Source organism: Magnolia sinica, chromosome 14, assembly GCF_029962835.1.
Source record: "Magnolia sinica isolate HGM2019 chromosome 14, MsV1, whole genome shotgun sequence".
Taxonomy (NCBI): Eukaryota; Viridiplantae; Streptophyta; class Magnoliopsida; order Magnoliales; family Magnoliaceae; genus Magnolia; species Magnolia sinica.
The window spans coordinates 4052622-4124710 of NC_080586.1; the positions used below are offsets into that span (position 1 = coordinate 4052622).

The 72089-nt window shown below is 38.6% G+C and overlaps 3 protein-coding genes across 10 annotated transcripts; 1 reads left to right on the forward strand and 2 right to left on the reverse strand.

Moving 5' to 3' along the window:
• The first annotated feature begins 10986 nt into the window (after nucleotides 1–10986).
• LOC131224798 (uncharacterized) lies at nucleotides 10987–41038 on the forward strand. 8 transcript variants are annotated; one of them, XM_058220187.1, is made up of 9 exons: nucleotides 10987–11169; nucleotides 11420–11555; nucleotides 14564–14660; nucleotides 20168–20237; nucleotides 28901–29051; nucleotides 30170–30259; nucleotides 37140–37264; nucleotides 37378–37566; nucleotides 40302–41038. In XM_058220187.1, the coding sequence occupies exons 4-9, from the start codon at nucleotides 20232–20234 to the stop codon at nucleotides 40671–40673; spliced, it is 933 nt and encodes a 310-aa protein (XP_058076170.1). In that variant the 5' UTR covers nucleotides 10987–11169; nucleotides 11420–11555; nucleotides 14564–14660; nucleotides 20168–20231; the 3' UTR covers nucleotides 40674–41038. The 8 variants fall into 8 exon arrangements, with proteins under 8 accessions (XP_058076170.1, XP_058076169.1, XP_058076171.1 ...); XM_058220186.1 differs by having other exon boundaries at nucleotides 14598–14660; XM_058220191.1 differs by lacking the exon at nucleotides 28901–29051 and having other exon boundaries at nucleotides 10989–11169.
• Nucleotides 41039–44269: 3231 nt separating this feature from the next.
• On the reverse strand, nucleotides 44270–51337 carry LOC131224778 (dihydrolipoyl dehydrogenase, mitochondrial-like). Its single transcript, XM_058220140.1, has 2 exons — nucleotides 51018–51337; nucleotides 44270–45671 (listed from the first exon to the last, which is right to left on the reverse strand). Exons 1-2 carry the CDS (start codon nucleotides 51288–51290, stop codon nucleotides 44421–44423), a joined length of 1524 nt encoding a protein of 507 aa, XP_058076123.1. The 5' UTR covers nucleotides 51291–51337; the 3' UTR covers nucleotides 44270–44420.
• A 5285-nt stretch (nucleotides 51338–56622) lies between these two features.
• Nucleotides 56623–61968, reverse strand: LOC131225114 (probable protein phosphatase 2C 2). Its single transcript, XM_058220543.1, has 4 exons — nucleotides 61566–61968; nucleotides 59270–59467; nucleotides 58944–59179; nucleotides 56623–58103 (listed from the first exon to the last, which is right to left on the reverse strand). The coding sequence occupies exons 1-4, from the start codon at nucleotides 61755–61757 to the stop codon at nucleotides 57530–57532; spliced, it is 1200 nt and encodes a 399-aa protein (XP_058076526.1). The 5' UTR covers nucleotides 61758–61968; the 3' UTR covers nucleotides 56623–57529.
• Nucleotides 61969–72089: the final 10121 nt, after the last annotated feature.

Consider the following 72089-nt stretch of genomic DNA (forward strand, 5'->3'; position numbering starts at 1 on the left):
CTGAGGCGCAGGATGTCACTCATGCATGTGATTCGGACCGTTGATACAACAGGCCATTGACCACAACATGCATGGGAGTACGGAAAAGCTGCCAGGTTGTAAGATCAAAGCTTCCCTTGAATGTAGGCGATTTGTGTAATTTTTTCTTTTCTTAATCACCTACGTGTAGGCAATTGATTGAAGGGTTAGGATCGTTCCATCAGGATGACTTTTAGGTGTCTCCCATCATCCACGGTGGGGCCTATCCAATAAAGCATCATAAGCTGAGCAAAAAACTTTAAATATTCTGGCAAAATGTAATAGATGATACACAGGAACTTATAAATTCCTTAAAAACTGCAAAGCAGATTCCAAATAACTTATAAGAAAGATTACAAATACAAAAGCTACCTGAATAATATTGAATTTGCATTTCGGTACCTTTTTCTAAAATGTTATCGGTAATTATTATGAGACTACCTACCACCCATGGAGAAAATGGGTCAATGGCTTGGGTGGGCCACTCTAAGAGATTCATGTGAAATCCACACCGACCACCCGGTCACCTCCTGTTAGGCCTAGGCCTCAAAATGATGCTCCGTACATGATGCAGTTGGACCAAATGATAAAAAACAGTGTATAGGACAACACTCACCCTCTAAATGATTTCCATTGATGTGGACCACATGAGTTATTAATGAGCCTAATATTTAGGGTCTAATGCATAAAATTTGGTGTGGAATTTAATGGTTGAAGTGGATTTTATATAATCATCAAGGTAGGCCATATAAAATCATGATAGATGTCTCTCCCAACTTTTCCTTTGATATGGTCCCTTTGATTCCTTGAATCAAAGGTCAGCTTTATTTTTTGGTTCTGAATATAACGTGGGATTACAAACCTAATGGTCGTAGTGAACCTCATATACATGTTATGCTGGGCCCCACAAAAATTTAAGGGTGGACGTCCCAAGGATATTTTTTCATCATACAAGGGAAGTATTTGTTTTCTAAAGGATGGATAGGGATTAAAAAACAGATAATTTTTCCCTGGTGTGATGGAAAAATATTCATGGGATGTCCACCCTTGATTTTTTGTGGGGCCCACCACAATGTGTTTGTGAGGTTAACTCCGACCATTAGATTTGTATCACGTTAGGTCTATGAACAAAAAAATAGACTTGTGATTAAGTGGGCCACACCAAAGGAAAAAGGTTGAGAGAGATGTTCACCCTAGATTTTTATAGTGCCACCTTAATGATCACTCCAACCATCAGACACGGCTTGGGGCCCAAAATTGAGGCCCACATGTGACTTATGTGACCCATAAGACTGAACACGGCTTAAAACATGGGATTAAATGGTATGAAATTGCATTAGGTGGAGTTGTAGAAAGATTATGTCTAAATATACCATGTTAATTTGACAGTCCAATCCTATGTTTGGCACTAAATTCTTTCTTTAGAAAATACATTATATTAAGTGGAACTTGTGTTTAGTGGACTATGAAATTGTAATCAACATACAAAATACTACAACTAATGTCAGTTGTTTGTATGCACATGTAACTTGATTGTCACATGTAAATGACACATATAGATGGACGGCATGGATAAAACACATGCAACAATGTGAGGCCCACAAATGTAATGAATTTCAAAATCTACTAGAAATCTCATAGTATCTTTTGTTAGGGCTGGATCCAATTATTCTCATTGTTTCCAAATGTCAAATGGAATTTATAGCGGATCAAATGCAATTATATGCTACCTAATCTCACGTTTAGCCATATGGGCTTTATTATGTAACACGTGAAATTCTCATTACTATGTAAAGTATGAAAACTATTAAAAACGGTTGAAAAGAAGAAACAACGCTAAATGATAAAACCCAACAGGGTGAGGTATCCATGGGCTATAAGAAACCCATTGAGTCTATAATTCAAGATACATGAAAATAAAAATAAAATATCAAAGCATTATCTAAATGTGGGAAAAAGCATTGTTGTCAGCTATTTGTAATCAAACGGCAGATCTGTCCTCTTTGAACCTTCTCCAAACAGGACCTAAATAAAGGGCAACAAATTGGTATTTTTTTCATAACTACAAATTGGTACGTAGTTAACTGTTGAAGAAAAGCCCAAGATTTGTGGCTCTCATGATCTAATATGGGAGATTTCTGTATAAAAATTAATGGTGGGCCCAACTAACTAATGATCTTGATCGATTGAACCACTTGTAGGTGATCATTTCATTTTATTTTTTTTTCCTATGAATAGGGATTGGATATTAACAAGTGGTGCAATGTGTTGGATATGGGGTCATGGGGTCCACTTGTGAATAATTACTAATGGATGGGTCCCACAAGAGCTTCTCTCCTTTTCCTTTTCTTTATTATCTTATTGATTTAAAGTTGATTTTGAGAAATGTAATGAGACCTTTTTACTCCTCCATAATGGTAAGGTGGATTATTAATTGTACATGCATCATAAATTTTATTTCGTAAAAGTCTTATATTATGTAGACCGTCGTCTCCTGCACGCTCGCTTTTTTATACTGTCTTTCACAACTATAAGTCTATAATCGAAGAGAAAAAAAATCAAAAAATCAAAAAAATCAAAAACTTGGAGAAAATGCAAAAGCCTCAAGAGCTGCCACATGGGCATGCCAGGTCAAAGGGCTATTCTCCTTCTTTCTTTTTAAGATTTAAGGTTTATTAGAATACATAGGTATGTACTGCAATATGATGCTTTTGGACTATAGCCGTTGGATTTGGGTCATATTCGGTGATCTAAAATGTTGATTTGACAAAATTACAAAGACAAAGATGTATTCCTTGAAAATAATATTCAAGGTCAGAAAATCCTGTACTTCTAAAGCAATGGCCCACAGAGAAATGGTAAAAGATATACAGCATAAAATTCTAAACAATCAAAACACTAAAGTATTCGAATGAGTTATGTATCTTCCATCTGCAGCGAGGCCCTTCTTGTCAACGGTTTGGATCATTGAAAATAAGCCGGGATCAAACTTCCATAGCCCCGACCTATCATATTGCTGTAGGTAGGATAGTATCGTAGCAAACCTCTTTGAATTGAATTTTAGGCGAAGAATCATGTGGGTGCATGTGGGGGCACCGGAAATTCAATTCATCAAATGAAGAGAAAACGGATTGAGAAGATCTTTGGTACTCTGGCAGGGTGTGATGGATGGTCCGTTGGAACTAATAAATTATTTAAAAATTGCATGTTTGGATTCCACGTGGTTCAAATTAGACCGTCCAATTTATGTATACGAGTATAGATGTAACATACAATGAAAATCGCAGTTATTGGATTATCTTACTCGGACGTGAATTCCCTCCCCCAGGAAGTTCCTGTGGTCGGAAGCTATGTGAGGGCACGCAGAGATGTCTATGACAAATCCATTCCGTCCATCAGTTTCTCAAGACTATAATAGACCAGAAGATAGAAAATCAGGAAGACCCAAAACTCAATTAGGCCACACCACATGAAATAGTGGGGATTAAACGTCCATCATTACAAACTTTGTGGGCCGTGGAAGTTTTTTACCAGGATGATATTTGTGCAGACAGTTTATCTGATTGGTAATAACACTATGAACGGTTTGGATGGCATATAGATATCATGTTCGGCTCCAGGAAAGTTTCAATGGTGGACATTTCTGTTATAACGCTTGGTGTGGCCCATCTTGAGAATCTGTCCGTACTTCGGTCTTGAGAAACTGATGGACAGAGTAGATTTCTCACGGCCATGTCTGTGGGCCCACCCAGCTTCTAACCATACAAACATTTTTGTGGCTGGGGGCATAGGCAATTCGCGTACATCTGACTCTCAAAATTTTGAATATTAATTGGACGGTTGAAAACGAAAATTCAATCCTCTTATGACAACAGACAAGTGTCCACCAATCAGACACTGAGATTGTGCAACCAAACTGGATTTTGGACTGTGATTAAGTCACATTGAGTTTTACAATTTATCTGGTTTAATATGAATTAATGCCTGCCACGTGGATTATTTTGAAGTGCCCAGCATCATAAACAGCAAGGGGGTGTTTGGCGCATGGGAAGGATTAGGTAGGATGGTATTCAAAAAAGATAATTATTACACGTGGCAGGGATAGTCCCATGATTCTATGGGATAAGCTTAATTCCATTCTATGTTTCATTTGAAACTATTGGCAATAACACATATGTTATATCCAAATTGTTCATTTGTTTTGTAACCTCATTTTATGGCATGGACTTAAAAATGAAGCAAATCCAAAACTTATGTGGCCCTAAAAAAGTTTTCAATAGTCGGTATTCAATCTATTCAATCTCCGATGCTTTCTATGGTACAGTTCACTTGAGCTTTAGATCTACCTAATTTTTTTGGGCTCCTGCTCTAAAATGATCTCGAAAAATGGGTGGATGGTGTGGATATAGCTCACACATCAAGGTGGGACCTACACAACTTGCTAACATTGAGTGGAATTGGCACAGGATCCAATGCAATTCCATCTAATCTAATTATGAGCTTTTCCATTCTTCCCAAGTATTGAGTGGATTTGGCACGGGGCCAAATGTAGTTTCATCCTACCTAATCCCATCTAATATCATGCGCCAAACGCCCTCTTAGAATCCCATCTAAGGGGTGTTTGGCGCATGGTATTAGATGAGATTAGATGGGATGGAACCACTAAGGGGGTGTTTGCGCTGGGATGGGAATAAAAAAACATAATTATTACACATGGCAGGGATTGTCCTATGTTACCATAGGATAAGCTTAATTTCATGATACGTTTGTAATACAGCAGTACATTGAATGGATATACCCACCATCATTTAAAACTATTGAGAATAACACATATGTGTTATATCTAAACCATTCATTTGTTTTATAACCCCATTTTATGGCATGAGCCTAAAAATGAGGTAGATCCAAAACTTATGTGGCCCCACAGAAGTTTTCAACGGTGAGTATTCAATCCCCATTGCCTTTTATGTTGGGGTCCACTTGAGCTTTAGATCTACCTGATTTTTTGGCCCATGCTCTAAAATGATCTCGAAAAATGGGTGGATGGTGTGGATATAGCTCACACATCATAGTGGGACCAACCCAACTTGCTAACATTGAGTGAATTGGCATGGGACTCAATGCAATTCTATCTAATCTAATTTCAAGCTTTTCCACTCTTCCCAAATATGGAGTGGAATTGGGACGGGACCAAATGCAATTCCATCCCACCTAATCCCATATAATACCATGCGCCAAATGCCCCCTAAGAGGATTCAATAACTTGAAGGCGGATTTTATGTTCACATGTCGGCCATTCAAGGGACAAAAATACACTGAACTTGTTGTTAGAATTTTAAGAGTTTCTCGAACACAACGGAGGATAGAAGAAAACGATAACAAAATGATTAGATCTATCAAGTTCAAGGCTCGACTTGAATAGTCAATTTCTCAAGACAGATTTGCTGCCTTTTTTCTGGAAGTTCCAGCAAGTGCAAACGAAGGAAATCTGCAAATTGTCTTCAGGATACAATGAACTCTCAATCCGATTTTCAACACGAAAATTTGCACATTTAAGTGTTGAATAGATCTCTAGTTTTGACACCGATATGCCTTAAAACGTTCAGAAATACTCAGCAAGAGATTAGATCGAGGGTAATTGTACAGGAGATGATATAAACTCAAGGATTAAGAGTTCGTACTTCTGGATTATAGTATCTAGGATTTATATCAATTGAAGGGTCATGGATTTCTTCCTGAAGAGATGCTAAAGAGCCTCTTCAAGAAATCCATACCCATTCACAGTAAATAATTGCTTTTCCATGAAAGGACATGACTATATGTCATATGGCAGTTATTTCTGTACCCATTCAGACAGGAGCAGTTATCCAACAGGAAAAACTGTATCCACATAAGCGACACATGGCATAGGTGCCACATGTACAATCATGTCACAATTACTCTCAATTAGCCAAAAAAGGTAATAAAACATCAGGATACTATGGCCCAAAAAAATTGAACCGTGTGCCAAAAAGACTAAGGCTCTTATTGCTCCTTGCGACGATGCGAACGTGTGAAATGCTAAGTGCGCCTAATAAAGCGCCAAAAAGCGCCCAAGTAGCCCTACAGCCCACGCCACGCGCGCGCGTGCGCGGACGGTGCGAGGAGATTTGAACCCTGGTTGCATAAGCAAAAACCCTTTCTCTTACCGATTGGCTATACACACTATTTATGAAAAGTTTAAATAATTAATATATTTATTTACTTTCTAAAAATAACTTTTATTTTTGAAATTTATTTTTTATTCTAAAAAACACAACACTTGTGGCTTGGACTGTTTGGCTGGCTAAGCTGCTATTGGTCCATTGGTTCAGCGGTGCAGGATATGCATTTGGATGACCCCAAAGTCACATATGGTAACTCCTTCCATTCAAATCACATTCAGTAATTCGTGCACATATGTGGTACATGTGCAGGCTATTTGATACTCACATGTGTAACTTTAAGTAGTTTTTTAACAAGGAGATTTTCTTTTTAACAATGAAGAAGAAAAGGAGGGGTTTCATTCTTAGAGAAATAGAGAAGAAAACAAATGATGTTTCCAAAAGATGAAGACCAAGATCTTTTTACCACCAAAATTTTTACATTCGGGTTTATGAAGGTCCATCCATAACGTTGGTTTCTTTTGTTGTCTTCTTCAAAGATTGTCTCTAGTAGGTGAGAAATTTCTTTATTCATTTTGCTTGTAATCCACTTTTAAGTGAAGTAGTTTTTGTATTCAAAAGTTTTTTGGTGATAATATTTTTATTAATTTTCTTATAGTGAATTTATGTTAGACTAGGTCCTATGATTTATTTTTTTTGTGAGATCTTGATGTAGAATTGTCAAAGAATCCTACCATGTATTGGATATGGAGATCTAAGGGCATGTTTGGGCGGTGGGATTAGGTGGGATGAGATTCATGTGGTCCTGTGCCAATTCCACTCTATGTTTGGGAAGAATGGAAAAGCTTGGAATTAGAGCAGATGGAATTGCATTGGGTTCGTTACAATTTCATTCAATGTTAGCAAGTTGTGTAGGTCCCACCTTGATGTGTGGGCTATATCCACACCGTCCACCCATTTTTCGAGATTATTTTAGAGCATGGGCCAAAAAATTAGGTAAATCTAAAGCTCAAGTGGACCCCACCATAGAAAGCAGCAGGGATTGAATACTTACCGTTGAAAACTTCTTTGGGGCCACATAAGTTTTGAATCTACCTCATTTTTAGGCCCATGCCATAAAATGAGGTTACAAAACAAATGAATGGTTTAGATAAAACACATGTATGTTATTCTAAGTAATTTCAAATGACGGTGGGTATATCCATTCAATGTACCACGGTATTACCAACAAAGCATGACATTAATCTTATCCATGGCAACAGGGACAATCCCTGCCATGGGTAATAATTATGTTTTTTGAATCCCATCCCACCTAATCCCTTCTAATCCCACCACCCAAACAGGCCCTGAAAGACTTGATGGTTTATTTTGTTGGGATGTCATTGTTGTTGTAGGCCGGATGCTTGAGTCTTCTACTCCTTGCACACTTACAGAAGCTCTAATGGGATTGTTGCTTCTGTCGATGGTGTTGGATTTAAGAACTAGCCATGTTCTTATAGTTATAGAAGATAGAGGAGTTTGAAACCCATTAAAACTCCTCTTCGTATAGCTCCACACGAATTTGATAATCCCAGTTCCACTTGTATGTTGTTTGTGTATTATTGTTATAGCATTCCACCCCTTACATGAATTCTAGAAATATCATAATTTAGTGGGGTCCACTGGTGCACCTGATCATATTATTCAACCATTAGGACAATCTAGACCGTTGATCAATAAGGCCCGCCTTATAAAATTCTTACAATTTTCTTTTACATCGAAGAGTTTTCCACATAAAAATCTTGGTGTCTCTTATATCATAACATGTTTGATAATTTATTTATTTGTATTAGAAGTGATTTTCATCATTTACATATTTTATATTATTAATATTATTGATTTGCATGTAGAAGAGAAAAGGCTGCACATAAAAAAAAAAGAAAAAAAGAAAAAAAAAAGATGTGTGATTTCCTAAAATAGACAATGTGCCCAATCATGGGACAGCCACAGTCCAAAATCAAACGGATATGATGACTTTAACCCATGAGTTCACTATGCCTATGTCCCAACTCACCAACCAGCATGTGTGGCTGCCTACTGGGGCCAATCTGTTGAGTGGGCTGGTTATCAGAACCTTCATTGTTTTAGAAGTGTTGTTATATGTGCCATCCAATCGAACATAGGATGAGTGGATGACTTTGGTTGACAATATCTATAGACGAAATTAGAACAATCAAAAGAATGTTTTAAATGGCTTGCATGCATCCAAAACATGAGCCCGATCCACTTGTGATTTGGGTCGGTCTCATGTTTTGGACACAACTCAGGACTGAAACTGAATGTGCAAGTGTTTTAAATGGATTGCTTGTGGGCTGTACAACATGCATATGGTAGTCCCCCACAGGCAGGGAGCAGATTAGGTGGGGCCTACATCGCATGTATGTATTTTATATCCATGTCGTTCATTTGCTTTGCCAAAATCGTTTCAGGGAATGAACCAAAAAATAAAGTAGATCTAAATCTCAGGTCAACTATGTCATAGAAAACAGTCGTGATTGACCAATAACAACTTATAATAAGCCACAAAAGTTTTCAATTAAGCTAATATTTAATTTTTTTTCCTTCATTAACATTTACATGACCTTATCAACGGGTGGAATGTAAAATTAATAATACTATGGACCCTAGGAAGTTTTTAAGTGGAACCTTCAATCACCACTTTTTCCCGTGATATGGTTTACCTTAGATTTGGTTCTGCTTCATTTTCGGGCCATGGCCTAAAATGATTTAGTAGAACAAATGGATTAGGGTTTAGGGTTTAGAATACATGCATCAAGGTGGATCCATGGTAAGGGCTACATTGTCTTGTGTAAGGCTGAAGCCGCACCTAGTCTGCTCCCCGACAGGCAAAGGCGCATTGCCTGAAGACGCGCGGTATTCCTGGAGACACAACTCTATGGGGCCCACCGTGATGTATGTGTTTTATCCGCCCATCCATCCATTTTGCTAGGCCAGGAACCAATGGCCGTTGAACACTTGCGGTTGAAAACTTGTGAGAGACCAAATAAGTTTTTTTATCAAGCTGGTCTCCATGTTTTCCTTCATTCAAGTCTACGTGAACTTATGACATGTTGGATGCCAAATTAACATCCAGGCAGCTCTTAGGTATGTGTTTTGTCTCTGTTTTCCTTTCATCTAGGTCTCTATAGGGGGCCATTGTGATATAATTGTTTTATCCATATTGTCCATTGGTATAGCTAGATCATTTGATGGCATAAGCTCAAAAATTAGGCAAGTCTAAAGCTCAAGTGGACCACACCACGAGAAATGATGAAAATTGAACGCCTAGTATTGAAATTTTATTAAAGGCCAAAACTAATCAAGCTAATATTTTGACCTAGGAACAACATGAAAGGACAATGAGAAAGATCATCATCTTTCTCAAGTAATTAAAACCTTAAATATACCAAGGTATTTTCTTCAATTCACAAGAAAAAAATCAAAATTTTATTAATCAATAATTGTCTAATGTATGTGTCTCAATTACACAATTAATAAAAAAATAAAAAAAACCCAAAATTGTAATAATAAAAAATCTAAAATTCTAAATCTAATAAAAGTTCTAATTCTAATAGGACTCTTCTAAAACATAATTTCTAAAAATAAAAATTTCAAATAAACTTTTGCTACAAAAGTCCAGTATAATTGGGAGTTATTTTTAGAAAAAAACGAGAAAAAAAAAATCTAAACGTGTATATATATATATATATATATATATATATATATATATATATATATATATATTACAAAAATCAAGCTTACTAAAAGTAAGAATTTTTATAAAATTTTATTTTTGAGCTAAAAACTTACTTAAAAAAAAAAAAGGACACGACTCACAAATTGGGTCGGTTCGAACTGAATAGCTCATCACAGGAAAGATTGATGGATCACACCTCTGGTAATAACAGGCGAATAAAGTCATGGCCAATGTACGTCTACTTTCTCTCGGTACATCTATGCTATAGTTGGGAATGTATCCCTCCCATATCCAATGTTATATTTGCTTTTTTCCTTCACCGTGGCCTTATAAATATGCCGGATGAGCTCATGTTCTCGCAATTTCTAGTGGTATGGTCTACTTGAGCTTTGAATCTGCCTCATTTTTTGAGGTCCTAAGATGATATTGTAAAAGTGCTGCACATACGTTAATTACGGTGGGCCCCATGGAGTCCGTTCACCAGGGATATCCTCGGTGAACAGGCCTACAGGCAATCCGCATCACCAACAGGCGTGGTTGAATGAGCTTTGCTGAACCCACACGTGTTTAACAGTCAGCTAGTGCACAAGTGCGACTTGCCACACGACTGAAATATCCAAACCATCCATCACATGCTACTACCGGAACATAAAGGTGGTCCACTCGTGCTCGATAATGAATTAAAACTGATTAAGAAGTTCTCTGCTTGTTATATTTATTAAAACCTCATTAGTCTTCCTAGGTACACACTACACCAAAATCGCCCAACTAGAATGCGTCAGAGTTTGGTTTGGAAACTGCTTTAAGCCGTTTCTGATGGGAAAGGTTATGAACCGTAGTCTAATTTGTTGTTGAGTTCTAACTCTATGTCGTTATTTACACTATTTTGTTGGTGTGTCTCAATTGAGGGTTGGATATTCTTATTTTTTATTTTATTGTTTAATTTTAAAACAGATGGACGGAATGGATTCAGTTAAAAACCTCTTAATGGACCCCACAAGGCCCAAGAGGCACATTTCTCTATATCTGCCGCAACCTACCGAATCATTGCCATCCTTTTCTTACGCCAAAATCCCCCAAACCCTCGTCTCACATCCGGCCGTCTACCTCTCCCTCTCTCGATCTCCCTCTCCCTCTTCCGATCTCGACTCTCTCTCTCGATCTCCCTCTCACTCTCCCTCCCTCTCTCGATCTCCCTCTCCCTGCAACTTCCACTAGCCGCTGCAACATCCATCTGATATTGTAGAAGCAGCAGCAGAAGCTCTGTATGGGGTGTGTGAATATTAGTTAGCTTATTGCCTTGAAGGGTAATCTCTCATTGCCTTGAAGCTCCGCTGCAACATCCAGTTGAATGGGGTTATTTTGTTACAACCGTCCATTTTCCATGAGCCATGGATCGCATGATTAGAGTCATAAAAGCAAGAACTACATCAGAATCATGATGATATTTCAAGATGATACCCATATATATTCAAATTTAAGTGGATTGTATGCTTTTATTTATTTATTTATCTTTATACAGTGTGTACTTCGAGGAATAGCAGGAATTCAAGGGCCCGTGTATGCAGGGACAGGATGCTTCCACAGAAGAAAAGTTATATATGGGCAGCTTCCAGATTGTAAAGCATCCAAACGTTCAATTTTCAATTCAATGAATGGTAAGATAATTGAACTGATATATTTTTTTTTTACAATATATTGGATTTTATCTTAAATCCAGCCGCACATGCCAGCTTGGATCACATGCATCCAAGCCGTCTATTATGTCTGCCCGCAAATGATACTCTGACCCAAAAATCAATATAGTCCTATCATCAATTGGGCCAAAATGTACAAAAAAGAGGGCCATAAAGGAAAAAGGTCGATGGTCCACATCCAATTTGAATGTTTGCTCCTTTGATGAGCAACAGCCATCTATGTGCTTGGGTTCACTTGATTGAAGGTTTTGATTTGGTAGCATTGTGCTAATGTTTTTTGTTATTTATGTATTTATTTATAAAATTTCCTCTCATTTAGGTAAATTACATGAAAATGCATTGGATAAACCGAAACAGGTTACAAACAGGGTGTTGTACCACATTTACTGCCAAAAGCCACTTGCGTAGGAAATCAGTACTACAAAAAAGATAGGCCCCAACATGAAGATCGCCTGCCTTGGAAATCAGGCTGATCCTCTCATTAGGTGGGTCATCCCTGTATGTTGAGTCAGTCCAGTTATCCGTTGATGTCAACTGTGCATCTCTCCTGATGATTGGTATGGCCTGATTTTTTTTTTTGCCAGGCGATCTTTGTGGTGGGACCTACCTTTTTCATGGTACTGCTGTCCTACACAAGTGTCATGGGGGAATGATCATAAGTTACCACAAATTGTGGTACCCTGCATGTAGGTGTCAGTTCTCCAAATTTTATGTTTCAATTATTTTTCATGTTCTGTTCTAGATGATAGGGGTAGCGGGACTGCTCACTTGTGTTTGGTGAATGGGAACTGTTGACCATTTTATAACCATCCATTTTTTCCGTAGGTGTGGCCCATCTCATGAGTGCATGCTGCATTTGGCTTGATTTTTGGGCCAGGGAATTCACAGTGGGCCCACCTGACAAACAGCCTAGCTCTCTACATGCGCTTCATGTTAACACGCATGCCTATGAATCCTGATGTCTCAGTCTTGTTAGCAGGCAGTCTCATTTCAACCCCAGTCATGTTCGATATAGTTATGCTGTGTTTTTGCTAACTTTATCTTATTTCAAACCCTTAAAATGGTTTTATTGTATAGTCTTTATGACACTTGGGTGGGATTTAAATTGATGAGCTGTAGGATGGAGGTAGAGGGAAAAGAAATTAGTGCAAAAGCTTCTTGAATAGCATCTTATGCCCTTTTCTTTTTCTCTAAGAAGGGAACAATCATAAATACATTCCCATTCTTTACTAGCAGTGTGTGTTCTGAGATTGAGATCTATGAATTTGATGTAAATGAGTGAAACTTAATCTTGTACACATGAATGGTCTTGAGAATTGTTCCTGTACAAGTCTTGGTAGAATAAGCTTTATTCCATGAGTGCTGCATTGGGGCCCACTTGTGTGTGTATGGCATCCAACCTATCTATCAAGGCAACTTCACCATAGAAGTTGTTACTATCCATCAAAGTTGTTGCTATCTATCAAGGTTACTATCCATCAAGGTTGCCACACCATAAAAGTTATTACAAGTTTTTGTAGAATAAGCTTTATTCCATGAGTGCTACATTGGGGCCCACTCGTGTGTATATGGCTTTATTCCTTGAATGCTGTGTTGGGGCCCAATTGTGTGTATGGCATCCAACCTTTCTATCAAAGTCACCATTGTATCATAAAAATTGGATGCCTTAAAAAAATCAAACCAATCAAACCATCATATAAGCTATCATGTGAATTTGGAGGTTTTTGGAGAATTTTGGATAGTTACTTGTTTTTTATAGCAGCTCTTAATGTGAACTTATGATGGTTGTCCATTCTATAGTGGGCCTAATGTATGGGCCATCCAACCTATGCATTACGTGAGACCCACAGTGATGGAGGGATGCACAAAAAATCAAGTAGCCTAGAGATGTTGTGTCACACCATAAAAAGCCATAGAAAATAATGGGCAGGCTTCTCAATTTGCTACAATGCCCACACATGATTGTTGGATCTGCTTATTTTTGAGGCACCCAACTTTCATGGTAGGGTGACCTTGTTGGATTGTTGGCTAGGTTGGATGCAATGAACTGGACTTACGAGCCCATTTTCCTTGTAGAATGAGCACATTCTATAGGGAAGAAAGGCCTAGTTTATAGTTTCTTATATAGAGCACAAAAAATATGTTTCACTAAGTTAAGTTACTTAACTTACATTTAAATCATTATCTCATTCTTTTTCTTATATATTTTGATATTTATTCTTTAAATGTTTATGATTATAATTCTTTGTTGACTGATATTGTTAATTAGTATTTAGGCCACCTAGTGGTTTAGCAATGCATCCCCCCATTTAGGAATTTATATTGAACAAGTACAGTCATTCGACTGAAAATGCTTGTTTTTTGTGGATTCCTAAATTGTCCCATTTTGGACAGTTCGGTACCATACCATGTACTTAAGGTTGTCCTCATTTTCAGTTTACATGTAGTTGGAATTTCATTAGTTGTCCTCATTTTCAGTTTACATGTAGTTGGAATTTCATTAGTGTCTCCCTATATTTTCTCCGAATATGTGGTTCTTTACTAATTGGTTTCCTCTATCCACGTGTAATGGATTACATTTGACAACTAATTAGTATTGAATTTTACATATATCTGGAGAATATGGGGAGGTGTAGTCGAAATTTCGGCTCGCATGTAAATTATATGAGGATAGTATATGGTATGTTACTGAATGGGATAAAGACAATTAGCACCTCTAGATAGAGACAAGTATGATCTGTGGCTAATTTATTTGTTTCAAGTATCATTTTTTTATATATAAAGTTATTAGACTGAAAATGCTTGTTTGACGTGTGGTATTAGGTGGTATGGAATTGCATTTGGTCCCATGCAAATTCCATCCAGATATATGGAATTGCAATAGATTATGTGGTGCATCAAATGCTTCTATAGAATGTTAAACGCCTCATTAATCAAATGAACCATACATCTGTTTTGTTTTGATATAGGTTGAATTGAAAGATGGTGCTTGTTTTGTTTCAGGAATATAATCATATTTGTTAGAAGTCCACTTCTCTTGTTGTAGATAAGAACCTGCTGAATCAGGTATAATTGTGTGCTTACCTACAGTCTTGGTTAATTTATATTTTTATTGCTTCATGTAAACATATTTGTAGTTATACATTACTTTCGCCTTTACTCTTTCTCTTTTACTCCCATTCATCCCCTTGAAATTGGTATCAGATCCTTGTTTACGGTTCTATTATTTAGTTTAAATTTCTTTAGAACAACAGCTCGTTTGGTAGAAGAGGTAACACCTTTAGCTGTGTTCTCTGAGCAGTAGTTCCTTTGGAGCCCGCTTTCACGTTGACCCAAGTGTCCTAGCGTGAAACTGCCAAATCTGTCCGTTGAGTCTAAAAGAGAGACTGTTTTTTTTTTTTTTTTTGTTAGTCTTATTTTATGCTTATACCTATGAAGGCACTTAATTTAATGGATTTGATATTGAATTCGGTATGCTCAATTTATATTTTGTTGCTGCATTTATATTATGTTGAAATTAGTATCAGATCCTTGTTTACGGTTCTATTATTTAGTTTAAATTTCTTTAGAACAACAACCTGTTTGGTAGAAGAGGTAACACCTCTAGCTGTGTTCTCTGAGCAGTGGTTCCTTTGGAGCCCACTTTCACGTCGACCCAAGGGTCCTAGCGTGAAACTACCAAATCTGCCCGTTGAGTCTAAAAGAGAGACACAATGTTTTTTTATTTTTGTTTGTTAGTCTTATTTTATGCTTATACCTATGAAGGCACTTAATTTAATGGATTTGATATTGAATTCGGTATGCTTAATTTATATTTTGTCGCTTCATTTATATTCTGTTGAAATTGGTACCAGATCCTTGTTTACGGTTCTATTATTTAGTTTAAATTTCTTTAGAACAACAACCCGTTTGGTAGAAGAGGTAACACCTCTAGCTGTGTTCTCTGAGCAATAGTTCCTTTGGAGCCCGCTTTCACGTCGACCCAGGGTTCCTAGCGTGAAACTACCAAATTTGCCCGTTGAGTCTAGAAGAGAGACATAGTGTTTTTTAATTTTTGTTTGTTATCATACTTGCGAGTGAAAAGGGAAATTAAAAACTTGTTTTATTTCACTAAAGCATCCATCAGAATTTAGTTATTCACTTTAAACACATTTAGTCAGTAGGGTCCAACCATCATCTTAACATCAAAATTGACTTGATTATCTCATTTGTTGCAAAATGTCGTCATTAAGTAACAAAGCATGGATGGATAAACATAGGTTAAGTCTAGAATATTTGGATGGACTTGTGAATTTTATTGAGTTTACAAAGAACAACGGTGGTGGATTTTATCATTATTCGTGTCCGTGTGCGAAATGTAGAAATGGGAGTGGGATGTTCACTCTTGGAGAGATTTATGAGCATTTGGTCATTAATTGTATTGATAAGTCATACACATATTGGATTTTTCACGGTGAAAGTCTTGCAAAAAGTAACGAGAAACCATCATCTTCGACGTTTGATGATCAATCTGATAATGAGTATCCTAGAATGGAGGAACTTGTTAATGATGCATTTAGAAATATTGGAGAACATGCTGATACTCTTATGGATGATTTTAGAAGAAATGAAAATTGTCATGAAGACCTTGATGTAGAAAGATATATAAGGCTTATTTGATGATGCAAGACAATCTTTGTACCCTTCTTACTCTAGAGAACTCACAAAATTATCGGTTATTGTTGAGTTGTATAGTTTAAAGGCACATAATGGTTGGTCGGATAACAGCTTTAATGATCTTCTTCAATTGGTTAAGAAGTCGTTATCAGTAGAAAACACGTTGCCAGTGAGCATATATCAAGCGAAAAAGATGATCAACTCATTAGGAATGACTTATGAGACTATGCATGCATGTCTCAATGATTGTATTATTTATTGGAAAGAGTATAAAGATAGACAAAATTGTTCAACATGTCATACATCGAGATGGAGGTCAGATTACTTGGCAAAGAAAAAAGGCGTTAGAGTTCCATCGAAGGTTTTGATATATTTTCCTCTGGCAACAAGGCTACAGAGGCTATACAAGTGTGCATTCAATGTTAAATATAATTTTAATATTATCCTATATACCTTTTGTTAAAAAAATAATTAGTAATTTTTTTAAAAAAACTTTATTTCTTGTGTGCCATGGACAGCGGAACAAATGACTTGGCATTCTCAACCGAAAGAATATAGTGGTGTTATGCGGCATCCTTCTGATTCATCAAGTTGGATGGTAATAAATAACAAGTGGCCAAGTTTTGCCGAAGAATTCCGTAACGTGCATTTAGGGCTTACAACTGATGGATTTAACCCATTTGGACATCTTAGTATTGTATACAAGTTGTTGGCCTGTCATTATAGTGCCATATAATCTTCCCCCTTTGATGTGTATGAAAGGAGAATTTTCAATGTTAACGGTATTAATACCAGGTCCAAAAGGACCGAGTAAGGACATTGATGTTTACCTACAATCGTTGATTGATGAGTTGAAGAATTTGTGGCTTAATGGAATGTTAACATATGATTCTCATTCAAAGACAATTTTTAATTTGAAAGCCATTTTAATGTGGGGAATTCATGATTTTCCTGCATATGGGAGTTTATCAGGATGTATTACACATGCACAATATGCTTGCCCTGTTTGTGCCGAGGGAACCGTCGCTGAACGACTTAAGAGTGGTAAGAAGTACTCCTATCAGGGCCATCGAAGATTTCTTCCTATTAATCATGTTTTTAGGACCCAAAAAGTGGCATTCAATAATAAAGTAGAAGAAGGAAGATCTTCTCATCGATTAAGTGGTTCAGAGGTTGAAGCGAAGGTAATCGGTATTCAAATGGATATCGGTAAATTGAAGGGGAAGAAACGAAAAAGTTATGGTGATGATTTGACTGGGAATATAATTGCTTGGTACAAAAGATCATTCATATTCGACTTGCTATATTAGAAGGTGATTTCTTTAACTTGTTACTTTCATTTGCATGTATGTCAGTGAATAAAAACTTAACATTCCATCATAATTGTGTTTTTCTAGGAGTTACTAGTTCGGCATAACTTGGATGTAATGCATGTTGTAAAGAATGTTGGTGATCATCTTCTGTCGACGATTCTAGAAGTCAAAGATAAAACTAAGGATGATATAAGTGCACACGAAGATTTGAAAAAAATGAACATAATGAAAGACTTATGGCTGAAAGAAGCGGATGACAAGATTATTAAACCAAAGACACCATTTACTTTAAGTCGCAAGGAGAAAGAATTGTTCTGTTAAACATTGCACGACTTGAAGGCTCTAACAGGGTATAGTTATAGATTTAAACATCTTGTGAACTTACAAACTCTCGAGATAAAGAGACTAAAGTCGCATGATTATCACATCATTATGTGTCAGTTACTACCTATGTTGCCACAACATGCTTTCTCAGAGCATAAGACGTTGCGAACTGCTATTCAGCACGTCTGTTACTTCTTTAATGTCCTGTGCTCGAAGACAATTAGTGCAGATAACATCATTGCCGTCAAACAACGTGTTGTTGTGGCAATGTGTGTTTTGGAAAAGTTTTTTCCTCCATTTTTTGTTATTAGTGTTCACCTTAGGGTACATCTAGCTGACGAAGCATTAGCTTGTGGTCCAGTTAGATTTCGGTGGATGTATCCTTTTGAACGGTAAATATCTAACCTTGATGCGATTCATTTAGACTTCATCGTCGTAATATATTGACAATATATTATTAATTAGATGCCCTCCATCAGGTTAATGAAGATTTATAAAGGATACGTAAATAATAAAGCACATTCTGAAGGGTGTATTGCAGAGTGTTACATTGTAGAAGAATCTATTTTATATTGTATGGAGTACATGCCAAATGGTAAGAGAGGAAGTCACAAGCATACGCGTTAAAGGTTCCTGGACGAGGATAGGGTGTGCGATGAAGAACCTTTGGATAATGGCAAGAATATATACTTAACTAACATACAACATCAACAAGTACGTAGATGGGTTCTACACTGCTGCGATAGAATTTATGAATGGAAAAGGTAGGTAGATAAATTTTCTAAAATATCGAATCGCGTGTAGTAATTAGATAAATACTTACATATATTTCGTATAGGAAGTATGAAATATATTTAGGACCGACCACATTAAAGGGGCAAAGAAGAAAGGGCAGTGTGTCGAAAAACAATGAACATGATTTCATCAATTGGTTACGAAAGGAGGTATTTTTCTAATTATTCATTTAATTGATATATTTGTTCATATATAGTTATACTTTTTTCTTATTTGCAGTTTGTTAAGGGCGAGTTGACATTGAAATGATTAGTAGATGACCCTACATTTAAGGCAAAATGCTATAACAAGTATCGCGTAAATGGTTTTGTATTCTCTCCAAGTAAATACGAGACTACTAAGTCAACACAAAATAGTGGGGTGTCCATGAAAGCCATCACGAAATACAGGGCAAGTGCTAAGAGCCTGTTTGTTTTTTCAAAGCAATGAGAAATACACGGGAAATGGTAATTATTACGATTTCACCGTGTTTGAAAATTCATAGAAATTTGTGCCTTTGAAATTGGTTCAAAAGAGATAATTTTAATTTTTGAACTGCAAGGTAATGCATATGATATATCCATTTCGTCCATCTGTTTTATTACAATATTTTAGAGCATTAGACAAAAAATGAAGAAGATCCAACACTCAAGTGGCCCACGCCAAAAGAAATAGTGGTCCCACAAAGTTTTTAACAGTAAGTATTTGATTCCCTTTGTTGTATGACGTGGTCCACTTGAGTATTGGATATGCTTCAATTTTTTACTCATGCTATGAATTCAACTGCAATAATGGATGAACGGTGTGGATAAGTGAAATGCATCATAGTGGGACCCACAGATATTTTGTAATATTATTGGTTTTCGTGTCAAAAAGTAAGCAGTCAAATCAGGTATGATGTAAATGCATGGGGAAATAATTATTACTTTTTTACACGGTATTTACCATTTCACCGGAAAATCAAACACGCCCTAAAGATATGAATTACAAAGAAGATGAGGCTACCTATAATGGAGTAGTAAAACAGATAATCGAGTTGGATTACATTGTCTTTCAACAAATGGTATTTTATTGTGATTGGGTCAGAGTGGAAGACAAGACCAATGGATGCATTGTTGATCCCGAGTCAAATTTGGTAATTGTAAATATGGAGAAATTGAAAGGACATGAGAAGGAAGGAGATGAACCATTCATACTTGTATCCCAAGGAAGTCAAGTATTTTACTCCAAGGATCAAACAAGGCCTGGATGGTATGTTCTTTTAATATCACCAAAAAGATTGACGAAAGACGTGGTCACAATTGAAGATCCGACTCTGTTTTCCTCTTTTGGGGGCGAGAATACAGATTTAGAAATATTATAAAGGAAATTGGCTATTTTAGGTAATTTTTTTGTTATCATATTTTGTGTTGATTCATTTGACATTTTATCTGATGGAAAAAATATCGTGATGAATGAATTTATATTTGTATGATGATTTCTACTTATATAAATTTGTGTCTATAGGTGAGCTTGGACATGTCAATAGCCGAGGAAAACATGTCAACTTCACAAGCACACGCATCAAAAAATGCAGGTAAATACAATTACTTCATTACCTAATCATTTAATACATTCTTTTAAATAATGTAGGTAAATACAACGTAAGTTTTGTATGTGTTAGGAACTTCATCGTCATAAGAAAATAAGCCTGTGATCACCTTAAATGCACTTGGAGGACTACCTGTGGGCGAACACTCACATAGGTTGGCTACAAGAAGTGGAGAGCTGGTTCGCACCCATGTCTCTATTGCCTTCAAGAATTGGCTGGATCAAATTTCGGATGGTCTAAAACTAACCCATTTAAAAGTCGGGTAGATCAGGCTGGGTCAACTGTCAGAAGTTTCAGAATTGACCCATTTGGTAATAATGGCAGTATTATGGATACAAACCCGACCTAGTGAGTCGGATTTCAGAACTAGGCCTGTTTATTAATGGGTTGGATATAGTGAACTGTCAGGCCGATCAAATCCATTTGCAACCTCATTAAATGTCCATTTGTTATATCTAAACACACCTTCCAAACCAAATGGGCCAAGTTGCAAGAGGGCTCTTGTGGAAAATTTTAGGAAATGTTCGGAGAGAATGTAAACTGAAGAATGCAAACAGTTTGTATCAACTAGACATTTGCACCTGTTTGCGAAGAAGTGGATACTGTAACAAAGTGTTTGCATTTGCTTTCCCCTCATCAACAAGAAAGTACAACCTTTTTCGAAAAGTCAAATGGAGGGAAAAGAGCTTGCCTCTAATGTGACATTTTAAATGGCAATTTTGGAGGGGAAAGGGTTATTCTTTATGGGCTTACAATCCAAATTGTTGCAAATCCAAAGGAAAAGCAATTTTGTCGACTTTTCTTTAGCAAAACAAATAGGTATGCTTCAGCACTGATGTCACTTTGCATTCCACTTATGTCACAAGTGTAATTTGCATCACCTTTCCGACTTTGCACTCTAAGCAAACAGGCCCTCGGCTTCAAGGTGGGCATCCCACTAGATGAAGCACAACTTGAAATTATTGAAATAGGCTAGATCACTACTAATTTGAAGATACCAAAACTGATGTAGCACACAGTGAAAGTATTGAACTAGGATAGGACACCAATCAGAAGATCAAACCTCCAAGATTATATCACAATTAGATAATTTCTTCACTCGCAACAAAAAAATCAAATAAAAGAAAAGAAAAGACTTTTTATTTTTTGTTGGTTAGCTTGTTAGTACACACCAATTGTTAGTACACGCACTGTTAGCCACCCCCACTAGGGATCGATACCAAGAAAAGAAAAGAAAAGACTTATAACATAGTGGAATCTCACCACCAAGAAACCCTAAAGAGTGTCATCAAAGGGATCTAGTACCTCTGGATGAAATTTCCCATCCTAGTGTGTGTGTGTGTGTGTGTGTGTGTGTGTGTGTGTGTGTTATTGAATACAAAAGAAACAAGTGTGTGTGTGCGTGTGTGTGTGTGTGTGTGTGTGTGTGTGTGTGTGTGTGTTATTGAATACAAAAGAAACAAATTTCATTCAATTGAAATTTCATAATAATGGTCATTTCATCCCATACGCATGGCCATCTATATATAGCCTTTCTACAAATCCTGGTTTGAGTTAAAAAAATCACAGCTTAATTCCTATTGACTATCACTTTAATTTGCCTAAATAAACTCAACAACTCTTAATAGTGTTGTAATATCTAATAATAAACGGAAAGAAACTAATAATAACAAGAAAAAATAAAAAGAGTCTAAATCATACATATTTTTCATCTATACACACAACAATCACATGGATACGTGGGCCTTCAGGGTTGTAGAAAAGGCCCCTTTCACTAATACAGTTTGTATATAAAGCCCAAAAAAGGTGTTGGTTGGACTTGTGGTCCCCAGAGCACAAGAGGTGAACACTATTAGCCCAGAATGCCACATTGAAAACTTTGATCAGAACTTGGGCTCCTTTAAAAAGAATCAGCTTTTGGGTGTTTTTGCTTTTGGCAGTAGATGAGATGCACTCTAACCCAAAGCCGCACCATAAGAATAGTTTGGTGGCATTCTCATCTCACTTGAGTTTTAAGGTCGAAAAAGCGCGAAAACAAAATCCCGCTTAATGTAGTTCAGACTTTCTGCATGGTAATCCCCTGGAATTGCCATCACACTAGAGACCAATTTACAAGACTGCTTTTGATCTTTCCACCACTTTCAGAAGATGAGCCTTTTGAAGGTTATGATTTCAATGTTTAAGACAATCAACTGTAAGAATCTTACCTGTCAACACTGTCCAAAAGAAAGGCCCGACTCTGAGGGTGGCCAAATTAGTCCAAGCCAAAGCACAGTGAGAAGCTAACCATACATACATCTGAAGATGTCCATTTCCGGATACATTTATCCTCATCTTGGCCCTTGAGGAAAACATTTTTAAGCATCGCGATAGGAGAATAAAACTGTCTCCAACTCCCCATCATCTATTAAATTTCTTATAAATGTTATTCTAATCTCGGATTCATGATTTGAATCTGACGATTTAACTCAAATCTTACGAGTTGATTGAAAAACAAGGATCATGGTTATGCGTAGAACCATGGCCTGTAAAATTGTCATTTGTTTCCCTTTTTCTTTCTAAAATTTGTTTGGATCTTTTTAAGCTCAAACAACATTTCTCATGCATGCATTAAACACTTGTCAGGGATCTGAGTTTTGTTTCTTTTCAAAATATATCCTACATGGACAACTCCAATGATGATGGTTATGATGAAGATTAAGATTTCAAGTTTCAACACTATTGTCATTTTGATCAACAATTGGCATACATCGAGATTAAAGTGTTTTCCTTTTGTTTGTTTGGGGCTTTTAGCTTTGGAACTTGGAATGTGGAAGTTGGAAGACCAAAAACATTTTTATTATGTTACTAAACAACAACAAATAATGTGTTTGGTAGAATGTTGATGTTCTGCACATGTATCTTGATATGGTATAAAAGAACAAAGAAGATTTCTCCTCCTCTTTTTTTTTTTTTTGATGATGTTAGGGTGTCCCCGCCCCATTTTGAGGCGAGACCATTCCCTACGGATGAACACAATCACCTGCAAACTATGTGCATTAAGTAATCCCAGAGAGGGGAATCGAATTCGTGTCTGTGGGGAGCACACCCACGTCGCTTACCGTTCACCTAAACCACGTGCGGATACATAGAAGATTTCATCACACCCACTTTTTTAAAAATATTTTCTAATATTAGTTCAGATTTTGTGATGTGTGTAAACCACTCTTTCTAATATTAGTTCAGATTTTCTAATAGTAGCATTTGCATAGTGCAACATTTATCGCATCATTTAACATTTATTGCACCAAAATAGCTCAAAAGTATGTTATTTGGCCAGCCGATTTAATTGGATCATACCCAACATAAAACATACTAATTACTTCACATTTTGTCAGAAGTGTTAAATACATTCATATACGAGAATTGAATCCCCATCCTCAAGAACAGAAAGATCTTGTGAAGTAGAAACTATACATATGTACGGGTAGAGTAGATACCTATCATCTTTCCTCTCTATTACTACAGTCCCTTATTTAGAATCTCTAATCAAAGAACCATCTCAGGGAGAATCTTCAGATCCTTAGTCTAACTTTTTTATAGGATCTAACTAACTGTAGAAATGAAAAAATTGACTAGTAGTGATTTTGGTAAAACATAATCAATCTATCACAATGCAAAGCCTTTGAAAGAGACAACCCATGAAGAAAGCAGCCCTCAAGTCAATTTTTAACCCGGGATCCCAACATCCACAAGCCGATATTTGTGTTTTCCCTTTATCCAAATTTATTTAACCTTGTAAATAAATTCAATGCCAAATAAACATCATTGTGGCCCCTAAGAAGGTTTCAACAGTGGGTATTCTTATCATCGCTGCTTCATATAGTGTAGTCCACCTGAGCTTTGGATTTGACCCATTTAGCCTCATTCCATGAAATGATCTGAAAAAAGTGATGAACACCATGGATAAATCCCATACATCACAGTGGCCCCACAGAGCTGTTGCCTGGATGGGCTATGGTCCAGGCGAGTCAAGTGGCAATCTGCTACCATTAGAGTCATTTGGTTCTAGTTTTAAAGGATCCGTGTGATTGATAACTTGAGAACAATTATTATGTATGTTTCAAGCCATTTAAAGGATGCGTGTTGATTGATAACTTGAGTATAGAACCGCCAAACTCTTCATCTATCTGAATAGCCCCTATGATCATGTCTCCATGTATCTTTTTCCCAGCCTCTTCCTTTGCCTGCACTCTTTCTTTATTTACTCTCTATCTCTCTCTCAACCATCTGTCATACTGACAGACAAGGTGAGGGGTCGTGGTCTGGTGGGTTAGTCAGGAAACGGATTGGCTACTTCCCCTGCCACCAGCTCGGTGGCTGGTGGTCGGTGCTCTGTGGGCCTGCTATGATGTATGTGTTTCATCCATTTTTACAGATAATTTTAGGGCTTGATCCCAAAAATGAGAGGGATATAAATCTCAGGTGGACCACACCACAGGAAAAAATATTGATTGGATATCCACCATTAAAATCCTCCTAAGGCCCACTGTACTGTTTATTTGACATCCAATCTGTTCATTAGGTCATAAAGACCCAGATAAAGGGAAACAAACAAAGATCAGATTGATCCAAAACTTTTATGGCCTCCAAAAAGTTTTTAATGGTTGACACTCATTCAACACTGTTTCCTGTAACGTGGTTCACTTGAGATTGGTATATATCTCATTTTTGGTCTCATACCATAAAATGATTTGGAAAATAGATGGACGGCATGGATGAAACACATACATCATGGTGGGGCCCACAGAGCACCGACCATCAGCCATTGGCTGGTGGCAGGGGGAGTAGCCAATCCGTTTTCGGTTAGTCAAAGGTAGAAAGTTGCTCATCTTCAGTTAACCGTCACTTTCCTGGGACGTTGATGAGAAGCCTCCACGACCGTGTGCTTGGTGTCCCACCAAATGAATGACCAATAAACAAGTGCCACGTGTATGACTGAGAAGTTTTGGTAATCCCAACACAAAAGTCCCCGAAAAGGCTCTTTCTATGATCTTTGAGTTCTTTGGATAGAGCAAAGGAACATGTATTAAGTATAGAAACGAGAGAGGAGCCTTGAGAATGCCATCGGCTAAAGGAATGCCCAAGATGCTAGCCATTTAATCATCCAGACCATTGATTTATTAAAACTGCAGATGGCCCATATGGCCAGGTCCAGAGAAGTATATGGTAGAAAAATCTTTGTAAACAATATTCATTGATAATAACTTGTAATTTCATTCATTGTAGAGTTTCAACCTAAGGTCTAGGGTTTGAATTTTTAATTGTGAAATTTGTCTATTAGACTTTCAATCTATTTTTCTCGTGATGGTCTACCATTATGATTGTCCCATGACCTATCAATGATGTGGTTTGGCCACTGTCATTGCACAGTTGGGGAATCAGATCAATGGTCTGGATCGTTGAACATTGGGTCCCATCCTCCAAAGTGAGGACACAGAGACCATATGATACTCTAAATAGTATATTTACTATTTATAGTTATTCTCCTAATTTTTCTAATCAATTTTCTTGTTTAACACAACTCCTAAAGCTTATAATCAAACTAAAACTTATTATAAATAGTAAAAACGGAAATAAAATGGAAATTTGAAATCTGATGAAATTTTGTAAAATTGGTGTCGGCAACCCTATGCTGGGTTGGTTGGCTAAAATAGCTTCTCTTACCCCAAAATCATATATGGTACGTAGAGTAACTCGTTCCAGTTTGCGAGATATGCCTGTTGTAAGGTTCTGACGGTCCAGATCATCTCTGCCTCCGATCAGACCTTCTTTGATCCATCCTGTATGTGAAAGTGTCCGCATCCCGCTCTACATCACATATCCACAATGGCCCCTGCATATTGACAGCCTGGCTCAGTGGACAAATGGGCCAAGATGCCAAAACTGGAAAACTGATCACATTGTATGCAACTTATCCACAATGGGCCCGTGCGTATTGTCAGTTGTTTTCGACAAACGGTTCACTTCCAACAAACGGTGGAAACAAAATCATTGGAGGTTGAAATCATTGTTGGAATCTTTACTAAGAAAAATTAATTAAATTCTAATCTATGATTAGGACGACGACTTACATGGATTTAGAGCTTTGCTAAGCTCACACGCGTGTGCAATAAAGTTCATATACACACCACACATGTGAGATAATCTAACCACCCATCCATCAGGTTAGTACGACCTTCTGCATATTTTACCAAAATAAATCTGGGCCACTCAACATATAGCTCCCAAATATCAGAATTATGAATGGGTTAGAAAACATCAGTCAAGCTTTTCAGAGCCCTATATGGTTATATAAAGCTTTATTGAAAATAGTTGGGTGGATGGTAATGTCGCAAGAATCGTATCGAATGGCTTAGATTGAACTTGGATTCGCTCAAAAAGCTAGTATTAGGGTTGGACATGGGTTAGGCTCTCTCTCACTCTTTCTCTCTCTTCCTCGCTCTCACTCTCCTCGTTGGAATGGATGGCTAAGGGATGCTTGAAATGGGAGTAGATGATTTCTGGATATTAAAAATGTGAACAATTGGGGGTATTTATAGCCCTCCAATCCGATTTTCTGGTAATTTCTCCAAAGGTCGAGGTTATAAAGGGTTTGAATGACTGAGATTTGAGATTGCCATGTGGGAAGATCTTATGTGTTGGTTTGGATGCCATAATGTGTAATTTTAGCTCAAGGGAGGGGCATCAGAGTAATTTTCATATATTTACAAAGGCACGAAATAGGCAGGGAGGACACTAACACACGAGTGAGCAGCTGCCCAAAGTACGGCCAGTGCCACGTGGCGAACGGCACCATGTGTGCCGCTCGCCATTCTTTTTTTGCTTCACCTTTAGAGGGAGGCTCTCTTTGTACACGTAGACATGTTTGGTCCTCCGAAGCTGCCTTGCTGTTTTCCCTTTTCTCTGAATTGGGCTTTGGAATGAGCTTGGGTCAAATTAGATTTATAAACTTAGTTTGACAATGTGAGTTGACTGGATAGGCTATATGACTTGACCCGACGGGTTAACTCAATGGTTGTTATAGATTAGTTTTCTTAAAGTTTGAGTTTAGGACCAATTTTAAAGTCGGTTTCTAGAGTTCAAATTAAGGTTAAGTGTACGGAGTAGGATTTTGGGTTTGGATTAAGGTTAAAGATATGTAGCAGGATTTGGATCAGAATTTAGGGTTTCCGTTCAATTAAACTTATTAACTCGAGGTGGGGTGTCTACACAACTTGATTTAAAACTTCTGGGAGCACCAACAAGTTTTTAATGACGGACATTCAATCCCTACCGTATGATTCACTTAAGCCCTGGATCCACCTCAATTTTGTTGATTCATGCCCTACATTGATTTGGTAAAATGGATGGATGGATGGGATGGATAAAACCCATACATAAACCCTGCTTGGACAGATCATGGTCAATGTGGGGGCAGGACACAATCCGCTCTTCCCTCCAATTGTAGGTGTAAAATTGTCCTTGTTAAGGGGTGTTATGTATGATAGAGATTCATGTCACCTAGTGGGAGAAATGTATGGATTGAGGGACATGAATGTATGTCCATCGATTGCCACATGGTAGGACGTGTTACAATGATCTGATGATCAATGTTCATCAGGTGGGACCCAAAGCCAAAATTGGCCATTGCCAAGAACTTGAGTGGACAATCCTAGCCATTTGATTTCTGGACATTTTTCTTGGTAAGTGAGGACCATTTCAAATATTCTTTTTACAGGTTAAGCTATCATCTATGGATTCCACAAATGAACGGTGTGGATCACTGAACTTATGTTCATGGCATGTGAATGAACAATGACACTCTGCCAGAGTATCCCAGTTTTACTCAGAACAGATAAGCTATTTAAATTCACGAGCTATAATCTGTTCCACCCTTAACATATTCTAAATGGTGGTGATCCATCAAACTTTTTGGCACATGTATCTGTCGATCTAGACCGTCCATATCATAAAACCCTTTGTAGATGAATCTACAAAAAATTTCAAAGTGAATGCAAGCTTTAACTTAACATGATAGTATCCATTGACCGATCATATGTGAAACATCCACGTGAAGGACACCATTTGGATGGATATGATCGTAAGATAATTGAGATTTTCATGCTGTTCTATAAGACCACGATGTTTACGGTCTAGATTAACTTACATGTACACCATGTGTACAGAGAAACAGTTACCACCAATTAGTAAACGGTGGTAAACACAAAACATAGTCTTGTTCTAAATTCGCATCCAATCTCTATCATGTGCGTTGCACGTGCCGTTTGCGAAAATACCAAAGGAGTTGTTATGTCGCGACTAAGGATCGTTAGCGTGTATCGCCCTCTTTGGCCCCACATGCTGTGATTTTCCATAATTTGAACCGTCCATATTCTTTATACTGCCATAAATAACTATGGTCTCATGGTTATTCTTCATTGATGATCGTGACCATTGATCTTTAGATTTGAATGTGACTAATAGAAAAATTCCTATTCAACGTGGTGAAATTCATCTGCGCATAGTGATTATCAAAATCATCCATTCAATCAGTGTAATTTTCTTATGCTAGATATTATAGCATAAAATCCATAACATGTATGGTTCTGATCAATGGACCATCTCAGCATGTGCCCGTCAGTGGCGCGACACATGCTGGCCTCTGTATCGCAACGGAGGAAAAACGAACTCGTACAAAACCCCCTTTGTTTTTTCTCTTGAACCCCTTCGATCGAAGAATGCTCTTTTCCATGGCGTCCAACGGCTTCCCCGATTCAGGTACGCTTCTCTTCCTCCCTCCCTTTTGATCCTTTCCTCGTAAATCCCAACCATTCATATCCTTTCTCAACTCATCGAACGACCGATATTTCTCCCGTTCTTCGATCCGGCCGAAGCCGATTGCAATCTCGAGATTTCAACTCAAAACTTGAGTTTTGATCGTATTCCCGAAATCACGAATCTTTTTCAGTAAAAGGGTTTCAAGTTTTTTGTGCGGAATTATACGGTCCTGAGCCCGAGGATATGTGTGGTGTACTCGGGTTTCAGTTTATACGGGCGGGGCTTGTGGTTCACTGATCCAGACCGTTGGCCTGTCAGTCGTCGCTGTGGATTGACCGTGCCCTAAAAATCTCCTCCATTGGACGATCTTAAGCTTTCATTTTGTGACCTGTAGGATAGACGGTTAAGATCATAAATATAGAAGCAGTCCACTTGCTGCTCGGTGAAAGCTCAGAATTGGTTGCTAGAATCTTCCAGCGTGGGAGGTTTTTCCAGGGATGGCCCATCTGCTGTGGGGCCCAACAGACCAACCATCTGGATTGTTGAACCATGGACCCTCACTGAAAACCTGAGGATACTGTGCATATTCTCTGGTCGAGGATCCTATAATTCCTCAGCATTTGTAAAGTTCTTTTATAGCTAACGGATCGTTATTCTGTTTTCCTGTTTTAAAATTTATTCTGTAGGTCTTAAGCATGCATCTAGTACTTAAAGGTTGTATCTTGTTTAATGAGTTTCAAGTTGGATTGGGAACGATCATAACTGTAAATTAGGGGCTAGTTTCTCAGTATGAGTGGAGTGGGATAAGCCTCACATTGGCTATTTCCTTTCGTATTAAATTCAATTGTTTTTTTATTCATTTCAACTGTGCACCCAAACGCACCGTAAAAGTACTTAAAGGTTGTATCTTGTTGCATGAGTTTTATGTTGGATTGGGGCGATCGTAACTGTAAATTAGGGGCTAGTTCCTCAGTATGAGTGGAGTGGGATAAGCCTCACATTGGCTATTTCCTTTCATATTAAATTCAGTTGTTTTCTTATTCATTTCAACGGTGCATGCAATTGCACCCTAAAAATACTAAAATCGGCAACAATTTTCAAAATATTGTTTGTTGCAGTCAAGGCAGGAAAAGAAGATGGTGTTTCAAGTGGAATTGTGGAAGAAATCAAACCGCTTCCTAGTCCACAGGCACAACTTGACGAAATTGGTATGTTATATGGTTATCTTTGGTGAAATGTGTTGAGCTCTGTATGCATTTCATATGATTATGGCTTCCTATTGGTTATACTTCTTTCTCTCTGTTTTGTTATTATTTCAGTTGTGGACCTGTGGTATAAAAGAAGTGGTATCCACAATAATTATTTTGTGTGGTGTCCCATGTTGCAACTGATTGACTGATGAGCTTCTGTTGATTCTCAGCATGCCATGTTATGGTTATGATATGTTTGGTCTCAAAGAACCAATGTACTGAAAGTCGTATTGGATCTAAAATTCTAAGGGGGTTGAGGTCGCAGCTCATCAATGAACCTTTTTTTTTTTCAGAAACATACAAAATCTGAACTAATATTAAAAAATATTTTTATGAAATCTTCTATGTACCCGCACGTGGTTTAGGCGAACAGTAAGCGTCATGGGTGTGCTCCCCATAGACGCAAATTCGATTCCCCTCTCCGGGATTACCCAATGCACGTAGTTTGCGGGTGATTGCATGCATCCGCAGGGAATAGTCTCGCCTCAAAATGGGGCGGGGACACCTTGACATCATAAAAAAAAAAGGAGGAGAAATCTTCTTTGTTCTTTCGTACCATATCAAGATACATGTGCAGAACATCAACATTCTACCAAACACATTATTTGTTGTTGTTTAGTAACACAATAAAAATGTTTTTGGTCTTCCAACTTCCATATTCCAAGTTCCAAAGCTAAAAGCCCTAAACAAACAAAAGGAAAACACTTCAATCTCGATGTATGCCAATTGTTGATCAAAATGACAATTGTGTTGAAACTTGAAATCTTAATCTTAATTATAACCATCATCATTGGAGTTGTCCATGTAGGATGTATTTTGAAAAGAAACAAAACTCAGAATCCCTGACAAGTGTTTAATGCATGCATGAGAAATGTTGTTTGAGCTTAAAAAGATCCAAACAAATTTTAGAAAGAAAAAGGGTAACAAATGACAAATTTACAGGCCATGGTTCTGCGCATAACCATGATCCTTGTTTTTCAATCAACTCGTAAGATTCGAGTTAAATTGTCAGATTCAAATCATGAATCCTAGATTAGAATAACATTTATAAGAAATTTAATAGATGATGGGGAGTTGGGGACAGTTTTATTCTCCTATCGGGATGCTTAAAAATGTTTTCCTCGAGGGCCAAGATGAGGATAAATGTATCTGGAAATGGACATCTTCAGATGTATGTACGGTTAGCTCATTCTTTCAGGTAATTACTTGGTTGGTGAATCTTCTCACTGTGCTTTTGCCCTGACTGATTTGGCCACCCTCAGAGTCGGGCCTTTCTTTTGGACAGTGTTGACAGGTAAGATTCTTACAGTTGATTGTCTTAAACATTGAAATCATAACCTTCCAAAGGCTCATCTTCTGAAAGTGGTGAAAAGATCAAAAGCAGTCTTGTAAATTGGTCTCTAGTGTGATCGCAATTCCAGGGGATTACCATGCAGAAAGTTTGAATTACATTAAGCGGGATTCTATTTTCGCGCTTTTTCGACCTTAAAACTCAAGCGAGATGAGAATGCCACCAAACTGTTCTTATGGTGCTGCTTTGGGTTAGAGTGCATCTCATCTACTGCCAAAAGCAGAAACACCCAAAAGCTGATTCTTTTTAAAGGAGCCCAAGTTCTGATCAAAGTTTTCAATGTGGCATTATGGGCTAATAGTGTTCACCTCTTGTGCTCTGGGGCTTGCAAGTCCAACCAACACCGTTTTTGGGCTTTATATACAAACTGTATTAGTGAAAGGGGCCTTTTCTACAACCCTGAAGGCCCACATATACATGTGGTTGTCGTGTGTATAGATGAAAAATATGTATGATTTAGACTCTTTTTATTTTTTCTTGTTATTATTAGTTTCTTTCCTTTTATTATTAGATATTACAACACTATTAAGAGTTGTTGAGTTTATTTAGGCAAATTAAAGTGATAGTCAATAGGAATTAAGCTGTGACTTTTTTTAACTCAAACCAGGATTTGTAGAAAGGCTATATATAGATGGCCATGCGTATGGGATGAAATGAACTTTATTATGAAATTTCAATTGAATGAAATTTGTTTCTTTTGTATTCAATAACACACACACACACACACGCACACACACAAGGATGGGAAATTTCATCCAGAGGTACTAGATCCCTTTGATGACACTCTTTAGGGTTTCTTGGTGGTGAGATTCCACTATGTTATAAGTCTTTTCTTTTCTTTTCTTTTCTTGGTATCGACCTGAGGTTGCAAATGGACGTTTAATGAGGTTGCAAATGGATTTGATCGACCTGACAGTTCACTAGATCCAACCCATTAATAAACGGGCTTAGATCTGAAATCGGACTCACTAGGTCAGGTTTGTATCCATAATACTGCCATTATTACCAAATGGGTCAGTTCTGAAACTTCTGACAGTTGACACAGCATGACCTACCCGACTTTTAAATGGGTTAGTTTTGGACCATCCAAAATTTGATCCAACCTAGACCTGACCCACCTGAAACAATCTGTAAAATCCCTTCAATAAAAGTAATTAAGGCAATTGACTAAAATCTAAACACCCGACTTTATTACCAAATGGGTCAGTTTTGAAACTTCTGACAATTGACCCAGCCCGACCTACCCAACTTTTAAATGGGTTAGTTTTGGACCGTCCGAAAATTGATCCAACCCAGACCTTACCCACCAGAAACAATCTGTAAAATCCCTTCAATAAAGGTAATTAAGGCAATTGACTAAAATCTAAACACCTGCCTTTATTACCAAATGGGCCAGCTCTGAAACTTCTGACAGTTGACCCAGCCTGGCCTACCCAACTTTTAAATGGGTTTAGTTTTGGACCATACGAAAATTGATCCAACCCAGACCTGACCCACCAGAAACAATCTGTAAAATCCCTTCAATAAAGGTAATTAAGGCAATTGACTAAAATCTAAACACCTATCTAAAGAAAACATCTAGTTGGATGCTTCATGAGAAGTTTATATTAAATAGGGAGTTAGAAATGGTGGTTAAAATTGACTGATGAGGGACAGAATGGTTTCAAATTTTTATAAAGAAATTCTGATATGTGAAATGAAGACTCAAGTTACTTTGTTTGAGATTGCAAGAATGGACTCCAAGGGAGAATATGTTGCACACTTGCACTCCTGGTTCCTAAAGGGGATGGACATCTCTCCTCAACATCCTCAATTTTGAAGAGATATGTTGGTGGCAAAAATCTCGGGAAACGTTGTTCAGAGATGGTGGCAAAACACATCCTGCTTTCCAGAAAAAGTATCCTCAAACTAAAGTTGGGAGATATATGGAAAGGCCGGACAAAATCGAAACAATGGTAGTGGACCATTTCTATAGTCCTCATGCAGATTAAATGATTGTGAAATTGACTCTTGTGATCTCTTTTGGTTCCCTTACCCTAGAAAAAGCGGTATGGTTGGGTGGGAACTTTGAGGAAAAAGGCATTAATGATTCTATCTTTGGCATGAAGTGTGATAAGGCTCCCGTGCCCGATGGCTTCATGATGGTGTTCTTTTACAGATTCTGGGAGGTTATGAGAAATGACCTTGTTGCTGTTTTTGGTGAATACATGGAAGGAGCCACATTCACAAAGGAGCAAAGGCTATTATTATTACACTCATTCCAAAGAAAGAAGCTAGTGTTTGGATTTTCGCCCAACTAGCCTCATGGGATGCCTTAACAAAATTTTAGCCAAAGTATTCTCCAATAGAATAAAAAGAATTATGGGTTTTATCATCTTTCCCTTTTAGGAGTCTTTATGATGGATAGACAAATTCTAGATGGCACCCTTATAGCCAATGTGAGTGTTGAATCTAGAAAAAGAAGTAAAGATCCGGGCATTGTTTGCAAAATAAACATGGTGGAAGCTTACACCAGGGTGTACCAATCATTCCTATTATACTTCCTTCAAATGATGGGCATTGGAGCCAAGTGGAGGAGTTAGATCAGAGCTTTCATCTCTTCAGTCCAAAACCAAAAGAGGCCTGCAAGGAGATCTGGTTTTCCATTTCTTTTCATTGTGATGTATAGTTGTGCTGCGATGTGGACTCAAATCATACGGCTATGGCTAAATAGCCGAGAAAAAAAGGACCACCACCCACTCATTTAAACATCAAGCATTTGAGGGGAGTTTGAAACCAAAATTCAGGAAATTGTTCTCCAAAAAGGTCCATGAACCAAAGACTCTTGAATATGAGTCTCAGCGACAGAGGAGGGTGTTAGGGACCCTTCTCCACCCGCAATTGGGCTGTCTCTACTCAACGACAGATGAAATTTAATCCTGAAACGAATTTCTGCATGAATCTGAGAAGTTGCAAGGATAAAATGAATTTGAAGTTAAAAAAGAAAAGAAAAAGAAAAGAGGTTGGTGGTCCGAAATGTCTCTGAAAAGGCTCTGATCTAGATCAATCTGAACTGCATTGGTGGGATTGATTCTGTCTTCTCTCTGAATTTATGCAGGACATGACAAAATTTGGAAACCTGAGAAAGCCCGTGGCTAATGGAGGTCACCAGAGCTGTGTTTCAAAACCTGGAGGCCGAGGCATACTCCGCTTCCATAACATGGGAAACCTTCATGCCTTCCATCTCCAGATCTTCATGATCCTCAAAATTTTGTTCTTGTTTGTTTGTTAAATTGCTCTTAATCTTGCAACCAAAGGATGGTAGGAATCCTTGTGCTAGAGATGGAAAATTCCTAAGGACCTGATTGTAATTAGGAAGATTTCAGAGAGATTCAGTTCTAGAAGATTCTCTTATTTGAATTCAGATTTAAGAGCTTGAAAAAAGGGTAGATTGGGGAATTCACTAAAAAGGTTGTTAGGGAGGGTAGTTTTGCAATTAAAGGGGTAGGTCAAGGCTAAAGGCAAGGTTCTAAAGATACTTTGGTAGGATTTGAGGGGGGAGTGGGGTGTTGGGGTTAGATTATGGGAGGGACAGATAGGTAGATTCTGTTAGGTTTCAGCAGGAAACTGCACAAACCATCCAATTGGACACCCCATAACTCCCCACCTGGACATTGGATGTGAATGATTGTAGGTTCACTGGAAAGCTTGTTGGATGGCCTATGAAATGGACCCATATATCAAAACAGTTGGATGTCAAAAGACCTTTTAATCAGAGGCCACAATGAAACTTTGTAGAAAATGCATCCTGGGTGGAGAAAAGTATTTCCGCTAGCCAGGATTATTATTATTATTTTTTTGTTTATTTTTTTTTTTTAAAAGCTGTCTGGCAGAAAAAAAAAAGAAAAAAAAGAAAAAGAAACATGTTTGCCAACCGAGAGAACTTTCGAAAAAATGGTTTCCTCTATCCAGTGGAAAAAAAATCCTGCCAGCTAGAGAGAGCTACAAAAACTAAAAGGGGTGGGCCCCAAACCCTGGATCTTACACCTTTGTTCTTTAAGTTTCAAATGCTGGGCACTTTCCATCCTTAAGGCTTCCAATTATACTGATGTCAGGATTGGATTAAGACTCAAAGTAGGCTCTACATAAATAAAGTTGGGTTGAGCTTGGCATGGTTTTGAATATCAGTGTTGTATTGGCCAATACAGCTGTGTTGTATCTGTAATAACTTGATATGACACAAGATGTGGTGATAAAATGGATCACCCTAAAAAGATGGGCCGTGTCAGCACAGATACAGGCTGATACACCCATACTTTTCGTTGTTTTTTCTCCTTAGCATCACAGAATGCTCTCGTAAAGATCCATATCAACTAGTGGGTGGCAAGATAGAATGATCCATCCAATTTCTCAGAAATGTGGGACCCAGAAATTATTATGGTGGTTAAGCTCGTAGAATTATATACGATGCTTGGCCTCCCTTCCCCTTCGACAAGGACAAAAGGATATGAGCTCTATGCCCCAATGGTGAATTGTCATAAGAGAAGAGTTCCTGAAGTGTGGGGACTAGGTTTCCCTCCTAGTGTCGAGGCTTTTTGTTGGGTGGTTGCGGCAAACAGGACTCTCATGATCAACAAACTTCAAAAGAGGATATGGGCCCTTCCGAAAAGTTGCCTAGTGTGCAAGAATGAATCAGAATCTGTGGATGACTTGTTCGTCATGTGTAAATGGAAATGGGACCAACCTAACTTAGACTCATTGACAAATGGGTTGTCTGGTTCTCTTAGTGTAGATGCAACCCAGACCCAGCTTATTCCTGTATCCAACCTAGATCCGACCCATCTACTGATAGATCAGATTTGGGGCTGAAATCAAGACCTTAGTATTAAAAGGGGTAGGCTCTGGATCTCCATCGACCCAACCCTACCTGAGCCATTTTCACCCTAGTTAAAATGACTTTCTCCAGTGATCCGGCCTGTTGGAGAGTGAATTATAATGAAGTTAAGGCTAGAGCTCTTCACATTTACAGTCTTTCCTTCAGGTCCAGTAATTGTGGAAAAGGACTCCCACAATGTTATAATAAGTGGGCTTCTTTTTTCTGAACCAAAAGCATGGAGTCTTTCTCCTTTATCATTAGGGACACCTGCTCTGTTGTATCCCAATTTTTCCTATATTCACTCTAAGAGAGGCAAATTAGATTGCTGATTCTCTTGCCGGATATGGATTGATACGAGGGTCACATGTCAGCTAATCCAGTTATCTATCTTTTGTTTGTTTTTTTTTTTTCAATAAAATTGTCACATTTTGGGGGGCAAGCTATGTCACCCCCACATGGAGTTCTCGGGACCCACGTGTGTGCTGTCCACTTAGAAGTAACTCTGTCACGTAGTTGGGTGTCATTCTATGATACTATTTATTGTCTTTTGCTTTAAGTAGTGGTGGTTTTGTTTTGTTACTTGTCTAAAATTAAAAGACATCTAACATGATGGCCTTGTCAAATTATTACAGAAAGGAAAGCACGGGTCAATGCTGCATGGGAGAAAATGAATAGCGGCATCTCTGTTAAGACACCAAAGTTACTTGTGAATAAATCCAGTTCAACAGGGAACAAAACCGTACAAAAATCTTCTTCTGTGAGGATTTCTCCTTTCCCCCCAATTCAAGCATTGGTAGTGGTTTGCAAAATCTTCGATTATTTGGTTGCCAGAAATTAATGTGTGCTTTCTACATTGATCTTATTTTATAGAATTGGATGGCGAATCTTGGTCTGGTACCCAAGAAGGCATCATCCAGGCAAGACATGCCACAGAAGAGGCCGGCTTCTGTACAAAATGGCACCAGCGAAGATGTCAAGCGGCTTGCTGCTGCAGCTCTATCTGCAGTCAAAGATGCTGCCGCCGTTGCTGCAGCTGCTGCAGGCAGGGGAAAGGTAGAGGTAAAACACTATCCTTTCAAATGGATATGGGAATTGGTTGCTTGTTGTCTTTTATAAGATCTACAGTTATCTTTATGCATCAATGGTCAAAATGATGAAAATTGTATTATCTTTGTTATTACTCTGCGCGCGGTTCTACCTGCTCTCCCAAAAATGATTTCCTATTCTACTGGTTATCTGATGGCTGGCTTTGAAGATCTATCCATACAAACAACTAGATAAAACGCAATCTGCTCCATTTACATCATTTCCCAGTAGTTGCACCAATTTCTTTCCTTTTTTTTTTTTTTTTTCCGAATATAGTGCAACATTGTATTATTGTTTCATTGAAGAAAAAGGTGGACCTATAAGGTAGTTGTAAATGTGAAGTATACTAGTGAAATAGTTCATCTCTCGGCTTTTCCATGCAATCTTTGATGACATAAAAATCATGGTTAATGCGGAGTTGGATTTGTAATTCATTAAGATGGCACTGATTACCATAACCTCATTTGACCTGAGTTTGAACCTTTCCTCAGTAGTATAACCAAGCACAGCAACAATGATGTCATGGGTCTGATCCCAGCTTACTGCTAAATAGAGGGTAAAAAAAAAACTCGTTCCTGGTGGAGAAGAATCAATGCTCGACGGCTCAACTCCACCTGGAAATTGATTGTTCAGTAGATCTATTCAACGAAAAACTGGTTAGATCAATCAGAGTAGCAAATGTGCGTGCATAAAGTGTTCCTATAAGGTCGAATCTTACTGTAAGTTCCAGTAAGGTCGGGCTCCGTGGGCCCCCATTATGATGTGTTTTGGACATCTACCCACCGCCCATCAGATGCATCCCCCATTTTAGGCCTAGAGCCCCAAAATCCAGCCTGATCCATGACTCAGGTGGGCCAAATGAAGGGAAATAGTTGAGAGTGAATGCCCATCCATCAAAACCTTCCTGAATTTTTTTGTGGGGCCCACCGAGTTGTGGTTCATACATCTATCGAGTGCGGCTTCGGTGGATCCCTGTATCCACCGAGGTGGGTGGGATCCCTGACTGTGGGGCCTGCCGTGATGTATGTTCCTTACATCCACGCCATCCAACTGTTTCGATGGATCATTTTAGGGCATGATCCAAAAAATGAAGCAAATCCAAATCTCAGTTGGACCATACCACAGGAAACAATGGTGACTAACCCTTAAAAACTTCCTGTGGGCCACAAAAGTTTTGGATCAAGCTGACATTTGTGTGGGCCCTTCATCTAGGTCTTTGTGACCTTATCAAAAGGTTGGATGGCAAATAAACAATTCGGTGGCCCCCAATAAGTTTTTAATGGTGGGGATGCAATCTCTACTGTTTCCTGTGGTGTGGTCCACCTAAGATTTAAATCTGCTTCATTTTTGGGATAATGCCTAAAATGAGCTGTCAAAACGGTTGGATGGCGTAGATGTAAGGAATATGCATCAAGGTAGGCCCCACAGTCAGGGATCTGACCACCTTGGTGGATTTGGGGATCCACTGTAGCTGCTCCCACATCTAACCATCCATTGTGTGTGTCCCTCCATATATATAGATAGGGTTTTGCTAACATCCCCTCCCCAAACCTTTTAAACTGCACACAGGGTGACTTATCATCAATTTGAACCATTCATTTGTTTGTAAACTAGGAGTAAGCCATGGTGCAAGAATCACACTGATCGGATGATCCTAACCATTTGAATGGGGCCAATTTGCTACCACTGTCTGTTGTTTATGAGCCATAAATCACATGGTTAGAATCATCAAGTCAAAGTGTTACTTTAGAATGCTAAGAAATAAAAAGTGGGAACTAGATGTTTCAAGATGATGATTGGACCTATTTTGTTTCTCCGGTCAATGTTGACCGTCTATTTTCATGCCATCGATTGGAAGCTTAGGATCACCCCATTTGGCATGCTTTTGCACCATGGTTGGCTCCTAGTTGTATGAACGAATGAGCAGTAGGTCACCCCGTGTGCCATTTAAAAGGTTTGGTGATGTTGCCAACCTTCCCATGGAGGTGGGGAAGTTAGGAGGATTGGATGTCACAAGAACTTCACAGGTTGGAAGTTATTTTACTGGGTGGACTGTAAACCGTGGTCCAACTGGTTGGACTTGAGACCTCATATGGGTGGACTGTAAACCTTCTCATTGGAAGTTATTTACTGGGTGGACTGTAAACTGTGGTCCAACTGGTTGGACTAGAGACCTCTCATGCGCACGCCCGTGTGAAGTCAGTTTTTGGACAGTGGCTGGAGCCTGGCCAAACGAAGTTAAGTCAACTAGGTGGAAGCTGATCAGGGAGTTTCCAAATGTTGGTTAAAAATAGATGTTTTGAATTTACAGTGATTTCCAGAAATTCAGACCAAGTGAATTAGTTCCTTCTACTTCTAATGTTTGATTTGAGGTCGCAGAAAAACAACACTGGGTCAACTGATTGACTTAAGAGGCCAGATTCATACTCGGATCCCAGACGAACTGAGTCATCTAGGCAACGTTGGAAGATTAAGGGTGTGTTGAGACGAGTGTCGACTTGAATTGCAATTACCAGTGTGCTAATGTGCGAGTGACGAAATTGTAATTCCCTTGGCATTCATGTCTGCTAATGTGCCAATGAATGCATGTAAATCTTTGACAGATTGTCATTTCTTCAATTAAACTGAATCTGCACAGTTCAATTCGATATCCTACTATTTCTTCAGCAGACAGTTTTCCCTGTTTTTCACAGTGATTTTCTTCACAGATCACCGAAGTTAGGGACTTTGCTGGCGAAGAGATTGAAGTGAAGAAGCTTGTTGATGCCGACTCAAAGGAGGCGGCTGAGAAGGCAAAGGCACCGACAGGGCCACCCTCCGGCCTTGATGCCGTCCTTGAACAGATCAAGAAAAAGCAGAAGCTCAATGTTCTCGACAAGACAAAGAAGGATTGGGGAGAGTTTAAGGAGGAGAACAAAGGGCTGGAAGATGAGTTGGATGCTTATAAGAAGAGCTCAAACCAGTATCTGGACAGGGTTTCCTTCTTGCAGAGAACCGACTACAGAGAATTTGAACGAGAGAGGGATGCGCGTTTGGCTTTACAGGCGAGGAGGCGGCCCGACATGCGTGACGAATCATAATCTGACTCCTGTATCCTCTCTCTGATCTAAGCATATTTTTGCCACATGGAATGACAGGCGGATGATTGCTTTGGAATAGAAAATGGCCCATGTGTTTTCGGGGACAATGGCGGTCGTGTTTTAAAGGTGACATGGATAAGGTATTGTGTGCGTGGGGTGCATAGTTTAAGATGCTTGCCACATGGAAAAGGCCATTACCCTTATTGTATCATTAAAACATTGTTTTTTCTGTGTTAATTCAAAGCACATCCTTTTCTTTTGTAAGGAATTAGAAAAGAAGGATCTTATGAAGAGATCTCTGTTTCATTTGTTCTATAAATTCAAGTGAGGGAATTGGTAACTACTCCCATCCTGGTTGATAGATACACCCTTCCTTTTCTCTGTTAGGTCATACAATAGTGCAAAGTTGTAGTATTTTGTTACTAAAAGAGTACATGGAATGGGTTTAGGTGTCGGTAGGAGTGGGTGTAAAACAGTGGTGCAGTGAAGTGTAAAATACGGGACATACCAGAAGCGAGATGTATCCAAAGGGAGGTAACCGAAGCTGCCGATCCTGTGGGACCGGAGGTTCTGAACATGCCCATGGTGTGCAGTGGGTCCCCTCCAAATTTCCTTTTGAATTTTCTTTTTTCCCTTTTCATTTCATTTCTTTTTTTATGATATGCATACATACTATAAAAATCCCAGTGTAGTTTCTTGAAAAAGCAACCAAATGATACTATCAAATTTCCATTGGGGGGGGGGGGTGGGGGTGGGTGTGGGTGTGGTTGGTTGGTTGGTGTGGTGTGGAATTTATGATATTTACACAAAAATGATTTAAAATTCAAGTAATCCATCATATAGTTTTATATGTGTGGTGTGGAATTTATGATATTTACACGAAAATGATTTAAAATTCAAGTAATCCATCATATAGTTTTATATTAGTTGGGATGCAGTTCAGATGATGATAAAAGTGTAAGATTGTTGTTGCAGTATGATCAATGAGGACAACCTTAATTCTGCACTTTGGTAAATTTAAATCCATATGATTATTCACTTCGGGTCAAGTTCAAATAACTGATGGTAAGATAGGTTGATTTCATGTACATATTCGGATTATTCTGACACCTTTGTTTTTCTACCTTTCCAAAATTTCGTAATTTTCTTTTTTCTTTTTTTTTTGGTAAATGATATTTACACCCAAAGAAGAAATGATTGAAGAAAAGATTGCAACCCTGAATCATGACATACTGAACGTGGAATTGCAATTGGGCCAGTTCAGAGCTGGGCCGAAGCTTTTGAAATCGAGTCCATGAAGCTCATAGGTTTAGCTCAGTCCTTGTGCTACATTCACCTATGTAAGTAATTTTTTAAAAAAAAACTTGATGTAAGTTACGAGGGTGTTTGGATGGCAAGTTACTTTGGATGTTACTTTAGATAAGCTATTTATGCTTGACTTAGTATATCTTTGTATCTACTTAATCACTAGATCAGATAAGCTTGTTTGGTAAACAACCTAATTGTTAGCTAACACGTAGAAAAGCATGTTTTGTTTCCAACATTATGTTAAGTATTTACCCTCAAGTTTGTTTGGTCTACTTTCATATTCACCGTCCATGTAGGGCTAACCTTTGATGTAGATTGTTCATTGTGTGGGCCCCACCTTTGATGTGGACCATCCATTATATCGGGCCCACCTTGACGTGGGTCATCCATCATGTGGGGCCCACCTTTATTATTAATCGCCCATCCTATGAAGCCCACCTTTAGTGTGGACTGTCCATCATGTGGGTTGCCCATCACGCAGGGCTTGCCTTGGATGTAGGCCATTCATCATTAAGGGTTGACCTTTGATGTGGAGTGTCCATCAGGTGGGTCCCACCTTGATGTGGGCCATCTATCATGTAGGTCCCACTTCAATCTCAATTGCCCATCATGTGGAGCCCACTTTTGATGCCTACCATCGATCATGTAGGCCCCAACTTTGAAGTGGGTCGTCCGTCATACCGGCCCGCTTTACATGTGGGCTATTTACCATTAGGGGCTGGCCTTTGATGTGGACCATCTATTATGTGGGGCACACCTTGATATAAGTCATCCATCTCGTGAGGCCCACCATCAATGTTATTGTCCATCATGTGAGCCCCACCTTTGATGTGGACAATCCATCAAGTGGGGCCTCCTTTGATGCAGACCATCCATCAGGTAAGCCCCACCTTTGAGGTGGGATGTCTGTCATACCGGCTCGCTTTGAATGTGGGCTAATTACCATTAGGGGTCGGCTTTTGATGTGGACCATCCATTATATGGGCCCACATTAATATAGAGTCATCCATCATGTGGGGCCCACCTTTAATGTGGATTGTCCATCGTATGGGCTCCACCTTCGATGTGGACAGTTCATCAAGTGGGAACTCCTTTGACATGGATCTCATATAGATGGTGAGAGTCTCCTTTGACATGAACTGCTAAAGAGAGAAGTAAATAAGTAATTAGTCAAAAAGCATATATGCACACACACAGGCATGCTCACCTATGCACTTGTACACATGCACACCTTTGCACATGTCATGGGTCTCTAATCTGATCGGTCCATGTAATGCGGCATCCTATGAAACCCCCGAGGACCAATTTTCACCCTGATCTAAAATGCTGGTGGGTCATAGCAAAATGATATGCAAATCAATGGAGGAAACTGTTTTCTTTTTCCATGGCCCACCAAAGTTTTAAATCAAAATAAAAGTTAGCCCCTGGGAGTTTCATGGGGTGTTGCATCACGTGGACCATATGATGAATGGTCCATATCAAAGGTGAGCTCCACATGATTGGTGGTGAATGTTAAGGGTGGACCAAACAAACTTGAAGGACAAGTACTTATGTGATGTTGAAAATTAAACATATTTTTCCGCTTTTTGGCTCCTAAATATGTTGTTTACTAAACATACTTGATGTACAAGTAAAAACCAAGATATGCTACTTGAGGTATAAGTAGCTTATGTAAAGTAACCAAGGATCCAAACGCGCCCTAAATAAGTCGGGACAGACTGTTCTGACTTCAAGCAAACGCATGCCAAAGTCTAGATAAATTACTTATCGGGCTTGAAATTCAGTCACAGTTAGGGTCCACCTAACCTGGCCCAAAGTGGGTGGACTTAAGCCAGGCCAGCCAACCCCATAACAGTTGCCAACTTTAAAAAATCAAGATATAGCAGCCCACAATTTACAGAACCTGATTGATGATTACCTATAACCATTTTCAAATTTGGGAAAAGGGAGTGGTGCAAGAAATGGAAAATGGTTCTAAGCAAATCAATCAGGGTGTTTGTAGATTTTGATTGGCATTGCACCTGACTGGGGAACATCACAGACACATCAGATGGGCCCCAACACATGATCCGACCCAAATATTAGGTTGTCATCAGCTTGTGTTCACATGTAAGCTGCATGGGGACTGCTGTTGGCAATTTTTTTAGACCATCATTTCGTTTTATATTAGTTCACCTCATGGATTGATGCCTTCTACATGGCATGAACCACATGATGTGGCACGGCCCACCTGATGTATGTTAACCTAGCAAAAATCACAAAACGAAAGGAGATATAAAACACAGACATGAACTCAGCATTAGCAAACTGCAATGCAAATGCATTTCAATAACAGCAGTAAACAACAGAATGAGATATAGAAGATGATTCCTGTTGTGGAGTTTTCTCAAAATTATTCCAAAAATCTTAACAAAAATAAAACACAAAAACATAATCCCCTTAGATGTGAATGGGCTTGTCATAAGTGGCCATCGCTGCTTCCTTGACAGCCTCGCTCATGGTCGGATGAGCGTGGCACGTGCGGGCAATGTCCTCGCTCGACGCCCCGTAGTGCATAGCAAGCACGGACTCATGTATGAGCTCTCCCGCATTCGGTGACATTATGTGGACGCCTAGTATCTTGTCGGTTTCCTTCTCTGCCAATATCTTCACCACTCCTTCAGCATCGTCAATTGCCTTGGCACGGCTGTTTGCCATGAAGGGGAACTTGCCCACACGGTAGTCAATGCCAGCCGCCTTCACCTGGTCCTCAGTCTTCCCAACCGATGCCACCTCAGGGTGTGTGTACACCACCCCAGGCACCAAATCATAGTCCACATGGCCTTCCTTGCCTGCGATGAACTCCACGCACGCAACCCCATCCTCTTCCGCCTTGTGAGCGAGCATGGGCCCTGGTATCACGTCGCCGATGGCGAAAACACCTTTCACACTCGTGGCAAACCGTTCATTGACCGGGATCCGGCCAACCTTGTCAGTTTCCACACCAATCTTGTCAAGCCCAAGCCCGGCTGTGAATGGGACCCGGCCTGCTGAGACAAGAACAACGTCAGCTTCAAGAATGCTTTGCTCGCCACCAGCAGCTGGTTCAATTGTCAGCTTCACCCCGTCCCCGGACGTGTCAACCCCGACGACCTTAGTCTTGAGCATGAACTTCATCTTTTGCTTCTCAAGTGTGCGTTGGAAGAGCTTGCGGACCTCAGAATCCATGCTCGGGACAATATCTGGCGCAAACTCGACAACGGTCACCTCCGAGCCAAGCCGTCCCCAAACCGAGCCCATCTCGAGGCCGATGTAACCTGCGCCAATGACCACGAGCTTTTTTGGGATTTCCGTCAAAGCAAGAGCTCCAGTCGACGACACAATCTTCTTCTCATCGATGGTGACTCCCGGGAGGGATTTGACATCAGAACCCGTAGCAATTATGATGTTCTTGCCTTTGACAAGGGTGCTACCACCTTCAATGGTGTCAACAGCAACTTCAGACGGAGAGACAAACTTACCATAGCCCTTGACGTAAGTTACCTTGTTTTTCTTGAAGAGGCCCTCAATGCCTCGGGTGAGATTGGAGACTGCTTTGTCTTTCTGTGACATCATGGCGGGCAGATCGATCTCCAGCTGACCAAACTTCACTCCGTGACTAGGGAATGCATGCTTGGCTTCATGGTACATGTGAGAAGAGTGGAGGAGAGCCTGAAAATGGAAAGAAAACAGGTAAATAATAATATTTGGTGGAATGCAACTCCAAGAATATAAATATCATTGGTTAAATGCAACTCAGAGTCGGAAGTCGTATCTCCTTACATTCAGATCAGAACTAATGTAACAGGGCTGGAAGGTTCAGAACCACAGCCACTAGAATCGAACTTTAGAGTGCGGAGGTACAAATGAATCATAGTTGGTAGAACTTCCAAGCCAAGATTGGATTTAGGATGAGTAGAAAATGGAACCTGTGTTAAGCAAGTTTTACACATGCCAAACATGTGCCATGTGTTCAAAATCAGAACCATTCATCAAACTCACCATCATGAAAACACATGTAAGTGATGTTTCAGGCCCATTGGATCCCTAGGTGGGCCATAATCTAGTTTGCATTCCAGTTGATGGTATGCTTCCAATGAGTATAGTTTATTTTTAGCAGCATACCACCCTAATAATTGCAATGCAATACTACAATGCATCCAAATGTGCCCACAGTTCATGACAGAACATTCTCCCCTGCTTAACAGGTGTCTGCCCTTTCTTTTTATGCTATGGATGCTAAACATGATAATGTTGGTCAACTGGCTCAATCTCAAGATTGCCTAGCATCACAATTCCTCACTTGAAAATGAGCAGTTAGCAGGCTTACCCGCCTTTTTATAATGATGAATGCTCACCTGAAAGTTAACACCAGCTAATTTTCATGACATGCACGTCATCAGTACATTCAGCCATTGCTTAGGAAAGTAAAAACCTTCTCAGGACATGGTAACAAAGGCGCAAAAAAAGAAAGGCATGCTTCCTTGTTGAATTTTAGGAAATGGAGATTTTGTACAAATGGCAGAGGAAGATTTCAGCAGTTAGGAAATGAAGAATGAGGTTCTATGTAATACACAATATTGCAGCTACACCTTTTCCAGTCTCAGAGACCTGCGATACCCAAATACTGACACAGATATGAGAGAATGGAGATAGGACTCCATTTCTCAAAATGCAGGTTATGGATCTGGACATGCTATTTATATTTGGTTTTGTGATTTTTTATTGAAACATTCAACCTATTCAAATAATTTGAAGTTCCATTAAACAGGTACTATCTCTTAGTCTTTCATGCTCGCTAACTTAACAAAGAAGTGGGCTCCAGTGGTACCACTACCGCCATAAGCTAAGGTGGTGCTGGGCAGATGTGGAGCCCACATGGTGTATGTATCGCATCCATCTATCGGATGCCTCCACTCAGGTTACCTGCAGGGTCAGCTTGATCCAAAACTCTGTGGGGTACTGCAAAGGGAACGGGTGGGAGAAGACTCCTTAATTCTACCTGGGGCCTACATGAGTTGCAGAACAGCCTGATATTTGTCCTGACCCTTCATCCAGGGCAGATGAAGTGTCCGGACAGCCTGGATTCAGTATACAAAAAATGGTGCGCTTCCATGCAAATAAAAGGGGGGCATCCCCTCTCAACCTGTCCCCTGTGTTGTGGCCCACCAGAGTTTCTGTTTGGGCTTATTTTTTTCGGCCCTGGGGGTAATGCGAGGCACATATGAGAAGAACAGATATGATGTCATGAATACATCACATGGGCCCCACTTCTGCCCAGCGCCACTGTAGCTTACAGTGGCACCAGTACCACTAGAGTGCACCCCCTAAACAAAATTGTGAATCTATACAATCTTTTTATCATAAATGTATGATACATATACATGTAGCAAGAATGTCAGAAATTTTGGATGACTTAAAAAAAAGGATCCTACAAGTACCCACTATTAGTATTGATACAACCCAGTGCATTTTGCACACGCATGTATCAATCTATCAGAGCCCACACACACACACACTTCTAATTCGTTAGGCTTTTATTTGTGTACAGCTGATGAAATATGATAGATCAAATTCAGTGGCAAGTCCTGATGTGTTGCTCAATTTGCACAAACAGAATCACAAGCCTTCCCTAAGTTACACAAGGTCTGGTTTTCTTGTCCATTCAGTAGATACACTTAACCATCCACCGAAATCACAGATTCTAGATTGAAGTTAAAATTGATAAACTTTCCCATTTGTTTATGTCAACGTACATTCATATTGACACGAATTGAAAAACCCTAGGAAGTGCAAGCTAACAAGAAACCAGCACCAGATGGATTGGATTTGATGAGGGCTGATAAGTGATAAAAAAATAATAATAATAACCAAACAAACAAACAATTCGATTTGATAAGGGAAATGGCAAACTGCAAAGACTAATGCCACAAATACTTGCAATGCCACCAGAAACAACATCGGTGTCAGATTTCATGATGAAGGATCCCCAACGGTATGGTGGTGACTGGTCAGGACTGTTTCACTAGCTCGATCGCAGGATTGTGGTCTCAAGTCAACAAAAAAAATATAAAAGATTTGACTCTGCCATACTGATGTTTTACTAGTAAAAGAAGGAAACCTTCACATAAGCATAGAGTACCAGCGAGGTTTGAAGTATAGACGATAGGGTGGTATTGGCCTGTATTGGCACAAAACAGCCTCATACAGGGCAATACGAGGTGATACGACCTTGTACCGGTGGTGAACAATGTGATACACCAAAACTGATTTTTAATCCTTGGTAGCAGCTGCTCATTAAATGTCATATTCAGTCAGAAAGCCATAGTTTTGAGCATGACAAACTGTGCATAGGAACCTGACCAAATTGGAGTCCACTAACATGTCAAATAAATCATTGAAACAATACAACGAAGTCCTCAATGCCCTGCCCTCAACAAGGACATGAGAAATGGGAGTTCAAGGCCTCCAACCTATCCTGGAAAGATCATCAGCCCCCAGCCACCCTAGGCAGAAAGATGGTAAAGATATTGTCAGGTTCAAGAGATCAGTACCAGAGCACATATCATCCAACACCAAAATTGATACGTTGCGGTGTGTATTGATCGTATGTTGTATGGCCATATCAGGATGAATTTTAACTGATTTAGTGCCATATCACTGACACAAGTCTCATTTTTTTCATATTCTTCAAAATAGCCATTTTGTTGGCTGATACTTTGAACCTTAGAAGCTGCTGGAGAAAAAACATATGCCCACATCAAATATCAAGCCAAAGCTTCACCCCATCCCCATTTCGATAACTACATGCCTAGGGCTGCAAACAGCATCCCTCCATCTCTTGTATCTGTTCCTAGACAGTATTCATATTTTATTTTATTTTAGGAGGTTTGATAGCCCCACATGCACCTTAACATGTATCACACATACCAACCTGCCAAGATGTTTTAAATATCACTCAATACGACTCGGTATCATCCGAGTAGCACCAATTGTGCAATGGAACAAGTCACCAGACTGATAAGAGACCGAAACTGACCAATACAGGCAAGTTGCACTCCTGAACCTCCATTCAAATCTTGCATGTGGGACATCTGATGGATACATAAGGTGGTCACCTTTCTGCAGATGAACATATGTCAAGTGAATGGGGATCATTGGCAAATTCTGTTGAACTTTCCATTCTTTCCATATAGTGACCACCCACCTTGGAAGCTGTTTTAAATATCATGTGGTACGACTCAGTACTGAGTTGTTTTTGGTCCGCAACAGAACACATCATCAGACCAATACAGGACTGGAACTGACCAATACATGTGAGTTGCTCTCTGAACCCGCTATTTAAATGTTGTGTGTGGGACCTATGATCTGAAACAAAACAGGTCATTTGACCAATTCCAGACCGAAACTGACCAATACGGGTGAGTCGTTCTTCGTACCCACTATTTAAATCCTTGGTGTGGGACGTATGACTGGCGGAAACGATGGCCCCTTCCAAACAAATGAGAATATGCCATGTGCATGTAGTGAATGGGGGATCAGGGGCAAATTTTCTTTAAGCTTCCATTCTTTTGATATAGTGGTGACCCAACTAATGAGTGGACCAGCCTGGTATTTGCATATATGCTCACCTCCAAAGTGGGGGCCACCTTATGCACTAATCAGATGTCCAGCACACTTGCAAGGTTGGTGCATGCATCATGCGTAGAGGTGTCTATGGAGGGATTGTAGGGCTAGCAACTCTTATCCCATACTCGGCAAGCAGCAATTTTGCTAACGGAGCAGTCGGTCGCACAGGTGCACTAAATTGCAAAGATCGAATTATACATAAAGGAAATGACTGGAATGTAGATGGCATGGTGACCCATAACTACAATTCAATGAGTTTCAATTTGGAGTTTATTATGATCCCTAGTGGCTTAAGGGCCTAGCTTGACATGTTCCATCAGTCCTGGCCTCATGAGGCTTTTGGCATATTAGTTAGATTCTTAACATTTGGTATCAGAGCCTCCAATCATAGAAGGGGCGACCTATGCATAGGCAAACTTGGACCAGAGTGAAAGCTGCCACAAGGCGGAAGAGGTACCTAGACAACAAAGTATGGCTGCCATGGTGGGAAGGGCTATCTGGAAAGGAGACCAGAGTGAGTGCCGCCATAGAGTGGGCCGTTGTGGATGTCAACTATGGAGCGTGGTGGAGTGTTACAATCCCTAATGGTTTAAAGGCCTAGTTCAATGCATTCCATTGGTCTTGGGGCGTTTGGTTATTGGTTAGGTTCTTAACATTTGGGACCAGATCCAACAACACAACCTGTGTTTAAGTTGCAGAAGGGGCAACCTAGACTGTTGTAAAATGTGCCACAAGGTGGAAAGGACTACCTGGACAATCAGAGTGCAGCTGCCATTCTTGGAAAGGGCTGCCTAGAAAGAGGCCAAAGAGTGCCAACAATAGAGTGGGCCACTGCAGATGCCGGCTGCCTAGTGTGGTGGTGTATTACAGTCCCTAGAGGCTTAAGGGCCTAGCTTGACACCGCTTTCCATCAGTCCTGGGGCTTTTGGCATATTGATTAGGTTTTTAACAGAGAATCACAATCTGGGGCCGATTCTTTCATCTTGAATAGAGTACGGATAACCCCACTTCCATCATTTCCATTTCACCAGCTCGAGTTATTGCAATTCAATCCAAGTCAAGCATCCAAACGCAACCTAAAATATCTATAACAACTTAAAAATTTATTTTTATTTTTTTAAAAAGGAGCACATCCATTAAATCAAACAAAAACAAAAATTTACACACACACACACACACACACACACACACACACACACACACATATATAATAATTCAACAACCGAAAACGACAAAACCAAAGGAATTAAGATCAGAAGCTGAACGGAATCGAATCGAAATCCTGAAATCGCCAAACGCATCCAATATCGAAAACCGGCCGTGATTCACACATATGAATACAGATCTGAATAGAAATACCAGAAAAGGAGAGACTGTAGAGATAAACACCTTGGAAGGGATGCAGCCGACGTTGAGGCAGGTGCCGCCAAGGGCCCCTCTCTTCTCGATGCAGGTGGTTTTAAGCCCTAGCTGAGCGGCTTTGATGGCGGCCACGTAGCCACCGGGCCCACCGCCGATGACGACCACGTCATTGTCTTCGGATGATGAGGAGAAGCTTCTAGAATAAGGAGAGAGATAGAGAGAGTACCTCAAGACGTCGGATTTGCAGAGATTTCTGGAAAGGAGGAGAGCCTTTCGCTTGGAAAAGCTGGCCATCGCCATTTCTGCTGCTGAGAAGAGAAGAAGGTGGGTTTTTGCTATTGCAATGGAAGGGGGTTGATTTTGCTGAGGGATATGTATAGTACGTTGCGTTACTATATTAAATTGTACTCGTCCTAAGGTTTTTCTGTCGATGTGGAATATTTTTAAGTGAATCCGAAACGTTCATATTTTGGGTCATGTTATTGATAGTTTTTTTTTTTAAAAATAAAAATTAGTGCTTATATACAAAATATATCCCTATGATCGTTTCAGGTGTAGTGAATTTGATTAATGATCAAAGGGTGGGTGACTGTACATTGATCGGACGGTTTGGATTGAGATGAAATGTATGACTTTATAGAATATGCGTTTTGGATCTCTTTATATGGATGCTGATCTGTACGTACCATCGGCTTCAATCTGGACCGCAGTTTATAAATTCAGTGATGGAAAGATTCGAAATCACCGTGGGTCATGATCCTCCGATCCAACGGCTGCAGTTGCTGGGCGAGGTAGTTTTTGGCCCATCATCACCTAGGGGCCACCGGAAGAATGATCTGGATCACTGAGGTGGACCCCACCTGGAGTGGGGCGCGAACCAAAGCGCCTCTAGTTAGGGGTTGAAAGATGTTTAGTAATAAGGCTGTTTTGCAATTTGGTAGATCTATCTTAGGTGGGCCACATGAGACATATAAAATGAACGGTCTAGATTCAGCAACCATACGCAGCAGTGAATGGTAATGACGTGGATTTCTTTTTGGGGAGCGATCAGATGCGTTCTGACGTACAACAATGCTCGATCTGGGTGGGACCTACCGTGAAGTTTTAGTACCATCCAATCCATCCATTATATGAATCCCCCACTTTCAGTCGTTGATTTTACGATACATCCTGATATATTAATCATTGACCACATCAAATGGAATAATGGGGAGGGGGACGTCTACCATAGAAATTTCCAGATGTAATTTGGGGTCCAACTTATTTTTTTATATTCATCCAATCCATTAAATAGATGAAAAATACTAGGATAAAGAGAAATTAAAAAAGGAAAAAACCGAAGAAAATATTTATGTGGGCCAAAACAAGTGAATATATATTTTTTAGGCGTGATTGTACATTCATCCCTGTGGTGTATTTCACCTGAGCTTTCAATAAGAATAATTCATAGATATACAGTAATCACGACCAGAAACATATGATTAACGGTATGGATTCTATACACACATCACAGGTGGGCCTCACACAGCTCGAACTTTACTATACACCCGAATGCATGTAAACATTCTTTTTTCAAGTCTCCAAACGAGTGAGTGGTCGTTGGTGGGCGTAGCCTTGGATTTTAAAATGAGATAGCATTTTTCTTAGACCATCGACTCCAACGAAACCGTGTCCTCACACGTTCCTACCATTTTCATATCTTATCAGTGTCATCGTGTAAGGACATTCAGCCCCACCAGCCAATGCGTCATACACGTGTGACATCCAAGCCACTCAGAAGGTGGGCCTGGCCCCAGAATTAAAAGTGCAGTAATCTAGAGGTTTGCTCTTGTTGCCCATGTACGTAGATAGATGGTCCACAAATCAGCCAGTTAAGAAATCAAGTTAGCGTAATAGATTGGGGCCCACAATTTGGACGGTGTAAGTTGCATGCTGCCTGAGCAAGTTAATAGTGCTCACGTATCAACCATCGTACTCTGCCAGAGTATCCGGTTCTTGATAGAAAGAAACTGGTATAGGATTCAGCAAAGGCAGGCTGCTGGGATTTTGGTCAAAGGAAGTATATTATATGCGAGAATAGGTGGGTTTTCAATTCTAGTAATCTAGACCATCGGTATGTAGCGTCCCACATGAATGGAGAACAGCCCCAAAAGATTTCAAGGGTTGGAAGATCTCAGCAACAAAACAGGGGACAGTTTACAATTAATGCCGATAGTTGATGCGTATCTCTTTTAGACCGTCCATCTTAGGCTAAAAATGTGAAGGTTAAGCTCGTACTATCATGGAGATTTTTGGGGTGTAGGTCATCCATGGTGGGGCACAACAGACTAACGGTGGAAATTACTGGACCATATGGCTGACTTGTTGGGATATGAAATCCGTGTATGTAAATTCCTCTCTGGGTGGGTGCCAAACAAGGCCTCACGTTCGCTTTTTTTCATACCTACAACCAGTTGGAGCCTATTTTAAATGTTCCACATGCGGCTTACCAGGAAACTTTGGTGTAAAAATCATTTCACATTGCCTCGTTTAATTATTGCCTAGGTCAACTGACGTAGGACATGCTGCAGATACATTCTTAGCGGTGGTTGGATAAAAAAGAAGCCCAAATGAAAATAGAAGTAATCAATCAAAATTAGACCAACGTAATTAATGACGTAACTAGATTCCATGAGTATTTGGGTAAGAAATTAATTTCGGATATAGAGAAATTGTTGCTTAAAATATTGATGGTAAAACAACCGTAACTTTTGATATGGGCATTGTCACGAAACATACTAACCTATTTATGTAATGATGGTTATGGGGTCTATCGACCTGCACAATAAGTTGTATGCCTCCATTTGTAAAAATAAAAAAAACGCATGCTTCCGGTTAAAAATTATGATTTTAAGTTTTGTTTGTTTTTTATTTTATTTTTTCTCTCTCTTTATTTTCGGAGTTTTAGAATTTGTCTTTTTCAAAAATTATTTGTAATAAACACTACAAATGTTCCAATAATGTTTATTTTGATGTTTTTATTTTTGGCAAATTAGTGTTTGGAGGAGTTTTGCTATTTTGGTTAACTTCTAAACGAATTAGGAAATTAAGCTTTCCAATAGTTTTGCTATTTTGAATAATTTTGAATTACGATATTAACTTTCTTTATTAGGGGTGTAATTGAGAAATCATACATACATTATTCAATAAAATTACTTGGTTTTTATCTCTTCATTCTTGTGGATTTAAGAATTATCCTTGTGGATTTAAGGCATTAATCACTTAAATAAGATGATTATTATTATTTTTTATTTTTTATTTTTTGTTTTATGCTTTTTCTTGCATCATTTGGTATCAGAGCAAAGCTTTTTCTCTATTCGATAGGATCTAAAAATGGTTCGAGTAATGATCCCACGGACGGTGCTCCGAGAAATAATCTTATGACAGTGATGACGACATTGGAAGCTTTTCAATTGGAGAATTTGTAAGCTATGTAAGAATTGCAGGCAGCGATCAATCGTCTGACGGGAGCTTTAAAATGGACCTATGTTTGTAATAATAAGCAAGATGAAATTGACGATAAAGCTCGCAGTCATTACGTCTATGGTGCGACACTAGTGATGAATCGCAGACCACCACTTAATAATAGTGAATCATTGGCCACTGCTCTGATTGTTAGAAAGTTGTTGTACATGTTGAAGGAGGAAATATATCTGCAACAACATAATATCTTTCGAACGAAGCGCACTGTGAACTAAAAGATCGATGATATGATAATAGATGACAAGAGTAATGAAAATATCATATCGAAGACTGATGAAAGCTGTAATTGAAGACAAAGAAATACTCATCTCCATATATAATTGGATGAATCAAGAAAGTTAGCGAAACAAAGGTAGTTGAAAAATATCATATTCCATTCTTTATTGATAAATATTATAAGAATGAAGTAATGTGTAGCATAATTAATATGGAAGATTGTCACATACTAATTGATTGACCATGGCAATATGATATTGATGTCATGTTGATTTATTTTTATTTTTTTGTTAGAGATGGTAAAAAGATTATTCTCATCTCTATGAAAATTAGGAATCAACTCAAGACCTCTAAAGTTAAAGGGCGGTTTCTCGTAACCATACAAAATTTTATCAAAGAATTTAAGAAGACCGGTGAGTTCTATACACTAGTCGTAAAGGGAAAAGAAATAGAGCTCATGAACATTCCAAATAATTTATAGGAGTCTAATGCCAATTATAAGAACGATGTTAATAAACACCAATACCAAAAGGTGTTTTAAATTGGTGATAATGAGCTAGTTCACCTGTGTAAGGAGATGTTTCTAGCATGGACATGTAATAAGCTAAAGAATAAAAAGATATGTCATGTTCTAATTCTCAGAAAAATTAATGATAACGCCTATGTTATTGATCTTCTTCAATGCATGGAGATCTTACGAACTTTCGATGTGACAGACTTATATGAGTATCATGAATTGAGCCCGTTGATTTTCAAGTAGAAGGGACTGATGTAGGACATGTCATAGATGTATTCTGAGCACAGCTAGACCAAAAGAAGCCGTTTGGCGGAAGTAGTCCATCATGCCGTAAGGCATGACGTAATTGGGTCTCAGGTGTGTCTGATTCAAAGAGATTCATTCCGAATGGAGAAGTTGTTTGTTTGAAGTGTTAATCATAAATGCCGTAACTTCTAATATAGGCATCATCACGAAGCACAGAACCTATCGATATTCATGTAATGATAGTTTTGAGTTCAACGGATCTGCATCGCTATTTTAAGAAATTTTACTATTTTTAGCAATTTTTATTTTTATTATATCTTCTTATATTTAGAATTTTAAGATTTCTTTCTTTTTAAAAATTTGCTTATAATAATGCTAGAAATGCTTTGGTAAGGTTTATTTGAACATTTCTATTTTTATTTTTATTTTTTGCAAATTAGGCTTTAGAAGAATAACTTCTAAATAAATTAGTAAATTAGGCTTTAGAATAATTTTATTATTTTGGGTAATTTTGAATTAATGTTTGGATTTTATTTATTAGTAGTGTAATTGAAAAATCATACACACATTATTCAATAAAATTATCTGACTTTTCTCTCTTAATTATTGTGGACTCAAGAACACCCTTGTGTATTCAAGGCTTTAATCAATTATGGAAGACCGTGATTTTTCCCTTATTGTTCCACGCTCTTCTCCACCTCAAGATAACACAGTAGCTGAACTCTAATCTCTCACCATCAAAACCATCACAATCGAAAGGAAGAATGTATGGACAGATCATTTAGGTCCAGTCATGGAAGTTTAGGACAATCTGAATGTTATCATTTTGCACCATACGAGAAGAAGAGTCGACTGGACCAAATGGACAGTCCAGATAGGTGATCTTTCTCCCACATGGCACGTTCACTTGACACAAATTGCCTGCAACACCCAGCTACAGAAAGTTCCTATTTGTGAGAAATCCGTCCAGTCCATACATTTTTCCACCTCGTATTAGGGTTTGTGACAGGGTGTAACATAAAATATATAAAAAAAATGAGACAAATCCAAAACTCAAATGGACCACACAACACAATGTTTTTGAGCAGTCAATTTATCTAAAAGTAGGAATGACCCTGTGAATGGTTTGGATGGTATAAAAACATCACCGTGGACATTAAAAACGGTTTCAAGGTAGATATTTTCCTTTCTACAACTTTGTCGGTCGTTTACATCATATTCTAAAACGGCTTTGAAAAAGGAGTGAATTTCTCACAAATATCTACCTAGCTTCCACACGAAGTAACTTCCAGCAGTTTGGAAGTCGCACGCAATCGGCGTCCATGTTCACACTTCACAGTATACCAAACTGATTAATGGCCGTAATATCTGACACGTAGGCTGTCCGCCCGAGATCCTTATTAAATCACACGACCTTATCGACATACATTTAACATCTGTCACCGGAACATTGATCAGGCCCGCTAGTTACAAAAGTTGCAACGAGTCACCAACCACCCACGAATGGGGGGGGAGAGAGGGTCGGGAAGTTTCTGCGAGTCAAAGTAGGCAGCTGCTCACCTGCTTCCAATCGTTTCAAAGAGTGCCATGTGCTCATCGGCTTCTATTAGTTTTGTACCTCGCTAGACAAGCCTACTTATGCAATGCATCTGAAACAACACAAGGCCACAGCTCTCTCTCTCTCTCTCTCTCTCTCTCTCTCTCTCTCTCTCTCCTTAAAACATAGTCTACATACAGGAAAGAACTGTACAAATCAGCACAACCCATCATCATCAACAACAATAAAATAAATAAATAAAAACTAAAATAATAATAATAACTGCATCTCTACATCTCCAACCCCCAACCAACACCCCTACCAATCCCCCCCAATATATATTTACACAACACACCACCCAAAACAAAACATCGCCAACCATTTCTTCCCCCCTACAAAACTGTTGGCGGCTACTTTTTTTTTTTTCTTCTGCAAACATACCCCACTTGAAGCAGCCACAATACAGAATAATCTAATGTTTAAATTATTTAATTTGTACATTCAACGGCCATCCTCTTCCAGGAAGCTCTTCAGGTTGCATAGTGCTTCTGCTGAGAGGCTGCAGCACCTCAATCTCGGAAGTTCTCCGTGTTCTGGGGGCGAATCCCCATCTCGGTCTGCATTGAAACACACCACAATGACCGTGAGATTGTCAAACGTTTTGAGCCACTTTGCCTCCATCACGAGCTCCCTTGCACATTGCTCTGGGTCATCATGGCGGCGCAGCCCACGGCGGACAACATTCACAGCATGCTGGCTTGACATCACATCCCAGATCCCATCACAACCAATGATCAGGAACTCATCCTCTTCAGTGAGAACAACCTGGCGGAATTCAGGCTCTGCGATCAGGGGTGAGGGGGAACCCCGTGGTAGCTTCATATCCCAGTCACCTAGTGCTCGAGTAACAGAGAGGACACCGTTGAGGTAGCCGTCATCAATGTATCCACCCGACTCCTCAACCCGTTTTCGCTCTGCAGTGTATTTGGGCTTGTGATCTTGGGACATCTCAACTGCCTCACCTTTCCTGCAGAGGACGGCGCGGCAGTCACCTGCATTGGCTACTAGAAGAAGCCTGAGAAGAGAAAAGGGGAAAAATATAAGAATAAAAGAATCAGATAAGAAACAGGATCAGTTGCTTGGGTCAAATAACTTAGTTTGATCACAAATGCAATTTGAGGACTAATTGACTTACATTCACAATTCAAATGACTTGTGATTCAGACACAGCATTAGCATGAGTTCAGATACACCATTGAATTAAATTGCAAGAACATAAAACTAAGTTGGAATGAGCTTCCTCAGCATTCACGTCGAGGGTCTGGGCTCCAAATTGCAATTATCTTACCTTTAGGCTGGACTGAAAGATAACTACAGCTTGGGTGCTACTTCCTCAATATGAGGGCTCAGACTATTAAATCAACTTTTGGTCATTTCCTCATGAGAGAACTAAATATTTGTACTTCAGTTAACTTGGGCATCTAAACACAGTTACATTTACAAGCATGCATTTTGGGTCACCAAGATCCAAATTGCAATTACTGTTGCTCACTCCAGAGAAAAAACATTACTGTAATTTGAAGGCTACTTCATCATCGCAAATACAAGGAAATGAAATTAAAATTTCATCATCTCCTCTTCAATGAAGTAGATATTCACAATTCAATTCAATTGTGTGTACAAACACAATATTAAAGACAATAGCTCTGTAAATTTTTTTACCAGGAACACCATATTAAAGCTGATCAAGACTCAAAACCTAACAGCGGGTGTTATCTTCAACAAAAATGATCTCAGAAGAAAATCTAACACATAAGAATGTGTGGTTCTTTGGCATATGATTTGAGTACGAGTCTTAAAAAGTAATCATCTATATTTAAAACCAGAAGAATCAAAGTTTCCGAGCTCAACGAACCTTCCAAATATAAAAGCAGTGAGTGCTGTTGTCCCAGAAGAACTACTAACAGAACAGTCATCAGCCAAAGCGAGGTCGGCCAGAAGAAATGCTCCACGGACAGAATTCTCCACTTCTTCTAAGAAGACATCATCAGCCTGAAATGCTTGGGGGAAATTGGTGTCTTCGAAGAAGAATCGCATAGCATTCCTTCGTATGAATGCAGCTGCATCAGGGCCTCCATGACCATCAAACACCTGCATAAGCATCATAACTCTCTCAGTAACAGGGCAATCGGTAAAATCTGACTGGCTTTAGCTAAGGTTGCTGGATAGTAGGCTGCTTACCCCATAGAATGCGCTTGGTGTAGGGCAAGTGAGCAATGATCCTAAATGTGAAGAAAGATCATCTATCCTTATGTGTTCATCTTCCATGAACCTCCGGGGTCCAATATCTGCATGGCTTCCAGATCGAATGCTAGGGACAAATTGAAGAATGGTAGATTCAAGGGAATCATCTGAAATAGCTTCCGGGGTTCTCAGATCCTGAGCAAGAAGGTAATGTTGAATGCTGTTAGGTTAGACTCTTTTTTAACTTCTTGAGAACATGGTAACTCCAAAAACTGAATTTACACTGGCTTTAATACATGAACAGTAAAATGTATGTTAAGAGCATGTTTCCGCATTTCATTAAAAAAAATTGTATTCTGTGGACAATTACACTTTTTTTCACATCAGTTTTGGGATGAAACATGTCTCATGGATGAAATTGGCCTGAATCAACACCAATGGAGGAGGGCTAATGCTGCTGGGATGGTGATCACTGATCCAAACTGGATGCTTCACAAACAGAAGGGTGAATATATTGTTGGGAAATTTCACTTGTCACTTTTTGTATCATGGAGTTCAATGTTTTACAGAGAAATCAGACCCCAGCATTTCAATTCCCCAGGTTTCGATCTAGTGAAACAAACCCTACAAGATTGGTGCAAAACGGCTTGATTTCAAAGAGTTGTAATCCTATTTAATACATGCCAACAATGGAAATACGAGAGAGAGGAGAGATTTTGAATTTTTCTGTGTATTGCATTAAGTATAATACTCTGAATATATACAAGAGGGGGCCCCAATCCAGGGAATTACAATCAATCAAAAATAATCTAATTAACTAGACAATTAAGTATAACACTCTGAATATATACAAGAGGGGTCCCAATCCAGGGAACTACAATCAATCAAAAATAATCTAATTAACTAGACAAAAAAGGAAATATACACAATGGAAATCAAATATTTCCAATTTTCCTAATACTCTTCCCCAAGTTGGTGCATGAAGATTAGTAACACTAACTTGCCGAACTAAAAAATAATAATCAAATCGTTCCCAACCAAGAGCTTTTTTGAAGATATATGCAAGTTGTTTATCGGTGGGCACAAATGAAGTACATAGAATGCTAGATGATATTTTTTCATGAACAAGATCACAATCATTCTCTACATTTTTGGTCCATTCATAAAAAATGGGATTGTTTGCAATGAGAAGGGCTGCTTGATTATCACAACAAAGGCGCATAGGCTGGCCATGACAGTGCTCGGAAAGGTAGGTGCGGCACTCTGAATTTTTCTGTATATTGCATTGAGTATGATACTCTGAATATATACAGAAGGGGGCCCCAAACCAGGGAAATTACAATCAATCAAGAGAGATTACAATCAATAAAAATTAATCTAATTTAACTAGACAGAAAAGGAAATATATACAATGGAAATCAAATATTTCCAATTTTCCTACTAATAACTTATATCCACCTTTGATTCTTCAGTGTCAAATAATATACTTTGTCAAAAATCTCATGGTCTTTTCAGGAAATGAATTTTCTTTGACATCTACAGTAAATCCTAGATCATCAGATTATCCAAAATAATAGTAATATTTTGGAAGGCCATAATAACAACAATTTCTTAAAAGATAGCAACAACAACAACAACAATGAGAAAGAGACAGAAAGAGATTTTCATCATTGACTTCAATTTTTTTCAAGGATGCACGTACAACAAAATAGTCTTAGCTCTGCGAATTCTCAGTCAATTCTTAAGAAAACCCCTAATCGTATTTTCTGCACAACATCTTACAACAGGAATTAATAAAACCTATTTCATTATCCCCCCGATCTCTTCAAGAAAACAGAGAAGAAGAATAAAGTTGATCTTTCTCAATTCTCATACCAACATCTGGACTAAAAATCAATTTCCGACCAAATTAAAAAAATAAAAACTTTTCAGTGCTAAAAATCTCTATCAATTAACATAAAATAGAAAAAGAAAACTAACTTCAACCGCACAATAAAAATCTAACAAAATAAACCGCACAAAAAAATCTAACAGTATAAACCTTAATTCATTATCGACCTCCAATCTCCTTCAAGAAGGGAAAAAATACTTGATCCTCCAAAACCTTGTTTTCCTCCAAAATCTCAATATCTTCTCATACAAAGAGAAAACCTAAATTTCTAGCCGTCCAAATTCTCAGAAAAGACTCAGATTTCTCAATCCTCTCAACCCCAGCTCTAAAGATTAAAATAAAAAAACCGAAACACCAAACCCTAATCCACAAGAAGAAGAACACCAAATTCCAAAAGCTCACCAGTTCAGATCGCGAGATATCCACAGAAACTGAATCCGAATCGCGAATCTGATGAAAGACCGGCGACGAAGGCGCTGACACGTGGACGATCTCTTCAATCTTCTGAAAATCGCTCCCTTTGGCGATGCTGCATCTATACTGAGCATCCAAAACAGTGATGCTCGGATGACAAACTTCTGCTTCAGCTACCATCTCTCAGATGTTAGATCAACAATCATTAGCAGAAAGACAAGATCCGATGACTGATATTCGACGATTTCTTCCAAGAAAATAGCACAGATTCGAAGCTTTTCGTCGCTGAGAAGAGAAAACTAGGGTTTCCGAAAGCAAAAGGGGATGAAAAATAGTTTTTTTTTTTTTCTTCTCGTCTGGTTTCTCGTTGGCTAAGTGAAAAAATACGAAAAAGAAGGGCTTGAGGTCGTATTTATACTTCCGGGAAAAAGCAGGTGGCGGGTAAATGGTAACCGGCGGCGACCGGTAATCGGAGCTAGCTGACCGCCACGTGCTTGTCTCGGGCATTGCTTGTACGAACCGACGCGTGGCTGTTTCTCATAGCCGCGTGACCTTTCAAAACAGGCAAAGGCACCTGCACGCGGAGAGCGTAAGCGCCGGCGTTTGACGTATTGACGAAAACGCCCTTTAAAGCTTCCGCTCTTTATCTGTCGTCGTCGAATTTTAACAAGAGGGCTGGGGTAATTATCCTCGACGCAGGGATTCCTGCAGCACTAATCTCTGTGGGGCCATCATGATTATTATATTATATTCACGCTATTCATCCAGTTCGCCAGCTCATTTCAGTGCATTGATCAAGTAATAAAGTAGGTTTAAATATTAAGTGGATCATAGCACATGAAATAATACAGACAGTGTTGGGGAAAAATATGTTTAAGTCCGGGAGACCCGGTTAAGGAATGGACGAATTCCACCGATATGGCTCGGGAAACTGAGACAGAGAAGTGAAAAGCCAAAAGGAGAGACTTAACTCGGATCGTAGGAAATAAATCTCGACCGAGGCTTATAAAGTTACGATCCAAAGGCAAAGTACACAAGATGCATAAAGTTGACTCAGAAGTCAAGGCAACAACATCTAAAAGACCGATTAAAGCCTGAAGCTTAAAAGTCACTCGACCGACCATAAAACCGATCCAATTAGGTCGGTTATAAGATTAGCTATCGGAGTAAAAGAGGAAAACGACCGCTGATCGATTCCGTTTCATCCAACATAAGGCAAACAACTTTATCCTTAAAGCTGGCCGAGACTAACTCATCAACAGAGTAGCTCAAAACGGGGCCGAGCAAGGAAAAGACAGTGTAAATGAAAACGCTGTCCCTGAAATCTCATAAAAGGATCACCGATCCCGAAGATCTTAGGATCGGATAGAGACAAAAAACGGATTGAAATCAAATCTCCTAGATATTAGGGAAAGAATCCCCTAGCGACGAGACCCTCCCATTCCTATAAAAAGACAAACCTCCAAGCTTGAAGGTATGCAGAAAATTCTCCTCAAAGACCATTCTTTACGGTCCTATCACTGACTTAAGCATCAGAGGGTCCCTGACTCTAGCCAGGATCTCCTTTGTGTTTTCCTTGTGCAGTTGGTGGGACAAGGGAGGGTGCACCGGTTTTTTGCATCAATGGACAGTAATGCCAACCATTGAAACCTTATCAAGGCCCACTCAATTCCAAACAAATATCAGCTACATCATAACTTCTATCGAGTGTGTGTTTAATCTTCACTGTTATTTATGTCGTAGTTTTCATGAGCTTCGGATCTATTTCAAGGGATCAAGCTCTAAAATGAGCTGATGAAATGGATGGCCAGGATGAATATAACATATGCACCACAATAAGGCCCGCCGTTGAATATCCATACCCTCCGTTAGGTTTTTTTTCCAGATCATTTTAGGTCAATGTCCCAAAATTGTAGATTCAAATCTCAACTCGACTAGACCACCTAAACATTGGTGATTGAAGGTCATAAAAGTTTTGGATTAAGTTGGATATTTTTGTTTTCCCTTTGTTAAGGTACATATGACATTGATCAAGGGTTAGTGGCAAATTTCAAGGGCCGAGAAGATATTCTACTCTCGATATTCCGAGTGTCACTTGTGCTTTATGGAAGCGGGGTTACATAGTTCGTTTTCCTGGCATTTGAGCAATTTACGGAATTAAATTATACTATACGACGTACTCTGAAATAAATGTAAATTTTAATGTAAGTAAATTGACCAACAAGTAAAATATGTTTATCCAGAGTATGGGATTACAACTGAGCGATATATAAAGTTTCAAAAATATCAAAATGTATCAACCCAAAAATCTCATTGACGTCCTGAAAGTGTCCTACATAGGCACATCCAGCAACCGGAAGTACGAGGACTCCTTCGAGTCTATGTGAGCCTCCTCCAACGCATAGGATTCCTAATACCTATATATATATATATAACTGACTGGTTGGTGTTTTAAAATACCATCCAAAAGTGGGAGTGAGTGATCAACTCAGTGGGTTCTATTAGCAATAAGTTACACATATTATCATTTCCATAGACGTAATTAGTGAAAAGCAATCAAGCACACAGTTCCTAACTACTCTTGTTAATGCATAACATGATATTATGATATGATGCATGCCCTCGCCATCCAACACTCCCTCAAGCGACGCCATTTTACGTTCACAGTGCCCAACACTCCCACAATGCGACCTCGACTGTCGAGTCGCCAAGCTGACTGATGCGATGCAATGTAAATATGTTAGCCAAGTATTTAGTTACGTTTATTTATCCAGTAGTTTAAGAAAACCGGGACACCCTAACGGAGTTAAATGCCCTATCTCGATTACAGGGCCTGTGATCCTTGATCCTTTTGGGTTCGTCACTCCCAGATAACACATACGAAGGCGGATTGTAAGCTGAATCACTCACGATCACTACAGGGAGGCTCGTCACTCCAGCATAGGACAACAACTCGAGCATAGTATCACATTCCACTATGCCCGGCTCATGGAGCGGGTTTGTACCCTGGATTGTTCGCGGTCACTACAGAGAGGCTCGTCACCCCAGCGTAGGTTGACAGCTCGAGCATAGTGTCTCATTCCACCATGTCCAACTCCCGAGATTTATGGATCGCATCATACTGGTTATCAATGAGCGAATATGGATGTAGGGTGACTGATTGCTTGCCTCCAAGTGCAGAGGTTCGTAAGTAGTATCCCATGAATACTGGGTCAATCCCACAGGGAGATGAATTGTGAGAAGGAAAAAATTAAATGCAAAACAAACTAAGTAATAAAAACTAAACTAATTATTTGATTTTGAGATTTTTGAATGGATGTAATTCAATTGAATTAAAATAATACCCAAGCTTCAAAGTTCCACACATAGGTTAATGTTCCAAAATCATGATGACTTGGATAACACAACTAGGATCTGAGCACTATGGTCAGTCTAATCAGAAAATAAAACAGTTTAAATATTTTAATAAATGATATAAAAGATTAGAAAATAATGGATTTGCACCATTGGCATATATTCTCAAGCGTCAGTGATTTTAAGAATTCAATATTAATGAGATAATGAAAACCAAAGAAATATAACAGGTTGAGAACCTCTCCTATATAGGAAATCTGATTGATCTAGGGTAAGCCTATCCATTAATGTGAATCTCATATGATGAAAACATATGAATCTCACAAGAGGATAAAAACAAAACCTAAATAATAGATAACATGCATACACCATTCTTCTCATCATTAAAACAATTAATCATCATAATCTTAAGAATTATTAAACCCATGTGCTTCCCTTTTAGCTTGCGCTAGAAGAAACTTAGAAAAACATAATTAAAATAAGAAAGAAAAAAAATCAATGTAAATAGAAAAGATTTTAAAAAAACTTATAAAACTCTAATAAAATTAAAAACTCTTTAAAAACCCCAAAATTTGCTTTGAGATGCTTTAAAATGATGTTTAGGAATGCCCTAGGAAGCCCTATTTATAAGTAAGGAACTCCAATTTTCGTACAAAGTTGAAAAATCCTAAAAACCACCTTAAATATATGTATTTTTTCAAAATAGACTTCTCGCTGCATAGTTCATTTAAAACAGACTTTCTGTTGCAGATTTTCTAAAATAAACCTTACAGATTCAGACTACACATTTTCAGGACGATTTCAGGATTGTTCACTTCAAATCTTCGATTCTCTTCATTCCTCACTTGATTTTCTTGGATCTTTGGCAAGTGAATTTTTCAATCTTGGTCTCCTAAAATTCATCCCTTGCCTTAGTGATTCTTGAGCATCAAATTCATGCTTTTTAGTACCCTTTTTTCAATCCAAGCACTTAAATTCACCTTACAACACATACATGAGTAAAATAGAATATTAAGATGATTTATGTTCATAAAATCATGATATAAATAGGAAAAATTATGCAATATTTGAGTCTCAACACACCCCCCAACTAGCATTTTGCTAGTCCTAGGCAAAATAAGCGAAAAAAAATAAAAATAAGAATAAAACTAATTTTAGAAACAAAATTAAAACGAAAAAAAATCTAACTACACCACTTTCGCAGGTAATTTCGATTGCATTTAGCATATGCAACAAGCCTTTAAACCTCTAGGTTTTCCCTAGTGGACGAGTTATAGTCTCGTAAGGGTTTTCAGAAATGTTACCCACAAACATTGAAAACATGAAAAATAGTTCGACACTCAGAAATTTATACAATTATGCCTCCATTCATCATATGAATTCTAAAACAAAACAATACTTACCCTAAGTCTGAAATTAGTTAGAATCTCAATTTCCTAATCCATTACATCCTTGAGTTCAAAGAACTAATCAAAATTTAGAATAGTTATGATCCAATATCCTTAGGTGCTCCGTGACACTAGTCTAACTTTGAGAAATATGCATGTTCTCTATCCTAACTCCTTTCAATCATTCCAAGAATATGAAATCTCTAGTTATCTCATTTTTTTCATGTCATTTCTTCTTTTATCATCATATCCTCATTATTATAGACCACCCTTAGATGAAAATTCTCACCGAGTTTGCTTTATAACCTAAGGTATCATACTTGTAATGGTAACAGTAATAGATACTTAGGTATCCTTACTCTGGATTACTGATACGATTGTTATGGTCATTACATTCATGCTCGATAATAAAATTTTCTTTTTCCATCATTTTTTTCTTCAATATTCTCTCTTTTAAGCATATATCAATGTTACTAGTTCATTCAACCTTGTTTGAATCAAAAGTTGTTATTTTAGTTCACATATCATATTCCTCACTTAGTTAGCTAGAATGTATTGTGAATTCAGTACATCAAATTACAACTCACTTTAAACTAGTGATTAGATAATTAAACTCAAGTATATAATTTTCAGTTGTCAGAATTCTGACTGCTATCAACGTAGACTAAGTATTAACTTTGCCTTTGGAATTCGCAAAATATCATGTTCACATTCTTGTATATAAACATATTATTTTTAAAATGTTGAAAAAAAAAATTCTCCATAAACCTAAAAAAATAAAATTAAACCTAACCGAAACCTAAACATAATAAAAATAATAATAAAATAAACTGAAACCCCCCAAAAAAAATTCACATGGATGACTATTCACACCCCCCAACTTAAAATCTATATTGTCCCCAATATAATGATAATGTAAAGCAGAGAACGATAAAAATAAAAGAAATGGTGGATAGTACCTACCATAAAAAACTCACCTGCTATGTGACACTAAAAAGAATTGAATATGATACAAATCTTACAGAAATGCTCCGTCAGACTAGGAGCATCATTCTGAATATTCTAGCTCATGAAGAGGGAAAGACTCTTCTCCCAAATGAAAGTTTTCCACACAAGGCTTCAATCTCTGACCATTAACCTTGTACACATTGCCATTATATGGATTCTCAATTTCAACAACCCCATGAGTATAAACATTCTTCACAATGAAGGATCCTGTCCATCTTGATCTTAACTTTCTTAGAAAGAACTGGATACGGGAATTGTACAATAGGACCTTTTGCCGAGGTTCAAAACTCTTCATCAGGATATTTTTGTCATGAAAAGCTTTGGTCTTCTCTTTGTAGATTTTAGAACTTTCATAGGAGTCTCTCCTCAACTCCTCTAATTCATTCAACTCTAATTTCTTTTATCCACTTGCTTGGTCCATATCAAAGTTTAATTTCTTTATTACCCAGTATACTCTATGTTCCAATTCCACAGGTAAGTGGTAAGCTTTCCTATACACTAATCTGTATATAGACATTCCAATCGAGGTCTTATAAGTAGTCCTATAAGCCCATAAAACGTCGAATAGTCTGAGGGACCAATCCTTCCTATCTGGCCTTATAGTTTTCTGTAAAATGTGTTTAATTTTTTGATTAGAAATCTCAGCTTGTTCACTCGTTTATGGGTGGTATGGGTGCTCACTTTATGCTTGATGTCATATTTTTTCATCAAAGCCTCAAATGTCCTATTGCAAAAGTGAGACCCACCATCACTAATAATAGCCTTTGGAGTTCCAAATCTAAAAAAAATATTTTTCTTGAAAAATTGTATGACCACTTTGTTGTCATTAGTTCTACTTGGAACTGCTTCAATCTACTTTGAAACATAGTCCACACCAACCAATATATAAAGAAATCCAAAAGAAGATGGAAATGGGCCCATAAAATCAATACCCCAACAATAAAAAAATCTCCAATGGTAAAATTGGAGATAAAGGCATCATGTTGTGCCGGGACACTCTTCCCAACCTTTGACATCTATCACAAGCAACACAGAAAGCATGGGTGTCTCTAAACATGGTAGGCCAGTAAAAATCACACTGTAGGATTTTTGTAGTGGTTTTCTTAGCAGAAAAATGGCTACCACATGCTTTCATGTGGCAAAAAGAAATAACACTCTGAACTTCATTGTCTGGGACACAACATCTAAAAATTTGATCAGTCTCATATTTATATAAATACGGGTCATCCCAAAAGAAGTTCCCAACCTCGGTTTCAAAACACTTCCTATCTTGTGATTTCCAATGATATGGCATTTTTCTCGTTACAAGATAGTTTACTATATCCGCATACCAAGGCAATTTGAAGATCACAGATAATTATTCATCAGGAAAAGTGTCTTGCATTTGCATCTCCTCAGTGAAATCATCTAACACCAATTTGGAAAGGTGATCGCCCACTACGTTTTCTACTCATTTCTTATCTTTTATCTCTAAGTTAAATTCTTGGATTAAGAAGATCCATTTCAAAAGTCTCAGCTTTACATCCTTCTTAGAAATTAAATATTTCAAAGCCGAGTGGTCTGTGAAAATGACCACTTTAGATCCCAGCAAGTAGGATCTAAACTTATCCAAAGCAAAAGCTACTGCAAGCAACTCTTTTTCAGTTGCTAAGTAGTTTACTTGGGCTGAGTTTAGAGTTCTACTCGCATAGTGAATAACGTAGGGCTGTTTATCTTTCCTTTGACCTAAAACAGCCTCTATGGCATAATCACTTGCATCGCACATTAGTTCAAAAGAAAGTGTCCAATCTGGTGGATACATGATAGGTGCAGTGATAAGGAATGATTTAATTTTATTAAAAACACTTGCACACTCATCTGTCCACTTAAATGGAACATCCTTTTAAAGAAGATTAGTCAAGGGTCTAGTAATAACACTAAAGTCCTTAATGAATCTTCTATAGAAACCAGCGTGCTCTAAAAGTGATCTAATATCTCTAACAGTTCGGGGGATAAGTAGATTAACAATAATGTCGAGTTTTGAACGATCTACATTGATTCCATTTTTGGAGATAACATGACCCAAAACAATTTCCTTTTAAACTATGAAATGACATTTCTCCCAATTTAAGACAAAGTGTTTCTCTTCACACCTAGACAAGATAAGAGTTAAATTGTTGAGGCATTCCTTAAAACTACTCACAACTACAGAGAAGTCATCCATGAAAACTTCAAGAAACTTCTCAACCATATTTGAAAAAAATACTTAACATTTACCGTTGGAAAGTTTCTGGAGCGTTACACAATCCAAATGACATCTATTTGAAAGCAAATGTGCCAAGTGGACAAGTGAACGTAGTTTTCTCTTGGTCTTCCAGGGCTATCTCTATTTGGTTATATCCAGAATATCCATAAAGAAAATTATAGAAGGAGTGACCTGCTACCTTATCTAAAACTTGATCAATGAATGGTAGAGGGAAATGATCCTTCTTTGTAACTTGGTTCAATTTTCTATAGTCAATGCAAACACGCTAACCTCTGGTGACACGTGTTGGTATGAATTCATTATTAGAATTCTGCACAATAGTTATTCCGAATTTCTTTGGGATTACTTGAGTTGAACTCACCCAAACACTATCGGATATTGGGTAGATAATTCTCACATCCAACAATTTGATCACATCATTTTTTACAACTTCCATCATATTTGGATTGAGATGTCTTTGAGGTTGTTTAATTGGTTTGGCATCCTCATCGAGGTGGATCCGATGGGTGCATATGGAAGGGCTTATACCCTTGATGTCAGAAATGGTCCAGCCCAAGGCTCCTTTGTGGTCCCTTAGAACTTTCAACAATTTAATCTCTTGATCCTTCTCTAAAAATGAAGAGATCACCATAGGATAAGTTTTATTTTCACCTAAGTATACATACTTAAGCTCATTTGGCAATGGTTTTAAATCAAGCTTTGGAATATTGGTTAGTAATGGTAGAGGTCACGAGTCCTCGATAGATAGGATTTGAGTGTGCGGTCTCCATTGGTACATACCAATGTCTTGGGTGGTAGTGCTCTTATTATTATCACAAAATTTCAGTAAACACTTTTTCTAAATCAGAAATTTTTAAGTCCCCAATGACTTGAATCAATTCCTCAATCAAACTAGATTCTAGTTCATTTTCTTCTATCAAACAGTCCATGAAATTCAGCTCATGGATCTCATTATTATCAATGGGTTGCTTACATAGATTGAAAATATTTAACTCTAGAGTCATGTTACCAAAAGACAAGTTCATCATTCTATTCCTGTAATTTATGATTGTATTTGAAGTTGCTATGAATGGGCGGCCTAAAATGATGGGAACTTGAGCACTGACATTTACACATGGTTAAGTGTCTAGTACAATAAAATCCATGGAGAAATAGAATTTCTCCACTTGGACTAGCACTTCTTCTAAAATTCCCTTTGGTACCTTAATAGAGCGATCAGCAAGTTGGAGTATAATCGAGGTTGGTTTAAGCTCGCCTAACCTCATTTGTTTGTAAACTGAATAAGGTACTAAGTTGACACTTGCACCCAAATCTAGTAAAGTATGCTCAATTTGAAAATTTTCAATAATACAAGGAATAGTGGGACTTCCCAGATCTTTGTATTTGGGTACAACCCTTTGTTGAATGATAGCACTCACTTTCTCAATAAGGAAGGCCTTTTATGCACATTTGATTTCCTCTTTACAGTGTACAAGTCCTTGAGATATTTAACATATGATAGAATTTGTCTAATGATATCAAGCAGAGGAATATTGACAGTAACCTTTTGGAGCACATTCAATACCTCTTGATATTTTATAGGGACAGTCGGATTCCAAAGTCTAGATGGAAATGGAACTGGAGGCTCATATGACTTAGTCTCTTTATCCTTTTGTTGTTGTGACTCTTGAACCATAGCCAGTTCATCATTTTCTTGAGACAGTGGCTCATCCTCCGGTATTTCTACCGGTTGCCTTATCTTGTTATCGATCTCTTTTCCACTTCTCAAGGTAATGATGACCTTAGCTTGTTCATGATGTAGCTCATTTGGATTTGAGTCTCCAATGAAATATATGTTTATAGGGTTTGGCACAGGTTGAGAAGGAAGGATGCCTTTTTCCTTAGCATTTAGTTGAGTCTCAATCATAGCTACAACTGTCTTTAATTCCTAATTTGATTGGATTAGAGGTTGATTCATTTGAGTTTGAGAGTTCATGAATGCGGTCAATGCATCCTCCATAGATGATCGCTTTGGCGGGAGCACATATAGTGCATTGTTAGGTGCCCCAAAGAATTTGTTTTGTGGAGGCATTTAAGGTGCATTGGGCGCATTAATTTGTGATCCATTCCTCTCACTAAGATTAGGATGGTTATGCTAATTTGGATTATACGTGTTTTCCATTTGTCGCATAACTAACATTTGGTAGTTATTTATAGCATTTGCTTGATTATGCTCATGCGTGATATTTTGTACAACTGAGATTATTGGACAATCCTTTGTATCATGGTATGTACCACCACAAATGCTACAAAATTACCTAAGAAAGTGTTTGTTTTAATCATATCAACCTTCCTAATTTCTAAGGCTTCGACCTTTCTAGCCAATGCAATGAATTTTGCATCAAGGTCGTCTTCCTCTCTTAGGACATACATCCCCGCTTTCTCTTTATGAATGGGTCTAGTTTGGTCTGATTTAGTAGAAACATCCCATGTCTGCGTATTCTCTACTAACATATCTAGAAAATCCTAAGCCTCATT

Coding starts and splice junctions, on each gene's coding strand:
- LOC131224798 (XM_058220187.1), top strand. Junction 37,265..37,377: donor CCGTACAAAAATCTTCTTCT/GTGAGGATTTCT, acceptor CTTATTTTATAG/AATTGGATGGCGAATCTTGG. Junction 37,567..40,301: donor CAGGCAGGGGAAAGGTAGAG/GTAAAACACTAT, acceptor TTTTCTTCACAG/ATCACCGAAGTTAGGGACTT.
- LOC131224778 (XM_058220140.1), bottom strand. CDS start 51,290: ATGGCGATGGCCAGCTTTTCCAAGCGAAAGGCTCTCCTCCTTTCCAGA. Junction 45,672..51,017: donor TCGGCTGCATCCCTTCCAAG/GTGTTTATCTCT, acceptor TTCCATTTTCAG/GCTCTCCTCCACTCTTCTCA.
- LOC131225114 (XM_058220543.1), bottom strand. CDS start 61,757: ATGGTAGCTGAAGCAGAAGTTTGTCATCCGAGCATCACTGTTTTGGAT. Junction 59,468..61,565: donor ATATCTCGCGATCTGAACTG/GTGAGCTTTTGG, acceptor CTTCTTGCTCAG/GATCTGAGAACCCCGGAAGC. Junction 58,104..58,943: donor ACTGCTTTTATATTTGGAAG/GTTCGTTGAGCT, acceptor TTCTCTTCTCAG/GCTTCTTCTAGTAGCCAATG.